Here is a 70,351-nt window from a genome sequence, read left to right on the forward strand (position 1 = left end):
GCACCTCCGATTAGCATGGTTGGCTTCATAGGATGCAAAAGTTCAACATACATATCGGTGGTGAATATCTGAACCCGTGCCAAGCCACCTTTAGGTCAACTCGGCTGTAAATGAGCACCTGTTGCAGTGTAGTCAACACCGAGGGAACAAAGGCGGGCGTGGTGTGGATTGCACTACCCCCGAGTGCCGCCCTGCCAACCTTAATAGGTGCTCGCCATCAGAATGTATTCGACTATCTCTGGCTTAACTGGGGGGAGGGGGGGATGGTGCTTTATACAGCGGCGATGCAAAAATAGCCCTCGCTCCCAGCATTCCTCCGTCACTGCTCAAAGCTCCCTCTTCCTCGTGGCACTGTCGGCTTGCTGCTCCCCACACCGGCTGCTTGCGCGCCGCTGCTGCTCCCCAGGTTCTGGGGTTGTGCCGCCTTGAGACGTCGTTCCGTGTGCTCGAGAGCTTCGTCAAGAGCGAGATTCAATTCCTGAATTAAACTTCAGTTCCTGCAGAAGCTCCACACGCAAAAAATCGTCCGATGTCATGCCAGACGCACAATACAACCCCAAAAACACGAGGTATGCGTACCACGCACACAGTACATGCACGGCACAGATGTGTACACACGGTATCAGCACAAGAAATGAACACTGCCTCATTGGTCATTTGAGTAAAAAGTCATTTATAAGTCTACGAGCCTGGGTAGGTCTATAAATCTCAGTCTTGTGAGAAAGCAATGCAACCATATCTGAAGACGCTGTAGAAGAACAGTGGGCGTATTTATTTTATACAGAGGCAGTCGGTCATAGGCAGGGGAAATGGGGAAAGTGTTGAGAGTAAATGGGTTTACACATGTCAGTTATACAAGTCCTGTGCTTAATTAACCCTGGGTGTCCACGAGAGAAATCTCTGGTCTCTGTGACCTCTCTCCTGTATGGTCTGGATACGGGAGGCCATGAACGAGCCCCAATCCACGGACCCCCGAATCGGCTGGAACAGGGGACACGGGTGACTTCCGCTTCCGACAGAAGCAAGGTTTTGGTCAACTCGGAGACCCGGGCGCTCCCCCATCACCACCACTCCCAGCGACTCGGAGAGACGAGGCCTCATCCTGGAGTCAAAACCCAAACCCTGCTCGTTGGTGGCTGGGGCAGGGGCCGGCGTCCTGGGGATGAGACCGCCTGACAAACTTAAATCACAGCCATCTCCCATCCTCCTGCTGCTGCCAATCCAGGAACTTTTGTTTCTCCTGCTGCTGATTTTCCTGCTTTAGGTGCAGCGGTGACTTGCTGCTCCTTGTGCAGCGCGGAGACGCTCCACCTCCCACACGGGGCCCCACCTCCACGTAGCTCAGGGCGCCACGCACCGCCCCGCTCGTCACGAGCGCGGCGCCGTCGGTGCTGGGGATCATGCCGCCGCACCCAGAGCCAGGGACGTCACTGGACTCCAGAACCTTGATCCAATGTCATTGGGTCAGGACCTTGGATTCTAATTCACTACTGAACTGGGTCACTGGACCCCAGACTCCTGTGACCTGGGTAACTGCGCAAGGTCACCTGATCCCCAGGGCAAGGGGCGAGTGCGGCTTCATTAACACAAAACCGTTTAAAAGCCAGACGCCTATAAATAACACCGTGTACAGTCATCTAGATGAGTTTGTAAAACACGTGGAGGTTAAACTCAAAAGCACAGCGGCACGCCCCGTGTAGTGTTGATCGCTCGGCGGGGACGAGGGGCGCTTCGCGGGACCCAAGCTACGGGAAGGCGGAGGCTGAGCACCACGGGAGGGGCGAGTGTGGGGCGAGTGTGGGGCACGGGAGGGGCGAGTGTGGGGCACGGGAGGGGCGAGTGTGGGGCACGTGAGGGGCGAGTGTGGGGCGAGTGTGGGGCACGGGAGGGGCGAGTGTGGGGTAAGTGTGGGGCACGAGAGGGGCGAGTGGGGCGAGTGTGGCGCACGGGAGGGGCGAGTGTGGGGCACGGGAGGGGCGAGTGTGGGGCACGGGAGGGGCCACCGGGATCCCTGTGGTGAAGACCTCCTGGCAGAAAAGTGCCATTGCTCCTTACCCAACAAGAACCTACTTTGCAATCGTCACTTCTCAAAAAGCACCATCCCAATCTCCCCCCCCCCCCCCATGGCAGCTCCCGCAGCCTCCCCGCCGGTGTCCGCTCCATGGTGGGTGCACACGCCCCCCCGTGTCTCGATTCCCCCACCCCGGGCTCCCTGCTCGGCCCGTAGCGGCGCCAGGGATGCCGGCGCCGGCGCCGCGACTCCCACGGCGTTTAAAGTGAATGTGCTGCTGCGCCGCAGCCCCTTCTGGAACCAGAGCCTGGGACCGGGTATCCAACCCGGCCGGCTTCGACTGCGAGGCGCTCGAGTTGCGAGTCGTGCAGACGAGGCCTCACAGTGAGGGACCCGGGTTTGACCCCGGGTCCCTGGTGCATCATAGGGGAGTAGGATACAAGTCTCCCCCAGCCAATAAATAAACACAATACTGATTTTTTTTTGCATAAAAATCATAAAATGCTCAATTAAATAAACAAAGACGGAGTACAAATGTTGAACGAGGGCAGCGCCACTGGGTCCCGTTGCCGAGAGCCCCAACGTGTTAATTAGACGGTCTCGTTCAACCAACTCGGGTCGTGAAGAGCTTCGACTCCCTCGTGGTACGGCACGGGCGGTGCCGGCGGCTCATGCGGGGCCGCTCCCCCCCCCCCCCCGTGGCCCGCCGGGTGCCGTGCACCCCGCCGGCCGAGGCCCCGGCAGCTCCCGGCTCGCGCAGGCCGCACGGCGACCGGAGCCCTCTCCTCCCCCTCCCCCCACGGGCGCGGCCACGTTGGTGCGCCGGGCCCCGGGGCGGGCGACGCTCAGCTCTCCCACTCGCCGCTCGTCATGTTTTCCTCTTCCTCCTCCTCCTCGTCCGAGTCGGGCGACGCCTCCTTGATCCTCATCATCGCCTGGCGGATGCTCCGCGTGAGGGGGTCTGCGTCGGGGTAGGTGCGGGGCCCGTCGACGTCCGTGCCACCGGGCACCACCTTCTTGAGCTTCACGCCGCGGCGGATCTGCGCCATGAGGCTGTCCTCGTCGCCCTCGTCGCTCTCGCAGGGCGCTGCCTGCCGCTCCGCCACCTTGCGCAGGTGGAAGCCGCCGCGTTTCAGCGACGCCAGCACCTCGTCCATGGGAGAGCCTGGGGGGTGGGGCACGGGGAAGTGCGGTGGTGCGGGAGGGGAATGGGGTGGTCATGCGTAGGTTGGCATGCACGCGGAGACACGGGCACACAGCTAAAACATACATTGGCACTCACAAATGCACAAACACAAACTAAAGACAAAGATTCCCAATATAGCCTTGAACAGACTGTTGGGGCAAGTGCTGAAGGCCGGCACGGCACACGAGGGTGTGGGTGGCCAGCACCATGCCTGTCCGTCGATGTCTCCCCAGTGGTGAAGTTTACACATTTCACCAGGTACTCCTTTGAGACTGAATCGACCTCGGGGAGGCCCAGGACTGGTGCAGATAATCGTCACTGGTCTTAAACTAATCGTCGGCCATGAGCGGAAATCGAACTTGGGTTGCCGGATTCGTAGCACAGCGCGCGAACCGCTACACCACCGGGCGCAGAGACACGTATGTCAATGAGCACCTATGAAGGCCAACATGCACGAACACACGAACACATGCGTGTGCAGGCACGTGTAACGTGTAGCTCGCGTCGATGCAGACCGCACAGCGCTGACCGTGAGTCGCGGCCACGTGTCCAGACGACACGCGGAACGCGACGCAGAGCAACACAACGCAGACACCGTGGGCAGCACGGACACAAAACCGCGCCAGACACGGCCGTGCGCAAACGTGGTGCCAGATACAGTGACTTACAACATCAAGTACAGTGTGCCAAGTACAGTGTGCCAAGAACAGAACTCGGCCGAGATTTCAAAGCCGGGCTCGTTTGCTGCACTCCCCCAGCTCCCTCTGGGAAAACTAAAAATAAAGTAACCACTCAGCAAAACCGTGAGCATGGACCCTCCTCCCACAGACATGTGAATACGCACACAAATATACGTACACGTAACAACACTCCCACTCGCCCCGACAATGCACACCCCCTTAGGTATTTACACAAAGCCCCACACCCAAGACAAAGATCTCCTGTGCAGCATTGGCCAGACTACAGTTTCCCCAGTGTCGCCTCTCAACCGGCAAACCAACACATTACACACACACACCACCACTACGCGCCCCGTACACACACATGCGCGCACACACACACACACCACCACTACGCGCCCCGTACACACACACACGCCGCACACACACACCACCACTACGCGCCTCGTACACACACACGCCGTGCACATACACACCACCACTACGCGCCCCGTATACACACACGCCGCACACACACACACCACCACTACGCGCCTCGTACACACACACACACACGCCGCGCACACACACAACACCACTACACGCCTCGTACACACACACACGCCGTGCACACACACACCACCACTACGCGCCCCGTATACACACACGCCGCGCACACACACACCACCACTACGCGCCTCGTACACACACACATGCCGCGCGCACACACACCACCACTACGCGCCTCGTACACACACGCCGCGCACACACACACCACCACTACATGCCCCGTACACACACACCACCACTACGCGCCCCGTACACACACACACGCCGCGCACACACACACCACCACTACGCGCCCCGTACACACACACACACCACCACTACGCGCCCCGAACACACACACACGCCGCACACACACCACCACTACACGCCTGTACACACACACACGCCGCACACACACACACCACCACTACGCGCCCGGTACACACACACGCCGCACACACACACAAACCACCGCTACACACCCCGTTGACACACACCACGCCCCCCTCGCGTGCCCCTACCCCTGCGCTCCGCTGTGGGGGCCGCATTGCCGTCCCCGCCGTTGCTGCTGCGTGCCGCGCTGCGCAGGCGGCTTCGCGCGTCGCGCAGCAGCCCCGTGTCGAGCAGCAGCGTGGCGACCGGCGCCGCCGCCGCCTCCTTCCGGGCCACGCGCTCGGCGCGCTCGGCGCGCCCGCTCGTCCCGGCGGCGCCCGGCGTATCCGGCGATGGCAGCGGGGGAGGGGGCGGGGGGCACGGCGGGGGGGGCGGCGGCGGCGGGGGAGGGGGGGGCGGCGGAGGGGGAGGGCCGGGAGGCGGCGGCGGCGGCGCCGTGAGCGGCCGTGGAGGAGACTCGTCCCGCAGAGGAGACTCGTCCCGCGGTGCGCTTCCGGCTTCGTCCGCCCCCGCACCGCCTCCCGCGGGCGGCCCCGCGCAGAAGATGTGAACGGGGATGTCGCGGGGGGCGCGTGGGGCCCGGGCCCCCCGCTCGGGCTTGCGTGCCGGCGCCTGCCACGGTTTGGGGGTCTCGGTGTGGAGCAGCGGCTGCGGCCGCGACGATGGCGACGAGGAGGATGAGGAGACGGAGCAGAGCGACAGGAGCGACGGGGAAGCGGCTGCTCACGGCGCTGATGGTGCCGCCGCCGCCGCGCCGTGTGCTCGGGGGTTGGTAGCGTGGAGGTCGCAGCACCATCTGCTGTGGGTGTTTCTGTTTGCCCGTCCACACACGCGCACCGATCAACCACGCAACCACGTGCGTGTGTACGAAACGGCTGGTACGGTGGTCAGCATGGGTGGCGCATCTGCCAGCTATCTCGGCCCCGTGACTTGCCAGCCTTCCACACTTCACATGGTCTCACGGTAAGCCTAGCCGTCACTTGCCACTAAGTGTGGGTGATGTCACTGCAGTGCTTGTGCCGGGCTAGGTGCACTTTGAGGTCACGTGAACTGTCCAACGCTCGGTGGCAGGAGGCCATGGGGCAGACCACCATGTTACAGGTTAACAGAGATGATCGATAGGTAGCAGCATCACCCCACGCTCCCCACAGTGCTAACACAACAGCCGCAGCCATAGCTGCCATAGCTGCCATGGCTGTTGTGGTTGTCGTGCGATCGTAGCTGGGCCGTGCGTCTCCTGTGGTCGGAGCCGCATGGCGCCCGTGCGCGCCCGTACCTGGCGGTACGCCTGCAGCCGCTCCAGCGTCTTCTGCCGCTCGCTCTGCACTCGCTCGCTCTCCCTCCTCCTCCCCTCCCGATGCTGCTCCCGCTTCTGTTCGGCGCAAACACGGGGGGGGGGGGGGCGGTGGGGGGCAGAGGCTCAGGGTCAAGCACACACGGCGGTGGCAGCACAGGGGAGCAGCCGTGGCGTGGAGACGCACGACGCTCACCGCCGTCCCCACGCTCGCCGCCATTTCCACGCTCGCCGCCGTCACCTTGGCAGCGAGCGTGGCGCTGGGGCGAGCGTGCCGGTGCATCGTTCTCCATATTAGAAACGTGGGTGGGCATCACTCGGGGAGACGACCGCAGGAGGATCGGGCCTCGCCGCGGCGACGGCACCGCTCATCGGCGGGTGCACGGCGACACTCACCAGGTGCACGGCGTGGTGCTGCCGGTAGCGCTCGTCGCGCTGCTCCTGCTCCTGCTCCTTCTGCCTTTGCCGAGCGATGCACGTCTCCTGCGGGGGGAGGGGGGGGGCGGTCAGAGGCTTTAGTTTTATTTGGTTTGTTTAGCCAGGCAAGAGTGGTCTCGGTGACCGCAGTGACCAACGTCAAAACTTGGCACAACACTGAAGACAAATTACTTTTTAATCCGTTCACAGAAAAATTAAGCTTGAGAAACAACTACAATAATTTAGGGTGATTATTGCAAGAGGATTTAAAGAAACATCCCAATATGGGACCACAAAAGAAGTCAGCGAGGCTTAGGCAGGAGGCATCAAAGCTAACAAGGGACCATGGACGACGCTCTAGAAGAGTAACGGAGCGGCCGCCACGGAACGGAGCGCGTCCCAGACCACGTCCACCCTGGAGATGCAGCGACGAGATCGGTTCGCGAGGGGCTGCCGGATGGATCGTTGCACCGCGGGGGATCTTGAGAGGTGGCGGCGAGTTGGGGCAGGAGGCCTTCATCCAGCAGTGGATTGACCATGGCTGATGACGTCGAGGACCACCTATGGCTTTATGGGAGGAGACTACAGGGAGGGAGGGGGCAGGGGGTGGGGGGTTGCTTACCCGCTTGCTGCGCAGGTACGCGCGCTTAGAGGATATGCGCGCCCGCTTGCTCTGCAGCCGCAGCGCCTGTTGGCGGAGCCGCGCCGTCTCCGCCGCCCCCGCCGCCTGCTGGGCACGGAAGTGCACGGAGGCCTCCAGGTCCTCCAGGCTCTCGTACGCGTCGAAGTACGTCACCTCGTCCTCGCGCTCTGCGCCGCACGGACACGCGCGTCATTACCGCGGGCGCCAGAGCGCGCGCGCGCGCGTGCCAACGCGATCGTGAGAGCGCGTGTCGAGAGGCGGTGGCGCGCGCGCTCCTCACCGCGGATCTGCCGCTTGAGCGAGTCGAGCGAGGTGGTGAGCAGCTGCTCCTCGCAGCGCAGGCTCTCCAGCTGCGCCGCGTACAGCTCCAGCTGCACGCCGTAGAAGTTGCGCTCCAGCGCGTCGAGCTGCTCCTGCGCGTCCTCGCCCGCCGTCATCTCCGACATCTACGCGCGCACGCGAGCGTCATCCGCGCACGCGACAACAGCCACCGTTCGCCTCTACGTGGTGGTGATGTCACCGTGGCGCTTGCCCCAGGCTAGGCGAACTTTGAGGCCAAATGAAGTGTGGAAGGCTCGATGCTGGCATAAGGTCATGGGACAGACCCAGGTGCCATGATCTCCGCCGCCCTCTGTTGTTGTTGGAGGGCGACTGCCTCCAACTGTCCAATCGCGTCCTTCACGGGCCTTATCGGAAAGTCCACTCAGCTACACAGCATTCTGGACCACATCAGTCCATCTCTCTAGCCTGTGCCACACCCATTTAGCCCCCTCCATCCAGCCAAACAAAAGCTGCTTGGGCATACGGTGGCTGGGCATGCGGGCTACATGACCCACCCAACGCAGCCTCGCCTGCCGGAACTCACCGATGATGACGATTGCGTTCAGAGCTTTCACAAACACAGATATAAACACGCATGCAAGCACGGACAAACGTAACACGTACATACAGAGACACAGCCACTACAAACACGCACACACCCTTACATACGGCACTAACTATGGCAGTGCCTGAGGCAAGGCGAGGGGCGAGGGCGAGGGCAGGGTGGCGAGCGGCCGCGCACCTCACGCTTGATGTCTTGCCGCTTGCGTGTGAGACACATCTCGCGTCCCCGCATCAGCTGCAGCGTCTCCTTGGCGACGAGGAAGCGCAGGCGCTCGAGGCGCTGCTGCACCGTGCCCCACGCCGCCTGCCCAAACTGCCGCTCGTCGGCCTCCATCTGACTCAGCAGGGCTGACAAAGACAAAGAGACCCCCTATAGACTCCACAGACTGCTAGAGAGCAGCACTTATGAAAGCCGGCAAAGCACACGAGGGGGTGAGTGGCCAGCACCTTGCCTGGCCGCCTTTGTCTCCCCAGTGCTGATCTTTATACACCATACTCGGTATTAATTTGAGGCCAAGTCAATCTAGGAGAGGCCCAGGACCCGTTTAGACATTTGTATTGACCACGAGTGGGAGCTGAACTCGGATCGCTGGGTTCATAGCACAGCGCGCTTACCGCTGCGCCACCACTCCCGGAGATGAAGCTCACCCCAATCTCCGTGACCCCCAACTTCATGGATCACCGCCAGGATCGATCGCCATACACCCACGGCACCCACGCTTGCGCACCGCAGCAATAATCGTGTCAACTCCCCCCTCACGCCCACGGTGGCTGCGCACCCTTGAGGGCCTTGACGGTGGTGTGGAAGTACTGCACGGTGATGTCCTGGATAGCGTGCACCGCGTGCTCCGCCTTCTGCGCCCAGTCCTGCTCCTCGCGCTGCAGCTCCTGCACACGCCGGGGGCCCAGCTCCTCCGAATCCAGCGTCTTCTGCAGGGCGGGCGGGGGGGGACACAGGGAGTGAGACGGGAGGTCAGGATTCCACAGGAGCAGATCGCCAGTGCTGCCCCGTGACCCCCTTCTGACTCGTCACCCCATGCTCCCCACTAACCTCACCATTTGTTGAACTGCCGCTCATCCCGAGTGAACCCTGCACCGCGTCGTTCTGCACTCTGACCGCGAGCCTCCCTCTTGCCCCAAACTGTTACCCGCTCGGCCAGAACCACCCTCCAAACCCACGCCGACCCCTGACCCGGCACCACCCCGACCCCACGCCACCCTCTAACTACACGCCACCTCCCGACCCCTTGCCGCCTGACCCCTAAACGCTCCCTCACCCCAAACTACCCCCGTGACCCCGTGACCCGCGTGGCCCCAGCCCCGAGCCCGCGTGGCCCCCGCCTCCTGACCCGGATGAGCTGGCGCTGCAGCATGGCGAGCTCGCGCATGTCGCGGAAGGGCTGCAGCAGGTACTGGTGCAGCTCGGCGGCGGCGGTGACCAGCTGCTCGTACGCGTCGTCCTCCGCCGCGTACACGCACAGCATGTCCACCAGGCGCTCCGTGCGCTTGTGCTGCTCAAACGTCTGTGCACACACGCACACACACATATATTATGAAAGATTTCCCATATAGCCTGAACAGAATGTTGGGGAAAGTGCTGTTAGGCAAGCACCTATGAAGGCCAGCAGGGCACATGACTGAGTGCTGCGGCCAACACCACGTTCAGCCACCTCTGTCGATGTTTTACACATGGCACTAGATACTCACTTAAGGCTGTGTCGACCAGGATCAGTTCAGATATTCGACACTGATGTTGGTCAGGAGTGGGAATCGAACTCAAGACCGCTCCTCAAACACCTGTACAATCAGGCATCTTGTTGTTCAGTAACCCAATCACACCTCACGTTATCGGTAACAGAACCAACCCTTTGGCCTGACCTCTCTAAAAGGTCGGCATACAAACACTCGGCGGGGGGGCGGGGGAAGGGGCACGACATAGCCAATGAGTGTGAAATGCTCAGCGGCGATCTGTTTTGGCCTGCCGTGCCTCTGCACACAGCAGCACCTTCATGAAATAGGCTGTGGGTTTTCTCTGGGGGAATCGCCGCTGGTGGGTAAACATCGTGCCAACCCTTTGTGACTTAACCTGAAAGTTCGGAAGGAGATGGCACTCAGCCTTCCGCAGAGGGTGGGTGGGGGGCGCTCCGCCCTTTCCAGCCCCCTCCAACGCTGCGGGGCTGGACACGATCACACCTCGTGTCATCGGCGGGTGACACGATTGCGCCTCGTGTCTCCCATCGCTTACGCAATCAATGACGCAATGGTGCTGGCGGAGCCAACGTGTGACCCCGACAAGTCCACGCCAACGCCGCGTGGGCACGGGTGGCAGGGCGGCCCGTGACACCGACCAGAAGCCTTGCGCCCAACCTCTCGTCCGACCCCACACAGGACCCCCCCGGCGGTTTCGATCCGACCAGAAGACACAGAACCATGCTCATTCACCGCACGAAGACCTCACGCGAGCACCGCGCAAACGAAAGAGAACGACGCAGGCCGTGGACCTTGCCCTCAACCACCGCCCCGTGCCGTCGCTTGGCAGAGGAATGGAGGAGTCGCTCATCACGGCCTCCACAAATACTGGCAATCAGCTAAATAACCTGGACCTGGATATCGAGACCGCCTTGTGGACCTTTTGCATGGCCGTACGCAAGAAGATCCTTAACGTCGCAACACGGCAAGGAGCGAGCTGGGGTCGGTCTGGCTCCCCGAGCGAGAGGGGCGGAGTATTTTTCTAGAGCGACGGGAAGAACGCCACAGTCAGCGAGACGACTTTACGGGAGGAGGAACGTCCCACTTCACCAACTTGCAATGACCAACGTGGTGAAGTATGGTAAAACAACCCCCATGACTGAAAAGACATGGGAGGGGGGAAGCCTCCATCCAACAATGGATTGACAGAGAGTTGTATTTTTTACATTACTATTTATATCACCGTGGGTAGGAATTCTTAGAAGACAATTCATCGAGAGCGGCAGGCACTGTAGGCAGAGGCAAGAAGTCTCGAGCCTGGACTTGAGCTGGGGGAGGGGGGCAGGAAGGGGGCTGGGGGAGGGGGGCAGGGAGAGGGCTCAGCCTTGCAGGCGGCCAGAGGAAGGAATTCCAAACGGAGGGAGCAGCAGCAGCAGGAGAGAAACAGCCACCTCCCTAATCATAACACCAGCCCTAGCACCGACAATAACACTCGCCGCCCCACGCTCCCACATCACAACTCCACCACTGACTCTACCCTCAACATTACCAGCTCTCACCCCAACACGAGCCTGTAAACCCAGCACTAGCCCTGACCTTAACAACAACTGTAACCATTCACACTGACCCTAACCTTACTGCTGATCCAAATACCGTGGCACGGTTGGCTACGTACGGTGCGAAAGAAGTTCAGACACTAACACTATCCCTGTCACTAACCTTACCGCTGACATTCATCGTAACCCCAACCTTAATACTGACACTAGCCCTCACACTACCCGTGACACGAGTCCGAACAATAACCCTGACGATAACACTGTCACCCATCCTGCCCTCACTTTAGCCCCGACCCTGACACCAACCACATCACGAGCCCTAACCAAGCAACATCTCTCCCCATCTCAGCGGATTAGGGGTTGCAGGTCAGGCCACAACCCTAACATGATCCCAGATCCCAGCGCGACCATCCTCAGCGTTGGCGTTTGGCAGGTGTGCAGTGACGGTATCCAGAGCGCACCGTGGGCAGTGTGCTTACCATGTATAGGTTACAGTGTAAACACACGCACACTACACACAGGATACGGGCATAAACAGTGGTGGAGAAAGACACAAACCGACCCACCACCACGTCACACTGACATACGAACCCAAGACACGTTAAGGCAGCTTGTGTGTGTGTGCATGCACGCGTGTGCACACGTGTACACGTATGCGTGTACACAAACATGAGCATGGTACAGTGGCTTCTGCACTGTTTCAAATCTGGTGATCCGAGTTCGATCCCTGGCTCGAGCGAAGTTCAGTGGCAAGTGGTATTTGAATCAGCCACGGGCCTTCCCTACGTTGACTCAGTCCTAAAGTAATTGCGCACCCGGTCAAGTGTCTACACACCAGCAATGGAGAGGCAATGGAGGATCGGCATGACGCTGGTCACACCAGCCCCTCGTGAGAGGTGCCAGCCTTCGCAGGTGCTCGCCCACCACCCGGGGGATCGTGAATGTGGCTGCCAGTACAGAGACAACAAAAACACTTGCACTCGGTGCATTTTGCGAAGGGGTATTGGGCAGAGTCCGTGGCAATCGTGCACGTGAGCTCACGACGACATCCTCCTGTGAGCGGCGTCACAGAATCGCTCACGTGCCACAGGGGCCCTGGGGGGTGGAGATCACGTCCCCGTGAGCCACCACCGCCCGCATGTGAAGCTGGGTTACCACTGTGAACTCTGGACTCAGTGCATCAATGTGTGTGTCGCTGTCATTGTGTGTCTCAGTGTAGCATGGTGGATGTGTATCGCTGTTATAGTTTGTCGCTAACCACTACACGACCACTCCCCACTCCACCGGAACACACACGCCAGCAGTGAGTCGAACAAGATGCCCCGGGACAGCCGTCAACAGCCAAATAACAACAACCGCCATTCGCAACTAAGTGGCGGTGACGTCACCAATGCGCTTGTGCCAGGCTATGTGCACGTTAAACACACACCCACCAACTGCACACCCACTCAATAGCGCTGCTGTGATGTCATAAGTGTGGTTATTTAAACGCCCCACGCTTACGCAGGGCAGCAAAACAACATCATTACTGCCGGCGCTACAGCACGTGACTCCAGCAGCCGAAATTACGGGTTCAGTGCGATAAAGCTGCAGTAACACGACAGGTTAATTTGTTGTGTCCGTGCATGTATGGTCAGTACACGCGTGTAGGGCGGCTGTGTACACGTGCATGTGGATGGGAAAAGGTGGCGCAGTTGTTTGTGCGCTGCGTTAGGAAAACAATTTCTACCCAAAGCCAACACCAGTTTTATCTAAACGGGTCATGGGCCTCCCCTCGGTAGACTTAGCCTCAAATGAGTACCTGGTACAGACCCACGGGCGTGGGTCTGGCCACACCACCCCCTCGTGTACCGTGCCGACCTTCATAAGTGCTACTCGCTAACAGCACTTGCTCCAACAGTCTGTTGAGGCTATACGGGGGTCGTTGTCTTTGTGCGTGACACAGCGACACAGCGACACAGCTTCCGCGTGACTATGCTGCCGACGACGTCACGTGCTCAGGCGACAGGTGAGCCAGATTAGGGGAGGGGGGAGGGGGCTGGTTAGCCAGGTGGGGGCGACAGGCGAGCCAGATTAGGGGGGTGAGGAGCCCGGTGGGGGTGGGGGGTCATGCAGCTTCATCCAGGAAACCAGAACAATGAGTGCAGGTGACGAACACATGAATAATTACAGCGGACTGCTCACCACTACACACACTCACCACCACCCACTACACACACTCACCACCCACACTACACACACTCACCACCCCCCACGACACACACTCACCACCCCCAACTACACACACTCACCACCCACACTACACACACTCACCACCCCCCACTACACACACTCACCACCCCCCACTACACACACTCACCACCCCCCACGACACACACTCACCACCCCCAACTACACACACTCACCATGACACAGGGACCACAGAGGCCACCGTGCCAGACAAATGCCTTTATGTGCTTCCCCAACTTTATCCCAATCGCGCTATCAGGGTCACAAAACAAACAATAACTTCGGATCTCTCGCAAGGCAGGGCGACTAGACTATGAGAGAATGGCCTGCAGAAGCAGCTACTACAGAGCTGCTTCTGAAATCCCTTCACGTGAACTCTTGTCCTCATAGTTGAGGGCACTGCTTTAACCCCTGTACTGCCGCATAGACGGATGTTACCGCATCACACTCTCGCCAATCGTTTATATTCTGGGGACTGGAATTTAGCCAAATTTAGCGCAGAATAAAATTGTATTTGATGGTGTTTTGTGACCTAGCCGAGACCGGCCCCCTGCAAGCCGGGGGGTGTGAACTCAGGCTCTCGGCGGTGTGGGTTCGGCGCTCCGACCTTTGAGCCAGGCGGCCGCCTCTGCGCCACTGTCGATGGCAAGTCAGCGGCAGCAGCAGCAACCCAACGAGCCGCCCACCGCCACTTTCCACAACTAAAGCTAAATAGATAACTGCAAATAATCGGAAACACGCGGCGGGTCGCGCCGAGCTCCGCTTGGCCCAACTCCACACGCGGGAACGCTCCACGCTCGCCACGGCGGCGGCAGAGGAATCGCTGTCAGGATTGGAGACCATTTGAACACTGGAGAATTCAAAACGAAACTTAAAAGGGTGAAAAACCAGAAGTTTTAGTTCTCCCGAGACGCAGTGCGACACCAGATAGACCTGTGCCATCACCGCCTCTCACGGATTTCATCAACACCATCATTATCTTCTAGATTTGAAGCTTTCGTGACTGCAAGGATTCATATTCTTAGGTTTTTTCGCTGCCACCGTTGGCACTGCATACTCTCACCGATCACTATCATACCTGCCACTCCCACTCAATACGACCATCATCACGGCCACCATCAACACTAGCACACTCTCCATTGAGATCATCCAAAATTCCGAGTAGACATTTTTGTTATACCATCAACAATCCTCCATCCACTGCTGGATGAATCAAGCTTGTGACCTGGGGAAGTCTGGTGTTGGTCTGGGCTTGCCCCATGTGGCCCTGCACCCCCATTATCCGGGTCACAGGGTAGACGCATCGCAGGCACAATTTCGCCTCCCAAGAAGCTCATTAGCAAGTGGACGACCTCACAGATCCACTGCCCAGACAGAGAGGGACCCTCGTCCACCTTGAAGTGCCACCACGCTTGGGTCCGGCACCCACTCTCCCTCCTCCTCACCCTCCTCCTCACCCTCCTCCCGTGTCGAGGCTTTAATTATTCATTCACCGTCTACCTGCCCTGGGGGCTAGGAGAGGGTGGTGGTGGTGGTGGGGGGGCTTGGCCCGGCTCGCACCTGCCACCCAACGGTGGACGAGAGTCCAGGTGGGACCCAGCTGTGGGAAGTGGGGGGGGCAGCCCCCCTCCCCTCCCCAGCCCCCCTCCCCAGCCCGCGTCACTCCACGCGGGACGCGGCGGCGGGACAATGGGCCCAGTGTGGCATGAGACGAGAGCTTTGTGCGCGACCATCTGCCACGGGGTCTTCTTCTTCTCCTCCTCCTGCTGCCAGGTGGGAGGCGGGGGGCTCCCTGCCTGGCGGGAGGAGAAGAAGACCCCCCTCGCCGTCTCCCTCACGGGATCCATATACCCGTCCCGGGACGCCAACCCCTGTACCCGTCCCGGGACCCCCGTCTCTCTCACTGTGTCCCCCTGTACCCGTCCCGGGACCCCCGTCTCTCTCACTGTACCCCCCTGTACCCGTCCCGGGACCCCGTCTCTCTCACTGTGTCCCCCTGTTGTTCTAATCACAAAAGGCCTTGCCGGTGACAAAGGGAACCAGGTCTCGGCGGGGGCGAGTGGCCGTGAAGGGGCCCACCTTAGAGCGCGCCACTGACCCCCTCGGCCAGCTGCCAGGGGCGCTGACAACAGACGCTGTCCCCGTGAACATAAATCCCCTCTGACCCTCACGCCAAGAGGTCACGACCCTCATCCAAACCATGGCAACAGTTCAGCAGACCACGAGACCCGACTAGGAATACCACGTGGCTCGGGACCACTGTCAATAAGGGGGCAAACACTGAGCCCATGGCCCCCCTCTTGATGGCCTCACAAACCACCAAACCCTGAACCCGTGACCCCGATCTTGAGATCCGAATATCCTGTGACCTTGACCTCGTGACCCTAGTTCTTGAAGTCCGAATACCCCGAAACCCTGATCTCGAGACGCCAGCAGCCCGAGACCGCGTGACTTCACGACACTTGACACGAGGCAAGACCACAAGACCACGACCCCACGGGACCCCACGGGACCCCCGCAACCCCCCGTCTCTCTCACCGCCCTGAGCGCGGCCTTGGCCCGCGTGAGGGCCGCCTCGTGGCCCGCGCGCCGCAGGTCGCTGAGGCTCTCGTAGTATCGCTCCAGCTCGTCGTCCTGCCCGAACATGAGCTCCCGCAGCACGGTCCAGCCGCACGCGTCCAGAGCCGCCGCCAGGTAGAGCTGCAGCGCCGAGCAGAGCGCCTCCCGCTCGGGGTCGCGCAGCCGCCCGGCGTGGGCCGGGAACAGCAGCGCCCACACCCCCGAGGGCGACTCGGGGAAGGCCGGGACCCAGGCCTCGAGCGCGGGACTCAGCGCGCTCAGCTGCACGTGGAGGCCGCGCAGCTCCTCGCACGAGAAGAGGCCGGCCCAGCTCGTGTCTCCCACCTCCTCCACCACCTCCACCACCACCTCCACCTGCTGCTGCTGCTGCTGCTGCTGCCCAGGGCCACCCCGCGCCGCCCTCAGGGCCCGCTCCCGCTGGGCCGTGCGGTCGTGGCAGCTGATGGCCGCCTTCTGCTCCACGTCGTTCCACGCCACCATGAAGGCCACGCGGCGCCGCGCCTCCTCCTTGAAGGCGTCGGCGCGGATGGCCACCCACCCCTCCAGGCTGTCCGCGCGCTCCTCCGCCTCGCACATGGCGGTCGCCACGGCTGCCGCAACCTCCTCCCCCTCGAGCACAACCACGACCGCGGTGACCACCACCACCACCACCACGGCGGCAGCCCCGTCGGGCCGGTGCGTGACCACTCTTCTTTGTTGTTGTTGTTGTTGATGATGATGCGGTGGTGGTGGTTGGTGCCTTCGCTGTCGACGTGGTGCCTGGCTCTGTTGTCGCTCTAGTCGCTCTAGTCGCTGGTGGTGTGGCGATGTTGATGTTTTGTTGTTGATGTCGTTTGTCAAGTCGTGCAGTCGCTCTTGCCGCCGCTGCCGTCGCTCACGGAGTTGTTGTCTTTGTTGTCGTGGATGTTCGCCTTGTTGACCACGCAGTTGTTGTCGTTTATGCTGTTGTAGTTACTGTTGTTGTTGTTGTTGTTCTCGCTGTTGTTGTCGCTATCGGAGCGTGCGGCCCAAAGCCGCGGGCGCCGCTGCCATTTCCTCCTGACGTCTCAAGCCCCGCCCCTCACTCCCTAGCCCCGCCCCTTACTCCCTAGCCCCGCCCCTCACTCCCCATAGCCCCGCCCCTCACTCCCCATAGCCCCGCCCCTCACTCCCCATAGCCCCGCCCCCTCATTCCCCATAGCCCCGCCCCTCACTCCCTAGCCCCACCCCTCACTCTCCATAGCCCCGCCTCTCTAACATAGCCCCGCCCCTCACTCCCCATAGCCCCGCCCCTCACTCCCCATAGCCCCGCCCCCCTCACCCCATAGCTCCGCCCCCTCACCCCATAGTCCCGCCCCTCACTCCCCCTAGCCCCACCCCTCACTCCCCATAGCCCCGCCCCTCACTCCCCATAGCCCCGCCCCTCACTCCCCATAGCCCCGCCTCTCTAACATAGCCCCGCCCATTTACAGCCGTGACCCAGCCTCTTCACCAATAGCCCCGCCTTCGTTTGTAGACCCCGCCCAACTGACGACGAAGCCCCGGCACGTGCCCCGCCCCCCTCTGTGCCATTGGCTGGAGAGCGCGCGAGTGTTGATGTCGAGCTCCTCGCGAATGGTCGGAATCCACCCACGTGCGTCATTGTCCCCGACTCCGCCTATTGTTTACGCTGTGACGTCACCTCCCCGAGCCGCTGTTGCCACGTGACTCGCGGGAGGCTGACGGCGAGCTCCTCACCCAAGATGGCGCCCCCCATCCTCCACCTGGTGACGTCACGCGCGGCCCTTGACGAGGCTGTCCACGCGCGCCGGTGACAGGTCCCGTGGCGGTCCCCGCGAAGTCTGTGGTCACCCAGGAGCCTGTCGCCTGGCTGGGCCACTACACATGCTTATTGTGGACTTGATTATTTAGCACGCGCAAGTTAGACAAAGCTTTTGTCTATTCTATTGTTTTTGTAGCCGCACGGTGACGGCCGAACAGGCGGCGGCGAGGACACCCAAACAGGACCCCGGAGTCCGCGCACTGTACGACTTCCTGTGCAGCTGGCGGTGAGTACAGTGCGGATCATAACACAGCAAACATTGAACAGCAACACAACAAACATTGAACAGCAACACAACAAACATTGAACAGGCAACACAACAAACATTGAACAGCAACACAACAAACATTGAACAGGCAACACAACAAACATTGAACAGCAACACAACAAACATTGAACAGCAACACAACAAACATTGAACAGGCAACACAACAAACATTGAACAGCAACACAACAAACATTGAACAGGCAACACAACAAACATTGAACAGCAACACAGCAAACATTGAACAGCAACACAACAAACATTGAACAGGCAACACAACAAACATTGAACAGCAACACAACAAACATTGAACAGGCAACACAACACACATTGAACAGGCAACACAACAAACATTGAACAGCAACACAGCAAACATTGAACAGGCAACACAACAAACATTGAACAGGCAACACAACAAACATTGAACAGGCAACACAGCAAACATTGAACAGGCAACACAACAAACATTGAACAGGCAACACAGCAAACATTGAACACGCAACACAACAAACATTGAACAGGCAACACAACAAACATTGAACAGGCAACACAGCAAACATTGAACACGCAACACAACAAACATTGAACAGGCAACACAGCAAACATTGAACACGCAACACAACAAACATTGAACAGGCAACACAGCAAACATTGAACAGCAACACAACAAACATTGAACAGGCAACACAACAAACATTGAACACGCAACACAACAAACATTGAACAGGCAACACAACAAACATTGAACAGCAACACAACAAACATTGAACAGGCAACACAACAAACATTGAACAGCAACACAGCAAACATTGAACAGGCAACACAACAAACATTGAACAGGCAACACAACAAACATTGAACAGGCAACACAGCAAACATTGAACAGGCAACACAACAAACATTGAACAGGCAACACAGCAAACATTGAACACGCAACACAACAAACATTGAACAGGCAACACAACAAACATTGAACAGGCAACACAGCAAACATTGAACAGGCAACACAGCAAACATTGAACACGCAACACAACAAACATTGAACAGGCAACACAGCAAACATTGAACACGCAACACAACAAACATTGAACAGGCAACACAGCAAACATTGAACACGCAACACAACAAACATTGAACAGGCAACACAGCAGTGTAACAACACGTTCACAGCAGCGCGGTGCAACACCACACGGACATCCCGGCGTACGAGCACGGCGAGAACAGGGCGGTGTAACCGCGTGCCCATGTAAGTAAGTGGAGGCGCAGCCCTGCAAGTGCACGAGGCGCAGCCCTGCAAGTGCACGAGGCGCAGCCCTGCAAGTGCACGAGGCGCAGCCCTGCAAGTGCTCGCGGCGCAGCCCTGCAAGTGCTCGCGGCTCACGCCACAGGCGGCGGAAGCGGCCTCCGTGATGTTTGTGGGGCGCTCCGCCACCGTGGGTGACAGCGTGGGTGACAGCCACAGAGAGCCCCTGGCGTGAAGAGGGAAGTTTTGGCCTACTCTTCCACTCTGACCAGACAGATGGCTTTGCAGAGGGAATCATAAATATATGATACGATTAAAAATATGTAGCAATACAAGACACTATACATGAAAGGTTAAACAACAGCACGTCGTTTATAAATGTGCTAATAACAGCATACGCACAGTAATGGACGCAGCCTCGTGGCAATCTACCGCTGGATGAAGGCCTGCTGAAGGGCCTGGGGCCGGAGTCGCTCTTCGCTGGCCTGAGCCAGTGAGCTAACTGGTGCGCCACCGCTCCACCCCAACACAGAACGTACTAAGAAGTACCAACCTATGTTATATGAAGAGTATGAAACAAATGATGACAGTAACATACAGTAGCACACCAATAATAACGTGCTTACATTGTAACAAACAGCAATACCAAAGCAGAGCAACTTAAAACTCAAGTCGCAGTGACGACAGTGACATCTCGGTAGCAATGGGAGTGCACGCGTTAAGCATGCGTGCAATCACACAGCAACGTCCGTTTACAGCACATTGTGGTTATAAGCTACTCACCTTGAATTGCATTTCATGTTCTTGGTGGACGTGCTTGTGCGACAGGAATTATTACATATCTTTGAACCACAAAGCTCGGAGACGCTTCCCATGGTTGTACCGTTTAAATTTCCATCTGGTACAGTTAAAATGAGAGGCTGGTAGATTCCATGGTTGCGGTCAAGGGACGGCTGCCTTCTGATTAACCACGTTATGTATTCTGATAATTTGGTAATTGCTGTTCACTGACAAGGAGTTGATCAGCTGCTGAACCTGGGGCTTGCCGCTAAGAGTTGTCCGTCAAGGCCAGCCCCACCATCTCGTGACTTCCAGCCATCAAGGACTTGACACTGCACATGGCTTTAAAGTGCAACAAGCCTGGCACGATCGCTGTGGAGACCCCACAGTGGTAAACGGCGGCTGTGGTAGTTGTTTATACGGAATGTATGCGAGTGCGTAAATATATAATGGTGTGTACCCCAACCCCTTAAAATCTCACAGTGACCGCCATCTCGCATTGGAACTTGTGTCTACGGGACCCCTGGAGTCTGGGGACGGAGCAGAGGGGTCAGGGTGGGGGGCCAGGGCAGTGGGGGTCATGGAGGCGAGCGCCCCAGACTACGTGACGGCGCAGCTGCTGGGCATGGTCAACCAGGACGACATCAGCGCTGTGGTGCAAGCACAGCGCCACATGTGAGGCTGCTCCGCACACTCGTGGCGTTACCAACTCCTAACTCCAAACAGACACCGTCACTCACCAACGCAATCACAACCAGTACTCACGATGGCAACCTCCACTTACCACCACTGCCACAACCTTTAAATCCATGCAATAACCAATTGACCACCCACTGACGATGGCCATTGGACCGGCTGCCCTGGCAGTCCCACCCATCTCATCCCAGTTGCTCTGTCAATGAACCCCGCACCACTCTGCCTTCTGCCGCTTCTCCCCTCGTCTCCTCTGCCCCCTCCCCCCAGGTTGGACCGGTTTGAGAAAACGAACGAGATGCTGCTAAACTTTAACGAGCTGTCATCGTCGCGCCTCGCCTCCATGACAGAACGCTTCACCCAGCACACGCGCACGCTCGCCGACATGCGCCGCGACCTCGACACCGTCTTCCGTCGCATCCGGCAAGTACCCGGCGCACACGGGCACCCACACACGGGCACGCACACACGGGCACGCACACACACGCAGGCATAGAGTACACACAAACGAGTACGCATGCTCACAGAGGTGGTTTCGCATAGTGTGAACTAATATCTTTCTTTTCTTTATGGGATACAGTTTTGGCCCCCTCACACGTGTTGTTCTTGCCTGGGTCCGGTTTCCTCCCACGTGACGAAAATATCTTTATAGAGGACCACAGAGCTTGGACAATTGTTGGTAACACCGGCTCCCCGCCGTCTGGCTGCCTTCCCTCTTGTCTCTGGTGCCTCAGCAATTGTGAGACGCGATCTTGCGTGCATACGTAAGCGCATGCATACATACAAGCACACGAGCTCTAAAGACCTCTCGCTCGTACACGTACGCGACCGCGACCACAGGTACAAATGCAAATGAGTACGCGCACGCAGACACGTGAACGCATTGGAGCATGTGCGCTTCTCGCGTGCGCGTTGTGTTTGGAGGAGCGGTCTGCACTGCCCTTGTGGACCCCGTGACGCGGTCGGTGTCCCCACAGAACCCTGCGGCGCAAGCTGGAGAAGCAGTACCCCGAGTCGTTCAGCCGTGAGTGTCGCCCACCCCTGTGCCCCGTCACGTTTACGGATGGCAGTACGGTAAATGCTGGGATAGCAGCGATGCCCACGTCCCAGAGAATAAAAAAAAACCTTCCTGTGGAAGATGGCAGCCTTCACGTGGCCCACTGTTTAGTGATAAATCACGACGCATGCCATCGACGCGGCGACCGAACATCGATCTCCCCGTCTCTAGAGCAACAACACGAGCGAAATTCTAGTTGTTGCTCAGCATCGATCAGCAATACGAAAGAAGACCGAACATTGCTCCCACACGTGTGTTCACTGCTGTGGTGTATAATGCCCTTTGCTGGAGTTCATGTTCATATGGCCGTTTGTAGGGCATGCAGACTTTAGTTTTGTACATTAATGCACATGCATGTTGATACTCTCACTTGTTTACATGCACTTGTTCACACACACACAAGTTCGTACATTTAGACAAGCACACGCGTGTTCTCTCTCACACACACACGTGCTCTTCTGGTGCCACCGTGTGTTCACCGCAGGCTGCCATGAGGCGGGGGCCGAGGAGGAGCGGGAGGGTCGCCGTGAGGCAGCGCGGGGCGCGGCGCCGTCAGCAGAGGGCGCGCGTCCCCCTCCTCCCGGACCCCCGTGAGCAGCGAGGAGAGTGGGGATCCAGGAGCCCTGGCTGCAGTGGTGACGACCGTGGAGCTTGACCGTTCACTGTGGGGTTTTTTTTCCACTGGGTGCGTGATCTGCGGGTCGGGGTCCTTTTCTGCACTTTCATCGGACATTCACATGGCGTGTCCACACGCAAACACACCCAGACCTTCACATGAACACACGCAAGTCAACTGGCATCAGCCGGTTGCGAGTAACGCCCATGTGGATTTCACCGCCATATTGTCGAGTGGTGCTCGGAAAAGTCACCAACGGCATTGCACGACTCCACGATTGGACATTACACTCAGCAACCCCAACGCACCTTCGACACATCTGTGCATTGGGGCATGGGCAGTGTAGAATATTGCTGCCTGCTTGGCTTCGTGTCCCAGGTCTTTTGCTTAAGGAATTGTGCAATCAGTGGCTCTGGACTGGGTAAATAAAGACGTTTGATCGACCCCAACGCATGTGACATCGTTTCTCTGCAATTCACCTCAACCAGGGATGGGCTCAGTCCCAAGTCAGGACTGGTGGTGGCTGTGGGGTTAGAGGGTTCTTCTGGTTTCACTGGCACCTGCAGGGAGGGCGCGTCCCGGAGCGGATTGAGAGGCGAGAGCAGTGGTTGAGGCTACGCGTGGTTTTTATTGACGGAACGGCTGGCGGGGCGGCACGATGCAGGGCGCGGACACAGGGACGCCGAGGTTAATGTTTCTATTCACGTTGGACTATTTACATCGCGGTACACACGGCGGCGGCGGGGTCGCATGGGCCCCGCCAGGCCGCACCCGCACATGGCATGAGTTTACAAATCTGAGAACGGAACGACAGACGCGTGGCGACCGCTGGTTAAAGATTCACAAGCGACTAAAACAAGCTGCGTGCATTCATCAGGCAGAGACGTTGGCCCTACCAAGAGGATCCCCGTGAAGAGGGACCGCGTACAAGGGGACCCTGTGAAGTGAGGCCCATATAAAGGTACCCCATAAGAGGGACCCCATACAAGGGGACCCCCCCCGTTAGAGTGGGACTCCTTGAAGGGGAACCCCCATGCCAGGGCAGCCGGTCCCTTGGCCTCCGTGCACCTACAGCACTTTAAGTTAATAGCGACAACAATCAATGTGGGTGATGATCGGCTTTTACAAAACGAACTGAAATGACGCGACTCGCACTTCAGTTAGACAGCTCAGATTCGAGTTTTCATTCTACGATTTCCCCCGCCAACGCCAGCCACACGGCTGCGTAGACCCACGCTGCGCAGGCGAGTCACCCCCTAATCACTTGACCCGGTCACCCCAATCAGGTGACGTCGTGATCATCCCGACGCTGGGAACTGGGTGTCGTGGAATCGTTACCGTGAGTTCAATCAGAGTGGTTGCTTGTCATTGACACTGTTACCACCTCCCTCAAACGTGGAGGGAACCCCTGGGAGGTCCCATTTCTGGGGAGGGGGGTGGAAGGTCGGGGGGCCCTGCCCCTTCTGACGCCCACCCTCCCTCGACGTGGGAAGCAATGCTGATATTCCCCGCCCCAATCACCATTCCCCACCCCGCTTCCCTGGGCACACAGCCATGCGGAGCACCTGGGGGCATGGGGTAAGGGGAGGGCCGGGTGAGGGGGGGTCATGGCCCCACTTTATAGAGGGGGGCAGGGCACCCCCACACCCAGCCCCTTCTCGTGGGAGTGCTTGTATGCGTTTGGGTGTACATGTATATTTGTATCGTGCATGTGTATTTGCAAGGACGTGTGCATTTGTGTACAGGTGTCTGTCTACATGTTTAACTTCACCGTGTCGCTGTGCGTGTGTGGGTGCGAGTTTCATCGGTCGCCTGGATTCGTGGTCCCTTCGCTCAAGGATGCGAGAGGTTTGGAGCGTCCGCTGTGCGTGCACCGCACACGCGTGCGTTTACGTGTGCGCGTGCGTGCAAGCGGGCGAGTGTATGTATGTGTGCGAGCTGGGGCAGCTCGGTGTTCACGAGGAGCAAGGGATGTCTGTCATCTGGTTGTTGGTCGGCCTGAAGATAGTCTGCACAGAGAGGGTGGGAGGGCAGAGAGGGTGGGAGGGCAGAGAGGGGACACGTGAGCAGGCAAACTCGCGTGCAGAGCGGCACAACAACAGCAGCAGTAGTAGCCACCGGCATTCACCATGAGGTGGCAGTGACATCACCAGTGTTTGTGCCAGGTGCACATTAAGGCTATCAAGCGAAGTATGTGAGGCCCGCCTGCAGCTGGCAGATCACGGAGACAGAGCCAGCTGTATGTATGGTGAACTTCTTTCGCACCGTACATAGCCAACCGTGCTAATTGGAGGTGCGGGTGTATGGGTTAACCAATTGAGATGACTGGGACACACAAAGAAATACCTACAGTTACACGCATGCACCCACCCAACAGAAATCCGTACATCTACACAAGCACACAATGTAAATGCAATCTTACAAATGCATGCACACATAAATACCAGTCGTTACACAGGGCTCAGCACAGTTTGTACCTCAACTGGAGACTGCTTGGGAACACCGACTGGCACGATTGGCTACGTGTGGTGCAAAAGCAGCTCAACATACACACGCAGGCTTGGGCTGCTAGGTGGCCAGGCGATGGCAGTACAGCTACGAATGTTGTAATCGATCAGTTCGGACCTTTGAGCGTTACCCCTGGTCTGCATGGGCAGTCTCTGGATACTCTGGTTTCCTCCCACGTGAAACGAAACTCTCATTCATGGAATTTCTCAAACATCTCAACGCAGGGACCCTCCTTAGGAGCAGGTGTGGAAACTCGTTGAGGTTATCTTGGGTAAATAAAAGACCCTTGTGTATAAAACCCCACACACATAGACAAGTACACACAAATAATCACACCCATGCAAATATATACAGCCATACCAGTACTACAACCTACAAGCGCATCATCATAATTACTCAACGGCCTGACAGACACTCGAACACGTCACCACACGGGCCTGTACCTTCTGCCCCGTCCCGTGTCTCAGGCTGTTCCTGTTGTCGTCGCCCTCGTCCTCCACCTCACACACGGCAACACAGACACCCCCACGTTACAGTCCCGCTGTCCGCAAGCGCCTATTAAGGCTGGCAGCGTCCAGTGCTCGCCATGCGCCCTCCCCTCTTCCCGGTGCTGTTGCCACACTGCACTGGTGATTATTTAAGGCCGAGGTGACCTAGGAGTGGCCCCATGTAAGCGGCTGCTGCCCTTGCTGCTGATTTTGCTGCCTCTATCAGGAGCTGGGGAATGTAGTCATGGCAACGGGCAGCAGTGCCGGCATGTTAACGAGGCGGACGGGAGAGGGAGGAGCACACACACACACTCGCTCAAATACATCAACACGCTCAATTCACACAGGCTCACATACTTGCACATAAACACAACTCACATGCTCATGTGCACACAAACTCGCACCATAGCTCACACACACCAACTCACGCTGAATCCCATACTCCATTTCACACAGGCTCACACTTGCGCGCTCACACTTGCACTCATACCGAAACTCGTGCTCACACTCGCGCTTGGAAAACAGCAACAGCCACCATTCACCACTGTGCGGTGGTGACATCACCCCAGGTGCTTGTGCCAGGCTAGGTGCACTTTGAGGCCATGTGACGTGTCAAAGGCTTGCTCAAAGGCGATTACTGGACAGGCCTGGGTGCTATGACAGACTTGAGATCACTGACGCACCACCTGCTCCCATCTGTGCCACCTTGCTGTGTTTCAGCCGCCCAGTGCTCTGCTTGTTGTGAGCACACACACACACTCTCTCTCAAACACTGTCACACAAACTCACTCTCAGGTATGGTCCCACACGCAAACAAGTTCCCACACGCAGACTCGAGAAGACTCGCACACTCGCGTTTGTACTTCCAATCTCAGCAGCCCTATGATCCCGGGGCTTTGGGGGGGATGAGGCTCACTCCGTGGGGGTCATGGCCGCCGTGTGCGCTCGCTCATCACTGCCGTGATGGTGGCGATGGTGACGATTCAGATGACGGTGTTCTGGGTGGTGATGGTGGTGGTGGCAACGGTGGTAGGAGTGGCGGCGGTGGTGGTAGGAGTGGTGATGGAAGTGGCAACGGTGGTGGTGGGGATGGTGGCAGTGTTGAAGGTGGAAGTGACAGTGGTTGCAGTAGTGACGGTGATGCTGGTGATGGCGTTGGTGATGATCACCTCTTTTTTCCATTTCAGCTCGCAGAAGATCCTCTCAAAGCACTCGTGCATGTAGTTATACTGGGGGAGGCACGTGCACACACACGAACCCACGCACACGTGTACACGCACAGTGAGCACAAGAGGCCCCTTGGGCCTAACGCGTGAAACTTTATAGCACGTGTTGGTATACTGCTAGAAGTGTGTGTGTGTGTCTTTGTATACTGGCATACTGCCACGACTATTATGTGTGCGTCCGTGCAGATGCAGGTATACTACGAGAGTGTGTGCGGCTTAGTACACAGCGTGTACTCGTGTTGTATGCGCGTGTGTTGTACAGATGTGTGCATGTGTGGCTCACGTAGGGAGTGAAGATCTTCACCCATCGCGGTTTCTTCTCGCCGCGGACGTACTCGAAACAGAACGCCATCCCCTCCTCGTCCGTGTCCCACTGCCGCATCTCGGCCCACTCAAACGAGATCACCTGGTTCTGCAGGCACACACGGGTACACGCTTACATGTGAACATGTATGCGGGTACTCGCCGAAAGGTGAACATGCGCATGGGTACACACCTGCATGTGAACATACACACATGTACATGTCAACAGGTGAACACGCACACCAAGACCCTCCCCTTAGCCTTAAGGGACTGTTTGGGAAAGTTTTGTTAGCGAATACCTTTGAAGTCCTTCTTGGTTCTTTCGGTAAAGTCACGTAGAAGGGAAATAATAAAGTAAAATAAATAAAAAAGAAATCGCATTATTTTATTATTTCCCTTCTACGCGACTTTACCGAAAGAACCAAGAAGATGAATCCCTGCAGTCACGAAAGCTTTAAATCAAAACCTATGAAGGCCGTCACGGCACACGTGGGGGTGGGTGGTCAACACCATGCCTGGCCGCCTCCATCTCCCCAGTGCCGATGTTTTATACACACCCGGCCAGGTACTTATTTAAAACCGAGTCGACCTAGGGGACGTCAGGTTCACAGCACATTAACCAATGCGCCAACACTCCCCATAACACACACACACACCGACAACAGCACAGGGAACACTAACAGCAACGCCCAACACCCCGTGAGGCCGAGACCCCGTGAGGCCGTGACCCCGTGAGGCCGTGACCCCGTGAGGCCGTGACCCCGTGAGGCCGTGACCCCGTGAGGCCGTGACCCCGTGAGGCCGTGACCCCGTCTGACCTCGAGCTGGCCCTCCTGGGTGCAGGCGTGCAGCGAGAAGTGGTGCAGGCCCACGGCGGCCACCACATGGCCCTTCCTGCGCGAGTCGCAGGGGCAGTGCGGGAAGGCCACCTCCCCGTAGCCCTCGCAGCCCCGCACCAGCGCCAGGTACTGGGCACGCCACCGCACAGCAACGTCAACAACATCACCGTCAGCATCATCAACGGCATCATCAACGGTATCAACAGCATCATCACCAAGAGCATTGGCACCATTAACAGCTTCATCAATAGCATCTGAATCATCAACATCGTCAATCAACATCATCGAAAGCATCATCATCGACAGCATAATCACCATCATCAGCAATAGCATCGGCATCATTTACATCTCCGCGTGTCACCTGCAGCTTCTTCTGCTGCTCCGTGAACTTCTGCAGCTGGTAGGATTTCTCCCCGGGCTGCACACGGCCCTTCCGCACGTCCTCCACCGCCTGCACATGCACACAAAGATCCCCCAGGTAGCCTTGAGCAGACCGTTGGGGAAAATGCTACAGCACCTATGAAGGCTGGCATGCCACACGAGGGAGTGGATAGCCAATGGAAAAGCCCGACCTCCATTGACTCTCAAGTTATGATGTTTACATACCATACCAGGAACTCATTTAAGGTTCAGTCTATGTAAGGGAGGCTCAGGACCGGTTCAAATATTCACCACTGTAATTGTGAGAGTGGGAATTGACCTCGGGTTTCCGGGTTCGAATTGCAGTGCACTGATCACGACACTACTGCTCCCCTTTGTCTTTGTGAGTGTAGGTGCGAGCGAATGTAGGTGTGTGTAGGTGAGTGTAGATGGGAGGGAGCGAGAGCAGATGTGTGAGGGTGTGAGCGAGCGTAGGTAAGCAAATGGAGGTGAGCGAGTGTAGGTGAGCATGTGTGGGTGAGCATGTGTGGGTGAGCGAGTATAGGCGAGCAAGTGTGGGTGAGCAATTGAGTGTAGGTGAGCGAGTATAGGTGAACGAGTGTGGGTGAGCAATTGAGTGTAGGTGAGAGGGTGGAGGTGAGAGAGTATAGGTGAGCGAGTGTAGGTGAGCAATTGAGTGTAGGTGAGAGGGTGGAGGTAAGCGAGTATAGGTGAGCGAGTGTAGGTGAGCAATTGAGTGTAGGTGAGAGGGTGGAGGAGAGTGAGTATATGTGAGCGAGTGTGGGTGAGCAATTGAGTGTAGGTGAGAGGGTGGAGGTGAGCGAGTAAAGGTGAGCGAGTGTAGGTGAGCAATTGAGTGTAGGTGAGAGGGTGGAGGAGAGTGAGTATATGTGAGCGAGTTATGGGTGAGCAATTGAGTGTAGGTGAGAGGGTGGAGGAGAACGAGTGTATGTGAGCGATTGTGGGTGAGCAATTGAGTGTAGGTGAGAGGGTGGAGGAGAGCGAGTATAGGTGAGCGAGTGTGGGTGAGCAATTGAGTGTAGGTGAGAGGGTGGAGGTGAGCGAGTAAAGGTGAGCGAGTGTGGGTGAGCAATTGAGTGTAGGTGAGAGGGTGGAGGTGAGCGAGTAAAGGTGAGCGAGTGTGGGTGAGCAATTGAGTGTAGGTGAGAGGGTGGAGGAGAGTGAGTATATGTGAGCGAGTGTGGGTGAGCAATTGAGTGTAGGTGAGAGGGTGGAGGAGAGCGAGTATATGTGAGCGAGTGTGGGTGAGCAATTGAGTGTAGGTGAAAGGGTGGAGGAGAGCGAGTATAGGTGAGCGAGTGTGGGTGAGCAATTGAGTGTAGGTGAGAGGGTGGAGGAGAGCGAGTATATGTGAGCGAGTGTGGGTGAGCAATTGAGTGTAGGTGAGCGGGTGGAGGTGAGCGGGTGGAGGTGAGCGGGTGGAGGTGAGCGAGTATAGGTGAGCGGGTGGAGGTGAGCGAGTATAGGTGAGCGAGTGTGGGTGAGTAATTGAGTGTAGGTGAGCGGGTGGAGGTGAGCGCGTATAGGTGAGCGGGTGGAGGTGAGCGGGTGTAGGTGAGCGGGTGGAGGTGAGCGGGTGGAGGTGAGCGGGTGGAGGTGAGCGGGTGGAGGTGAGCGGGTGGAGGTGAGCGGGTGGAGGTGAGCGGGTGGAGGTGAGCGGGTGGAGGTGAGCGGGTGGAGGTGAGCGGGTGGAGGTGAGCGGGTGGAGGTGAGCGGGCGGCGCGCACCTGGTGGTAGAGGTAGTCGAGGGCCGTGGGGCTGCTCTGCAGCAGCTCCTCGTGAGCGGGAGTGAACACCCACTTGCGCACGGCCAGGCAGGTGCCAGACGCCGCCGACGTGTAGTTCTGCACGTACAGGTGGTGCGGGAACTCGTTGGGCGCCAGCTTGCGCTCTAACGGTGGGGGGGGGGGGGGAGGGGGGGAACGTTAGTCACCCCAATGAGCAAGCAGCACGGTCGCTCGTGTGCCACCGCACGCCGCCACCCAGCAGCAGCGCCAGCGCACGCTGCACCACGGCGGGCGATCTCCTACGTAAGCGCATCTCGAGACTAAGTGAGGCTTCTCTGGATAATAAAAATCATATAATATAATAAAAACACACACGTATCCTTTTGTTCAAAAGACGCTTAATATTAAACACTGCTGCAAGTGTGCAGCCGATTCTGGTTATATTATACGGTGACGTTTTGTTAAGTTCCTCACACTTTAAGCAGCCGGTTATCGTAATTAATTTGGCCAAACGGGCGAGGATCTTGCACCGTGGGAAAACGTCTCGTACCGAACGAGTGGTCCATGACCTCAAACAAGGCGAAGAAGTTGATGGTCTGTGTCTCCATGCCGACTTCCCGCACCACCGCCTACACGAGCACACACGGTAAACACATGCGCACACACACGTGCACGCGTAAACATGTGAGCGTAAGTTACAGCGTACGAGAGTGTTTTAACGTGTTTATTAAAAAGAGTGTGCAACTTTGTGCGTCACAGTGTACGAGTGTGTGTCAGAGCATTTGAGCGACAGTATGAGAACGTTAGTCAGGAGAGCGAGTGTACAAGTGTGTGTGCGAGTGTGCACGAGTTTGTTCGTGAGCGTGTGTTAAAGTGTGTGCGAGTGCACGAGTTTGTTCGTGAGCGTGTGTGAGGGTGGTTGTGATTGTCTACGACGCACGCACCTTGTACACCTGGTCGGTGGTGCTGTTCTTCTTCACCGACACCGTCGCCGTGCTCTTGTTGGGCAGCTCCACGCGCAGGTCCACCTCCGCCACGCCACTGCCGCCCTGCTTCAAGACCCCCCCCCCCCCGTATAACCTTAATAGACTTGTGGGACAAGTGCTGTGAAGCGAGCACCAATGAAAGCCGGCACGGCACACGAAGAGGCGGGGGGGGGGGGGTTGAGGGGGGGGTTGAGGGGGGGGGTGAGGGGGGGGGGCGTGGCGGGGGGGTTGGTGAGGGGGGGGTGAGGGGGGGGGTGCGTGACGACCACCAATACCCACAGCCAACTTTGTCTCCCTGCTGCCCGTGTGTGACGCTCGGCACCGCTGCTGTCGCTCGCGCTACCCCCTGCACCGTTCAGCGTAGACCCAATTTTGTGAATAAATGTTGAAGTTTATTGAAATTATGAGCTTGGGGCTCCATGCCGAACAACAAGACCCGGGGTAGGAGCCCCCCCCCCCCCCCCACAGCTCAAGCGGAACCTGCTCCCTCTAATGGCCCCACCCCGTCCGGGTTGTAAGAGAATTAAAACCCTCGCCAAGCACCGATATGCGTCATGATGAGGATATGAAACTGGATCGCCACTCCCCGCACGCGCACACACGCACACATCGTTACTGGCACACTCACGTTAAAGTTGTCGTCAGTCACTACACAACACCCATGAACATGTTCCCTTGCGGCATGGCTCATCTTTTGTGACAGGAGCCCCTCTAATTGTGTACAATCTGATTAGACTCAACGTTACACCTCTGCGATCCCTCACTTCCTTCGACGCTTGCTGCAGAATCCTTGAATCGCCCCAGGGCAACTGCCCGCACCCTTTCTCCCACGCCCCCCCACCAAGCCCCGCGGGGGTCGCTCCACCACAACTCGCACGCACACACCGCCCGCGTTCCCTCTGCTCGGACGGTCTGCTACACTGCCGATTAACGTTCTAACGTTTACAAAGAACGAGCATTTACAATTCTCATTTCTGCTGTGGACATTTCTAAAACGGTGCGTTCAGCATTGTTTGGTTCACACGCTGGAATTCCCCGTGGCTCTGCTCCGCTGATTTAAACCGAGGCCCTCTCCGCGTGGAGAGGGGGGGGGGCCGCAGACTCGCCGAGCGTTGACCTGCTGATAAAGGTCACTCATCTCAGAGATCTATTCCCAGGGCAGCCACGCGCAACAACGGCGCCGTGTTAAACCGCCCTTACTCCACGCATTGCGTCACCCTCGCTACTCTACACTCGACCTTCAAGCTGGGGGGGGGGGGGGGGGGCTGCGGGATGCTGGGACTATGGGGACTATGGGGGGGGGGGCGATTTTCAGCACAAGAAGAAGCAGCCGAGAGCAGCTTCAGGTCAGACAAGACCCCCCCCTCCCCCACCGTCTACCCACCCCTCCCCCCGCGTGACAATGCGGTCTGGTCACCACGGAAACCGGATGACGTCACCCCTTCCCTGTTGTAACAGTCGCTATTCAGGTTGCACAATGGCTGCATCAACACGAGCGGCACAAACACTCGCTCCTCGCACGCAGGCTCCCCGCACGCCGATGCACACACATACCAGCACATGTGCGTAGCGTTCACAAAGTCGCCAACACAGCCATGCCTGGCGTGCCGTGTAAAGATTAGCACTGGGGAAACAAAGACGGCCTGGAGCGGTGGGAGCCACACCACCCTCACTTGCACTGTAGCAACCTTAATAGGAGCTCGCGAACAGCACTTTCTCCCACCACTATACACGAGATTTTTGTGTGTTTTTGTGTATACATGGTTGTATGAGATGGTGTGTGTGGGGAGCGGTAGTGTAGCGGTCAGCACGCTGCGCTATGGACCTGGCCGCCCGAGTTCGATTCTCGCTCACGGCCAACACAAGTGACAATTATCTGAACCAGTCACGGGCCTCCCCTAGGTCGACTCAGCCTCAAATGAGTACCTGGTGCGGTGTGTAAACATCTCCACTGGGGAGACAAAGGCGGCCGAGCGTGGTGTTGGCCACCCACCCCTTGTGTGTTGTGCCGGCCTTCATAGGTGATCGCTAACAGCACTTGCCCCAACAGTCTGTTCAGGCTGTACGGGGAACTTTGTCTTTGATGGTGTGTGTATGGCGGTGAGTGCCAGTGGATGTTCATGTACGGTGACGAGTGTGAATGGGTGTGCACGGTACTCACATCTGCCGACTCGGACAGGAACTCCTGCATGATGTCGCTCTCTCCAATGACGCGCACAGCACAGACTGTGGGCGACACACACGGCGGGTGAAACACGGAATAAGCCACGTGGGTGACACAGAGAGACAAAACGTCACCTCTATCGGACGCCACCGAATGTGGCTGGTGGCAACTCTGGCGCCCGCCGCGACATGCTCACATGGCGACTGCGGTGGCACAGCAGCAGCAGTGTCCCTGCAGCCCCGTGGGAGCAGTGGCGATGCCCGGTCGAGCCGCTCCCGGCACCAACGACAAACTAACGGGACGAGGAAGTGCGTCTTGAAGGAGCTGACCATGTCACCCTGTGGGCTGATGTAAAGAATAATAATGCCCTTGATCTACCGTCCGTTTGGATGCCGGAGAAATTTCACCAGAGTTTGGCTTTGCGTGGGAGGAACGTGCGTCGTAAACTGAGAGACAAATGCGACATTCAAAGTTCCGCAAGATACATTCTGGAATCTGTTGCAGCCCCAGGTTACAGAAGGGTTAGGTTCCCGAGAACAATCCATAACCCAAATTTTCCGTGTGTTGGAAATAGTTGTGCCTCCCCGACCCGATTACTAGTTTCTTTTCTCTCAGTACCGCATTGCGCTGTCGTCCGTTTTCTATTGCTGCCCGTATCGTATCGCTGTACATACGCTCCGCACTTCCTACGATTCTTTCATTTCATTGAATATCTACCCCAACACTACCTATAATTAAACTAATGGAACATACTGTATCGAAATTTTTTGTGAATAACACGAAACATTTTAATATGAATTGTTAACAGAAAGCAGCCACGCCCGAATGTTCGTTTACCGTGCATTAGGCTAGGCCTAGACTTCTCCGATCGCTGTTGGCCGAGATCATAAGCAATCGAAGTGTAATTGTGTTAAATAAAGTACGCACAGTAAATAACTCATTAAATAATCATAAATGGAAGAAAACTAGCAATAGAAATATGGGAAAAAATTAATTGTTCTATAGAAAAAAACAATGATGTAATACAACTAAAGTAAAATAATTACGTAACGCTACAAAAATCCATTTACCTTAATCCCAGTGAAGCTTGGGCTCCGTTTTGGTGGAGCGCCTCGTAAGGCGGGGCTTACGCCTCGCTCCGCTTTATTCATCCTCAACCTCACCGCGCTGTACTGTTTGCGCTTACGTAACTAACGCAAACTAATCCGCATGTTGAATTTTATTTTTACATGATTTATGGGAGCATTTCCGTAAGGTCGGATTTCCGTAAGTCGGGTCTTCCACAACCCGGGGACTTACTGTATTGGACAAAAATCCCAATTTTCATTAATTTTAACCAAATACGTGACTTTAACGAAAGACCCAAAGAATATGAATTCCTGCAGTCATGAAAGTTTTAAGTCAAGATTTCACCCAGAAAGTACTTTGTGAGAAACAAAGCCCTGCTGGTATCTGTATCTGAGACACGGCGGTGGCGTTCCTGTGTGGTGCAAGGTTTGAGATGGGTGGCTGTGGTTGCGCTCAAGGCTGTTACTAATTAATCTGGCCGATGGCAATCCAAGACAAAGACCGTGGGGGACTTGGGGGTGGGGAGGAGGGGAAGGATGAGGAGGGGTCTTGGGGAGGAGGAGAGGGTGAATAAAAAAAAGTGGCAGGAGGATGGGGAGAGGAAACTGCAGAAGAGGGGGGAGAGACAGGAGGATGAAGAGGGGGAGGAGAAATAATGAGGTGGGGAGGAAGAGGCGGAGTCTCCAGGAGTAAGAGGATGAGAGGAAGAGAAGGAGTTGACGGTGACGGAGGCTGGAGATTGGTCTTCAGTAGGAGGACGAGGAGTGGAAGATGAGGAGGAAGCGGAGCAGTCTCGGGGAGGAGGGGCCAGAGAGGAGGGAGGGGGTCCCACCTCGTTCGAGGTACTCCTCCAGACCGCGGCGCCGTGCGTCCAGCTGCTGCTCGGAGAGGGAGAACGGCCACTTCCCCGGGAGCTTTGGGAACCCGAAGTCAGAGAATTCGCGCTTCAGGTTCTGGTGCAGGATCACGAACTCACGGAAGCGGCGCGAGCAGAGCTGGCGCCCCGCCATGTAGATGTTAAACGCCTGCGGGGATAGGGGACAACAACGCCACAACAGCCCCGTCACTGCCATCGTCACCAGCAACATCATGGCCACATTTATTGCCACCATCGCGATCATCATCGTCACGGTCATGGAAATCACCGGCATCATAACCATGGTCATCCCACGTGATCAACTCGCCAATCATAATAATCATTTTCACCACCACAAGCACAACTCCCTCAACCCCTACACTAGGATAGAGAATCCAACCGGCGACCCCTGGATTGCAAGTCCAGCGTGCGAACCATTGCACCGCTGCGGTGGCTCTTTTTCCTCGAACGGAGACCAACGCAAATCCATCATCCAAACGTCACCGCGGCCCCCGCGGCCGGCGCCTCGTCCCCAGCCTCTCACCACGAAGCGCTCCCCGTGCCGCTCCACGTGCTTGTAGCTCGGCACCGAGATGGGCACGGCGCGCTTCTCGCCGTAGTCGTAGCCCGAGTGGCCCGACGACTCGTCACTCGGGTCGAGCCTCTCGGCCTCCTGCGGTGGCACCGACAGCACGGAGAGCACCAGCTCCCGCTCGGCGGCGCGGATCAGGTCCACCACCTGCTTGTGGGTAGCGCCCTCTACATTCACGCCGTTCCTGCACGCGGCATGCACACACGCGGGACAGCTTTAGAGCACCCGCTGCATACTGTGACGCACGCAAGCGCACACGGGTTCCGTAAACACCGGAGCGCACGAGGCGATGCAGTACAACACACGGGATTCACTGCCACAGCACCAGCGCCATCATGGCCATCACCGCACCACCACCATTACGACTGTCAACACCGCTGCCACCACCATCAGCACGATCGCAACCATGCCCAATTCTACCATCACGACCACCGCTGCCACCACCACCCTATCAAGGTGTGCCCGCTCGCGCAAGGAGGGGGGTCTCAGGTGGCACCAACCAACCTACTGGGCGACTGGCTCCAGCTCAACTGCACAACGAAGTCACACACAGGACAATCTACACACGTACGCATGCTTACAGCACAAACCGGACTCAAACGGTTATAGCACAAACCACGCTGTCGAACACCCGCTGGCAGCAGGTCACGGGACAGACCCAGGTGCCATGGGTTGACTGAGATGACTGGCTAATGCACCACCTGTGCCCCCTACTGTGTGAACCCACACGCAAGCATGATAAACACAGGTGAACCTCACACACACTTACACTTGTTTACTCAGGAAAGCCTCACTGATTTTCAAATTCAGGCGGATCCTGTTAAGTTGTAGCTGTAGGGGGTGAACATTGCCTTGTTTCCAAATTAAATCATGTGCGGTGCTGGTTTTCACATTTGACAAATTGGGACCAAGGTACACGATGGCCTAACGCTTCTTCACTGTGCATCACGAGATATTAAACGTCCAGTGTGGGCAAAGCAGACGGTGCAGACTATTTCACGGTTAATCTACACCGCAGCGATTAACCAGGGGGGCCTGCCGTATTCGAAACGTCAACCTCTACAAAAGGTGAAAAACGCGCCACTGCCGGGCCTGGTCACCGGCCCAATAAACACAAACCACGCACGCACGCACACACACACACAAAACACACACATTTATCACACACGCATGAGCACAAATTGGCATGGGCCGCGATCACTCGCACTGCTGCTTGAAAAGCCCACAGGGTGTCGGTACGGGGGAGGGGGCCTCAGGTCGCCCTTTGGCACTGCAGCCACGTGAGGTCGTGGCTCGGCGCCACTGCTGGACTTAACTAGAGCGCCGGCACAGCCTCACTCACGTGTCACTCGGGGCAAAAGTCCGTGTCATGTGCACGACCCAGCCAGCCACGCGCCATCAGCTGCAGCGGTAATATCACTGGCAGCAGAATCAGCAGTATCGGCAGCAGCATCCACAATAAGACTACCAGCAGAATCGGTGGTAATAGCACTCTCAGCAGAATCAGTAGTAACATCGGCAGCATTGATATCAGCAAAAGTAGCAGCAACAGAAACACCAGTATCATCATCAGCAGTGCCCAGTCTCACGTGACCTCCCAGCCCAGGGGCATGCGGAAGTATCAGGGGGCGGTGTGCACTCGCCCTCCTCACCCCCCACGGGACCTGGTGAGAAGCCACTCACCGCAGCACCAGCCCATATGTCCACGCTGCCCTCGCTGCCCTTCTCCTCCTGCGAGCCGAGAGCTCCCTTTAGTTTCCTCGTGGGGATTTCCCCGTCCCGAATTACTGCTCCCGCATGACCCATTCCCTACCTCACATCAAAGAGCGAGTGCTCAGCCTCCGCTATTTATGGCGGCCTCTTGCTCATGAATTTCTCACAGCAAGAGCCTCGTAGAATCATCATTGTGGAATCACCATCATCATCCGCCAGCCATGGTCAATCCAATGCTGGGTGAAGGCGATGCAATGGTCCACGCAACACCTGCACAAGGCGAGGTGGCCAGCGGTAGAGTGAGCTGCACGCAATCGGCTGGGGCTTGGCTCAGCTCGTAATTCCTCCTGGGTTAATAAATTATGGAATAATAATGTGTGTGTGTGTAAGTGAACAGCGGTCAATGTCTATGGATAAACTCGCACCTGTCATGGAAAAGTAAAATTTCCATCACTGGCTTTGAGCTGTAATCAGGAGATGAGCACCGCCTAAATGCTCATTTGAGCAGAAAGTCACTTTGGCTTTGGAGCCACACACGAGTCGGCTTTATCACTCAATCTCCTCAGTGGACGTCCTCTCAGACGCGCTCCATTCCGTGGCTGTCACTCCATTTCCATTCTCGACTACCGGCCGTCGTGCTTCTCGCCATGACGCGTCCTATCCAAGTCCACTTGAATTATCCTTCACCGTGGCACAACAATGTTCAATAATCGTGGAGTGGGCGCCGGCGACACACCGGCTCTCACGATGCTGTCTCACGGAGGAGAAAGAGGAGGCAGTGAGTCTCACCACAGACTGGGGACCCACCACAGACTGGGTCGGCCCCAACCCCGGGGGGCACGCCGCAACACCCCGACCGACTCGGCTCCAGCCAAGGCAGTGACATCATCATCATCATAGCCATCAGCTGCAGCAGAGGCAGCAGCTGAGCCAAGCTCTTGAAATGGAAACTCATCCTTTGAGGATGATGTATATACACACACACTCATCTGCACGCTACAACACAAAATCAATATATCAACAAAGATCCTCCCCGTATGGCGTTAACAGACCGTTAATGTTGTTAGCGAGCACCTCTATAGGCCGAAATAGCGCACGAGGCAGTGGTGTGGCTACCACCACGCTCGGTCGTCTTTGTCTCCCCAGTGATGATGTTTACACACAGCAACAGCTAGTAATGTACAGCTGCATCGGCTAAGGGAAGGCAAGGGGCCGATTACAAAAATCGGAACCGGCGTTGGCCACAAGCGGGATTGAACCCCGGGTCGTCGGGTTCGCAGTGCAGTGCGCTAACCATCATCACATTACCACTCTGCGCACATATATAACATCAACACCCACCATCATGTCACACACCTATACACATCAACAAAAGACCCACCGCAATATTGTGTGTTTTAAAGGTGTTGTTAGCGAGCACCTATAGAGGCTAGAACGGCACATGAGGGGTGGTGGCCAGAACCCCGCTCGGCCAGCTTTGTCTCTCCGGTGCGGATGGTGACACCCCACACCAGGTACAGTATACTCCGTTAAGGCGACGCGCTCGTTTTCTGGTTCGCCCATCAATAACAGCCCCAGGTAAAACAAACTCCGCTGTGCTTACAGCTGCATTGACACGTGAAGCGAACTTGTCCTGTACGTTACTTCTGTTACGATCGTCTTGACCCCGATCCCCGCACACTCCAACAGAAGCGAATGTATAATTTGCTGAAGCTCATTCTCGTAAATACGTTCGTCGTGATGCCCGTGTCGCGAGCACAATCCTCGATGGCCGTGTGACGAATTGGCGGTGTCACCTCATCAGACTCCCCTCTTCGTACGTATGATGAGATCTATGTTTTAGAATGTCCAAGATAAATCCCCCTATAGCTTTAACACACTTTTGGGGAAGTACTGTTAGCGAGCGCCTATGAAACCCGAAACGGAACACGAGCGGTGGGTGGCCAGCACTACGCCTAGCCGCCTTTGTCTCCCCACCACTGATGTGTTACACACCGCGCCAGGTATTCATGGAAGGTTGAGTGGACCGAGCGGCCCAGGACCTAGTTATGATATTCTTCATCGCTGGTCGTTAGCGGGAAATTAGCGCTGGTCGTCGGATTCGTAGTTCAGTGCGCTAACCACTACACCACCGCTTCCCCACACAGACGTATGTATAATCACACCCACACACGCAATCATCACTCCTCTTGTTGTTGTGCGATGATTTGTGTATATTTGTGGTATGCCAGGTATGAGATGCTGCTGCCGGTATATTGTTGGGAGTGTAATGCACTGCCAGTGTTATTGTTCATAATAGTACAGTACTGTATAGTGCCTCGCTGCACTGTACTGCTGGTGCACTGCCAGTGTTATTAGTAATATAGTGTGTGTGCCATCCGTCTAGTGTGTGCTATTCGTGATATTGTGTTATTCGCCTAGTGTGTGTGCTATTCGTCTAGTGTGTTATCCGTCTAGTGTGTGTGCTATTCGTGCTATTGTGTTATTGGTCTAGTGTGTGCTATTCGTGCTATTGTGTTATTGGTCTAGTGTGTGTGCTATTCGTGCTATTGTGTTATTGGTCTAGTGTGTGTGCTATTCGTGCTATTGTGTTATTGGTCTAGTGTGTGTGCTATTCGTCTAGTGTGTTATCCGTCTAGTGTGTGTGCTATTCGTGATATTGTGTTATCCGTCTAGTGTGTGTGCTATTCGTGATATTGTGTTATCCGTCTAGTGTGTGTGCTATTCGTGCTATTGTGTTATTGGTCTAGTGTGTGTGCTATTCGTCTAGTGTGTGTGCTATTCGTGATATTCGCGATGGGTGATTTAACGACCGTGTTGAGTCACAAGTCACATGGCGAGGATGCGGACTCCGTGCTCTCGATGTTGGCGCGTGGGAGGCGCTGATGTGTCCATGTTGGCGTCCGCGTACCGATGCTGGTGTCCCGTGTTGTTCGTGTAAAGTACTGCGAAGAGTACCGGCGGGAAACTCACCGGTCACTCGGCGAGCACGCGGTGAGCCCCCGCTGGTATCCGTATCAACATCGCGTGCCGCTATTCGCGTGTTCAGCGCGGTGTGCGTGAGTGTGGACGGTGCTGCTGTTGTGACCGAGAGCGTGACCAGGAGCGCCCTGCCGCGAGGAGGGGAGCGCCCTGCCGCGGGCGACTACTCACACGGCGAGGATGCGGTCCCCCTTGAGGACCCCGGCTCGCTCGGCGGCGCCCCCCGGCAGCACGGCGCTCACGTGCTGCAGCGGCGCGTACAGCTCCCCGTTGATGCTGCGCAGCTGCCCGCCCTCGCTCACCTGCCCGCGCACGTTAAACCCGTAGCCCGTCTCCGACTTGACGATGCACACGACGCGCGGCCCATGCTGCAGCTGCTGCGGTTGCTGCGATTGTTGTGGTGGTTGTGGTGGTGGTGCGTGTTGTTGTTGTTGTTGCTGCTGTCGGAGCGGCTGGACCCGCGTTCCCGCCGTCTCCTCCGCCATCTTCACTGCGCTGCGAGGCTGGGGCGGGGGGAGGGGAACTTCCGGTTCCGCGTGACTGCCGCGGGAGCAGCTTCCGGCGGGAGGGGTTCCGGTTGGGCGAGATACCAGGGGGGAGGGGTCATTTCCGCGGGGGGGACGCGACTGAGAGGGGGGGGGGGGTGGCGTCACTTCCGGGATGCGGCCTCTGTGCACGTGTCGCCGCCTGGTGGACGGTGCCCGTCCTGCACCACGGATCTCGCTCGCACGTGGCGAGCGAGCGAGCGAGCTGGCGAAGTGGTCAACTCGCTCCACGGGGCTTTGCCGCGTCACAGAGAGACATGGACTACTGATCGACCTCAGGGCCGGATGGCACATCCGCCCAATGTTGCCGACACCACAGCAAACACTCTGGCTTGCAGCGGAGTCGCCTTGATTACTAACAACGCCATCCTTACTGTGGCATCAGTTTTTTCATTTATTTATTTCAGTTTCATTTATTTGGTAGAGCCCTGTGAGCCATTCGGCTCTTGAATCAGAAACACAGCTCGCCTACAGTGGCTTCAAAGCGCCCCGTCTCACGCTGCCCTGGGCATTTGTTGCGGACATGTGGCTTCCATTGCTTTGCTACCAGCCCTCATTTAAAATGTTAAACGTGTTTATCCATGAGAGCCACACCGAGTCGTGGGACTGTTTAACAGGTCGGTCCTGCGTTGGGTGTTTGTGTTAAATGTGTTCAGCCACTGTATGAACGTTTATGCATTTGAGGAAACCAGAGCAACCGGAGAAAACCCACGCATGCAAGGGGCAATACTATTCCTGCACAGATGGAAACAGGCGAATTTTATCAACTTGCTGTACTGCCTTCTCCTGGCGAGCCAGAGAATAGCACCAGCTGATTGTACTCAGAACCAGGGCTATCCTGAGTGGCGTTTCTCTGGAGCTGCCCCAGCATCACCCAGCTTCAAGCAGTAGCTTAAGGCTCTCGCCCTCGTTCAGGCTGGCGTACGAGGGAGGTACTTTGAGCTCTGGCTCTGCGTATCTGGGGTTTGGAACAATGCGTCGTGAAATGTGCGCTCTATAAATTATTATTAAACCCCCTCCCCACCTTCAACCCTCCACTCACCTCCCATCTCACCCCTCCCTCCCCCCCATACATCTCGCAGGAGTAAATCGCAACTCCACCTCTGCACTCTCAGCCACGAGCAGCGTGTAAAACGTATGATAAACTTTTAATGTTTTTTTTTACATGAACAATTTCATTACACCAGCCCTTCGAATTCCGATACACTGTACACCAACCAGCGTCCAACCATGGTGGGCGGCCTATTGGTAACCGCCACCGCACACGGGGAGACACCGCACACACTCACGGCACCGCCGGCTCCCCGCACCACCAACGAAGAGTGCACGCGGCGGGGACAAACGCGCCACCCCAATCACACACACACACATCACGTCAAAGTGCACGCGTCTCCCCTCTGGGGGGGGGCTTCTGGGGAGGACCCGGGGAACCCTGACCAGAGTCACGGGCCCTCCCGCGCTCGAGATGGAGGGTGGTGCGAAATGACCCCGAACAGAAGGTGACAACACAAAAGGCAAACAGGAAAAACGAGACAGCATACGCAGTGGTTTCCACAGGGCCCACCTCCCCCCCCATCCTGTCATCCCGATCGCACACGCATGTGTACATCGCGGGGCCGTCGTCTGCAGCACGTATCAACAAGGGTGGCATTCCCCGAGTTTGGGCAACCCCCAGATTCCCCACGGAACACAAAAGCCGCCGGGGTCGTTCCCAGGCCGAGGCAGCGGGGGCAGACGGGACGTGGGGTGCAACGTCCGTGCTGTGGTTGCGGCTCAGCGTCCATCGAAAGAGCAGCGAGGAAGTTAAATAAGAAAGCGAAGGCAGACACGATCAAATGCGACCCCGCAGACAGAGGGCAGTGCTGATGGCATCGCACGATCCACAGCTTCTGCATGGTGAACAAGGGGCGATGTATGCTCACGTGCGCGAGTGTGTGCTTGTGTGTGCGATGGTGTGTGCTTGTGCATGTGTGATGGTGTGTGCTTGGGTGTGCTTGTGCATGTGTGATGGTGTGTGCTTGGGTGTGCGATGGTGTGTGCTTGTGTGTACGATGGTGTGTGCTTGTGTGTGCGATGGTGTGTGCTTGTGTGTGTGTGATGGTGTGTGCTTGTGTGTGTGATGGTGTGCTTGTGTGTGTGATGGTGTGCGCGCGATGGTGTGTGCTTGTGTGTGCGATAGTGTGTGCTTGTGTGTGTGCTATGGTATGTGCGATGGTGTTCGCTTGTGTGTGATGGTGTGTGCTTGTGTGTGCGATGGTGTGTGCTTGTGCATGTGTGCGTTTCCAAGATGATGTGCGTGATTGGTGTGTGCGAGTGCGCGAGCGAGTGTAACAACACGCCGCGTGCCAGGAGGGGTGCCGCACACTCTTCCTCAGCTTCATGCCGGCAGCCGCTGCCCCACGACCTCCGGCAGGGGCCAGAAGGGGCAGTCGGGGTCGTTGGGAGTGGAGGGCAGGGGGGGTCCAGGTGTGGGGGCAGAGCGAAGGGGCGAGAGGATCACATGGGGTCGCGCAGGGAGGCGGCAGCGGCATTGGCTGCCGTGTTCTGCACCGTGCGGTTGGTGAACACGCCCTGTGCAAACTCCTGCTGCGCCTTCTCAAAGCTGGCGCCTGTACGTCGGTACATCGAGTGCACCTGCACACACACAGACAAAAAAAGACAAAAAAAAGACAAAACAATGATCCCCATATAGCCTAAACAGACTGTTGGGGCAAGTGCTATTAGCGAGCACCTATCAAAGCCGGTACGGCGCACGAGGAGGGAGTGTGGCCAGTTTCCGAGTGGTCATGTTTACACACCATATCAGGTACTCATTTTGAGGTTGAGATGACCTAGGGGAGTCCCAGGACCGGTTCAGATAATTGTCACTGGTGTTGGTGGTGGCCATGAGTGGGAATCGAACTCGGGTAATTAGATTCGTAGTACAGCATACTAACCACTACACCACCACTCCCCACAAAGACACACACGGATACATGCACATGTTGGCACACGCACATGCAATGTCACTGGAGGCAGCTCGCAGTACACGCGGGTGAAGGTGTGCGTGTGCTTACGTGTGTGTGCACAATACTCATGTGGTGCAGGGTGTGGTCAGGGTGGGCACGTGTGCGTGTCTTATTTTGTGCTGGTGTGGGTGCAGGAGTGTTAAGTGTGTGCATGTGTATGAATATATTTGGATGTGTGCGTGTGTGAATGTATATGCCTTTGTATGCACGTGATTGTGTGTATGTAAGGGAACGAGTGTATGGGAATGTGTTTGTGTATACATGTGTGTGTGTACAGAATGGTGCATACCCTCTTCAGCATGATGAGGGAGAGGGCGGCCGAGGCGGTGAACATGACGGCGATGATGGAGAGTATGACACCCACGGCGATGTTCGATGAAAATGCTCCGATCGTGGAGATCCATCCACTGGTGAAGACAGGCACACACAAAGACCCCCCATGTAGCCTAAACAGACTTTTGGGGCAAGTGCTGTGAGTAGCATCTATGAAGGCCGGCAAAGCACATGAGGGGGTGGGTGGCCAGCACCATCCCTGGCTGCCTTTGTCTCCCCAGTGCTGATGCTCACACACCGTACCAAGTACTCAATCAAGGCTGAGTCTACCTATGCAAGGTCGATGATAGGATCAGTTACCCCTTGCCAATAATGTAGTCATAGACAATAATTTTACTTAGGTGGCTGGGATAGCTATGGCCAAGTTTGTGGACGTGCTGCTAATACCAAGTGAGGTGGCACAGTGGGGAGCACAGATGATGCATCTGCAGGCCTCCCAGTCAGTCTAACCATAACACCCAGGTCTGTTCCAATACATTCTGCCAGCAGCGGTGAGCCTTCCACATTTCACTTGAAGGCCTAAAAGTGCACCTATCCTGGCACAAGCACTGCGGTGACGTCACCACCGAATGGTGGCTGTTGTTGTTGTGTACCAGTTTCCCCAGCCTGGGATGCCGACAGCCTGCAGCACGTGCACTACGAACTGAGCGAAGAATATGAAGAAGAAGAGGAAGAAGTTGAAGGAGCTGTCACTCCTGCCGAGACATGGGGGGAGGGGGGCACGGGGAAAATAAATAAGTAACAATAGAACCACAAGAATGAGAACGACAAGCGCGAGTGCTAACACGAGGCACGCCCACATCGGTAATGTCCCCGCGTACAAGACATGCACATCGGTTTATTTTATTTTTACACTCTACTGAGGAACCAAGCCTCAAGCCCCTTGTTCAGATGGGTCCTGCTAAATGATCACAGTGGGGAGCGATATTGCTGCGGTGTAATTCATCCAAAATGTATCATTTGCAGGGTAATTTGAAGCATTGTAAATGTTTGGCTAATGCCAGTTACATTGTATGTTATTTTTTAGCTATGGGAAGAAACCGGAGGAAACCCATGCAGACCAGGTGGATAATGTACAAACTCCGTGTAGAAATGTCCCCGAGCCGGAAAACAGTCCCTTCTTGCTACGAGGGGCAAGTGTTACAGCACTGTGTTACACCACCATGCCGCTACCCTGCCGCACAAATAAATAACCGAGTAACCCTGCGTGATTCTATTCATAGCCAGTCATTTCCTGTTCAAATAAGCATTGAGGCGGTGCTGACCACCTATTTACAGCCCTGAGCCAGTTGTGAAAATTCCACATTCCTTTGGTCGGGGCGAGTCTATCCAGTGGGCAACCACTGTTGACTTCTCCACTTCGTGGTGCTAATTATACAATCCCCAGAGGGTTCATGAGCCAAGTCAACCTCCCAATCAGGATTTGAACTCGCAACCTTCCGACTGAAGAGCGGCTCCATCAATCAATCTTTATTTTATGTGCCAATATCGCCCTAAATAAAGGAAGCAGCAGTGAACATTACAGCATAATGGGAACGGCACAGGGGCATAGAGCAACAGGAAGGAAAAAATAAACCTGTCATGACCTCATCGGCTAACACCGACTGAGCAAAATAAATTGTTACGATTGTGGGTGGAGATTTAACTCAATAATCTATTCTTCGGTCTTGTTTATTAACCATCCAGTTTGTATTGTTTCTCGTTTATTCAGTCTCATTTCGACATTCTCGTTGGCTCCGTTAACCTACACGTAACCTTGGCACGATTTTTCAGCGGAGGAATCTCTCAATCTTCACAGACACCGCGAGCGTGGAAGCTGGGAGCGCATTTGAGATGAGGCATGCAAATTCCCGAATCAACCACGGAGGATAACAAAATGCAACCCAAGAGGAGCGAGAGAAGACGCGTGGGAGCGGTCAAGGGGACCGGGGGGGGGAGAGACTGTGGGAGGAGATGTATGGGGGGGTGGGGGGAGGCGGGCATTACCTGAAGCCCTTGTAAATGGGTCGATACCAACAAGTGAAGGAGCAGGGGATGAAGAGGATCATCCACATGATGGAGATGCCAAAGGAGATTCCCTTGTTCGGGTTGAGGCAGAAGTACACCAGGTAGCCCAGCATGTTCAGCACCAGCGTGACTGCGTGAACTGCGGCCCGAGAGGGCAGGGTATCAGGGGGCAGGGGAGGGAGGGAAGAGGAGGAAAGGAAGGGCAAGGTGGGGGAGATAGGAAGATGGCCGTAACAAGGGAAGAAGGGTGCAGAAACAAAAGGAGGGGAGACAGGGGGATGCAACTAGAGGAGGAGAAGAGAGGAGAGCATAAGATGAGTAATGGAGGATATAAAAGAGGAAGAAGAGGAGGAGACCATGCGTGGAAATACAGGAGAATGCAGAAATAAGGGAGATGCGATGAGAGAGGAGGAGGCAGGTGAGGAGAGACACAGACGGAGAGTGAAAAACGCAGCACAAAGACGGCGACAACGCAGCCCGAGCCGGCGGATGCCTCGGCGAGCAGCAGAGCACGGAAGGAGTCGCTGGGCTCAGGGGGCCACCGTGGCATTATTGGAGAAGCGACCGCCAAAAGCGAGGGAGAACAGGGCGGCGAAGGGGCCCCGTGGCCACGCTGGAGCCCCGCACCGAGCCAGACACGTACCTGCACGCCTTGTAGACCGGCCTATACCAGCAGACAAAGGAGCACGGCGTGAACACGATGAACCACACAATGGCCAGTCCAAAGTCCACGCCCTTGGAGGCGTCGACAATGAACCAGGCGAGGCAGCCGAGCACATTGAGGAATAGCGTGATGGAGTGGACTGGGGAGAAGGGACACCGTCGTCGTCGTCATCACCACGACATTGACAGCATCATTCTCCATGGCAACCATAACTGCCCAAATTTGAGTTTAACGCAGTAGATCTCCATGGCAACAACAACCATCACACACAACGGCAAATGCCACCACTCACCATAGCAACTCCATCACTGTTATTGCTCGCCACCTAAACACCGCTGTCACCCACTAATGAAAGCATCTCACCACTTTTGCTCACCAAAATAACATTGGCATTCTCCACAGTAACCACCCCTCACTCAGTATGGCACAGTCAGACGCCATGGTAACAAAACCTCTCCCATCACTACAGCAACACGGTCAGCAGCGACCCCCACGATGCACCCTGCAGTGGCTCTCAATCCCGTTATCTCACGGACACAACAACAGGCACTTGAACGTCACAATTGTCTCCAACACCACCATCGGGGAGGGGGTCACAGTGGAGGGCACGGCGCCCCCAACCGCGTGCCGTTAAGGGGAGGGGCACGGTGATACACACAAACTAAAGGGACTCGGGGTAAGAAGGAGAGGGATTGGAAGAGATACAGTGGAAGGAGGAGACGGAGAGACGGTGGGTGAGGGAGAGCGGGTGAGGCAGAATGTATGAGGTAGAGGATGGTGTTTCTGGCAGAAGTTAGGAGGTGGGATGTTCTAATGCTGATATTCATAAAGAGCTGAATCAAGACTTCGTCGCACGAGCAGGTGGCCAACAGTGGGCGTGTTGCTCAGCTAGGTGGACGCTGGCTGGATGAGCGGGCGGTGCATGTGCCACTCACACATCCACATGTAGTAGAGGATGCGCACCGTGCGCTGGAAGTCGAGAGGAATGTCTATTGCAAAGTCCTGGTAGAAGCAGGGCCCCACGGGGCACTTGGCTGGCAGGGGTGGCCAGTTGTTCTTGCGTGCTGTTCACAAACACGAATGAAAGCGCACGCACACACACGAATGTAATCACGGTCACGTGCACAGTGCCCATGAGCGAGTGCAAGCGTGTGTGTACGTGCGTGTCATGCACACGTGCGCATCGTGTATGTATCCTCAAACCTTCGTTACTGGAAATTTTATTTGAATAAAGACTGATAATGTCTGTGCACTCTGTTGAATTTCTTTTGCAACGGGGTGATTGTGTTTGCTCCGATTCCAAATTGCTTCAGGACGACGAGTACTAGAGTGCCACCATCTCCTCAGCATGAACGTGTACGTGCGGGTGTGTCGTGTGCACATGTTGCGCGAGCTTGTGTCACGTCACCATTGTAGTTGTGCCCCTGCATCTCGTGCTCGCGCCGGTCCAGCTCGGCCGCCTTCCGCTCTAGCTCCTCCTGCTGGCGCTTCAGATCGGCGGTGATGGCACTGCCCATCTGTACGCATGAGCGAGACGGAGACACGGGGGCACTCGGCACCACCGCCACGCACCGCCATCGCACGCCGCTACCGTGACGTCTCAACACTGGCCTGAAACCTGCATCTGGATGTGTGTTTCCCCCATGCACGCTACAGTATTATTATTACTACTACTACACTTGTGTACCCAGAAAAGCCTCGCCGAGTCTCAAGCATCTTTTCACGAGGTTCCTGATGGGTTTTCACAGGGGGGAGTGATGCTGATGTGTGTAATCCCAGTTCAGTCATTTGTAAGGTAACATTTTCAGCTTTCGGATGTTTGGCCAATACCAGTTACATTGTATTTCATGTTAGCTTTGGGAGGAAGCGGGAGATCCCAAAGAAAGCCCATGCAGAACTGGGGGAGAGAACACAAACTGCCCACAAAATGGCGCCCAAGTTAGGCATCGGACTCAGCAACTTCTTGCCTCGAGGCACAAGTGTCACCATTGCGCTGCCACTCTGAATTTGTTGCATGCTGCTGTCTTGGGCCCAGATCTGTGTCCAGGAATCGAGGTTTCCTTTGCAGCAGGGGGCAGTCAGACGTTCTGGCTGCCCGTGGTCATGTGATCATCACACTGGTCATGGTAGTTCCCTGAGCAGCAAAACGAACCCTCCCCCCCGTTAAGGCCCCTGCAGCCCACGCACGCTTACCATGCTACAGCAGGGTTCAGCACCTCCCTGTACTATGGCATCATGCAGCAGGGAAACAAGATTCCAGGCACAGTTTTAGCACAGCATTGTCGCAACTTAATGCTGACCAATGCGCAGGGGATACTGCAATCAGTTGTGTTCTGTGCAGTAAACTCAACTGGAAGCACAGAGCCACCACCGCCCTCTACTGGAAACTCACTGCAACCTGTGTCTGCATTCTCTCTTAATAGCGTTGCGCTTTAACAATGGCGCGAATACGAAATGTACCGACGATGTGATTTTCCGTCCTGCTGCTGTGCTGACAGTGCAGTGCTGTCTTGTCCTGTTGCTGTGCTAGGTGCCCCCCATCGCCCCAGTCCTGTCCAGTGTTTACGACTGCTCCAAGCCCCTCCCTCCTCAAGGGCGCCTCACCTCGCCCTCTGGCTACGATGCACGCACACGTCATACCACCACGGCGCGCACGCACACACGAAGGCACTTGCGTCCTCACGTCGACTCTGCCCGTTTGCTTTGCCAACAAAACCGGCTGCGGCGCCGGCGGCGCAAACCTGCCAGGCCGGTGGGACGCGTTCTCGGAATGAGACAGGACGGTGGATGGGAGGGGCTATGGGAGGAGGTTCCCTGTGCGATGTGTCGAGGGTGGAGGAGGGCACCTGTTGGGAGGGCAACTGCGCTGGGAAGGTGGGGGGCTCCTCGGTGGGCTGCATCACGGCCGGCTGGGTTTGCGATGCCAGTGGAGGGGCTCCTGCTGGTCCCACGGGCACCGTGGAGTTGATCTGCACACACACACACACACAGGGACGCTTTACATACACACACGTAGATGCACGTGGACATGCAGACCCATGCACAAGCTGACGGACATAGACACACAACCGGACACATGCCAACACGCAGACTCACGTGGGCGCACATTGGTACACGCGGGCACGCATACACAGCCATGCGCGCACACGCACAAACGGGTATACGGTACTGTATGTGAACACATAGCAACACGGATATGCGCACAAGAACACATCCACACACGCAGACGAACTGTATTTGAAGGCACCTGCAAACCCATTGTTGCAAAAGAGATGTTCGTCTCAGAGTAATAAATCCACACTGCACACACTCAGAATACAGCTGCACCCAATACACGTACCACACAGGTGTTACACAAACCACACAGCAGGCACACTTAACACACACCACCTTCACAAATACACACGGCTGTGTAAGCTGTGGTGTCACCACAGTTGCACATGCCGGCCGGTGTGCGATGAATCACCGCTCCAACATCACCTTCAGCCTTTGCCCCTCGGGGAAAAAAGTGCTTTTATCAGTCGGTACCATGACAGCACTGGACCGTGATAGTATGAGTAACGCCACTCAGCTCACGGGGAGAGCGGGTGAGGGGGCCGGGACCCCCGAGGATGGAGGGATGAGCTCGAGGTAGGCACCCCTCATGAGCTCGGCTTTCATCACGGAATCCATCCCCACTTGCGTGTGTCCGTTTCTCCCGTAATGGTGTCCACGCGCTGTGAGTGAAGGAGTTTTGTTGTTCTGCCTGGCGCCGGCTAACACCGCGGTGTCTGGTTTCCCGTATGTGCATGTGGAGCAATGAGACGTGGGCTACTCGGGACAAAGTGGGGGGGGGGGGGGGGGGTAGGGGGGCGACGTGTGTTCCCCCCGGACAGGTAAGGGGGCCGCATCCCATGCAAGACCGGGCCTGGCTGGATTGGAAAACAGCAGAGCAGCTTCATCAGAAGATGACAATCGTGAAGCGTCATTATGGAGAATATAGTAACAACGTAAATATGCAGACGATACTGCAGCTTTGGCAGATGCAGCATCACCTGAGTTTACCTGCGTTACACCGATGCTGCTGAAATTATGAACTCCCCGATCGCAATGTGGCTGATGGGATGTGTAAAATAATACTTTAGATTTTTTGTTTTGCGAACGAACAGTTTTGTTAAGGATGCGTGTTGTCCAACAATTTATTTGGTAGCTTTATCCGTGTGGATGAGAGGCAAGTGAGCAGACTTCTAAAATAGTTCTGTAGTGCTCTCTGGGGCTGATGCTGTTCTCTCACACCACGTGGCATAGTTTACCCATTGTGTAAATGCACAGGGCGTAAGTTATAGGTTTAACACACGCGTCGTCATCACGCCATCACGCGTTTGCTTTGTACGTGACAATCGACACCTTGGACACCCTTACACAACGAGATGTCCTACCTCACCGAATAAATAAAAAACATTCGCTAGCCTCTCTGATATACAAAGCAGTGCCTTGCCGGGTTGTAATCCCACCTTTAAACTACATACCGATTTTTTTAGGCAAATGTTGCTGCTCTCATTTAATAAAGTAAAAATATACTGACAAGTTTTGCTTTGGAAATCGGTAAGCGATAAAATGGGTTTGGAGATCGGCAGCACGCCGCTTAACCACTACTACCATCGGTTGGATTGGCAAGTGCGAGGTGGTGCACTGCTTGCTGCGAGGGCTCCGAAGGGACATATGTTTTGCACCCATATTTTGGGTTGGGCCGCGTAGTGGGAGCTTTATGGGAAAATCCTTCCCATTACTCCTCCACCACCCAACTAGATTGTCACTTTTACAGATATATAATTTACAAGTGCCAATGTATTGATACAATTCTGATTAATAAAACTCCTCCAATGGTGGCTGAAGATTGTCTATGGCTCAATTTGACGTCAGCATTCGAGATTTAGATCAAACTACTTCGAGCTTCCTTAAGCACCTATGTTTTAACTTAGACAAGTCTTCGCCTGATCACGTGACATTCACAGAAACATTTATACTGTGACTGAGATAGACACGGAAATGAATGGCACAGAAAGCACAGGGGTCGTGCCGTGGTGCTGAGGGGGAACGGGGTGAGGATCCAGGGCGGAGAACGAGGTGAGCGGGAGGTGGTTGCGGTGGGGAGTGGTGCCACGTGGCACGAGCGGTGACTCGCCACTCCCTGCCCCATCTCCTCCCCTCCCCCATCAATTACACCACCCCCCTCACAGGTGACAGCACTGCCGGTGGGGTCAGGCGGGCCGGGACGTCACTCGTCAGCCAATCACAACCCCTACTCCTATCTCTCTCGCTCCGCCTTCCTGTCCACACGCATGGGTATGTCGTGCCCTTTACCGTGCACATTGCTACGAGGGCCTCTAAGGCCCCCAAACAAAATTTTGGATTGGCTGCAGATTTTTTTTCCGAGCAGCAGCTGTGTAAGTCTTTACAGCTACCGTCCGCTGTTGATGCTGGGCCAAGGGGCAAAGGAGCAAGACCAAGATTCAATCTCAGAACCCAAAAATGTTTGGTATTTACACACCTAGGCTGTGCGCTCCAGGCTGCACTGACACTGCTGTAAACCTTCGTTTGAAGATGTTTTAAAAAGTCTTGAAAGGAGAGGTTGATTGCACAAGCAGAGCACAAGCTTCAGTGACATCAACGCATTGATGTTGAAATCCACAGATCACACGTCACCCTCACATCAATTCAACTTAAAAAATTTCAACTAGTTTATAACCCAATGGACCAGGAAGAGCATCTCAGTTGCAAGAGTGGCCTGGGTACTGAAGGGATGGCATCTTTTGGAAGTTTAAAGTAATGTTTTTCAAGCTCATGGAGCCTGTGCGTGTGTAGCTACAAGATGAGAACCGTGTGGTTTTTGGATTGTGTTGCACTGGAAATTCACCACCCCAGCTCAGCTGCTTCTCCGGGTCCTGTGGCCTCCTCATCCATGGCCATCGCAGCCGAAAAGAAACGGTCACTGCTATGCCAAAACCGTCACTCTCACCATTACCCTCACCTGCACCATAACCTTGTCTATCATCCACACTATCACCACCACTCTCACCATTACCCTCAGCTGCACCATAACCCTGTCCATCATCCACACTATCACCACCACCACTCTCACCATTACCCTCACCTGCACCATAACCCTGTCTATCATCCACACTATCACCACCACTCTCACCATTACCCTCAGCTGCACCATAACCCTGTCCATCATCCACACTATCACCACCACCACTCTCACCATTACCCTCACCTGCACCATAACCCTGTCTATCATCCACACTATCACCACCACTCTCACCATTACCTTCACCTGCACCATAACCCTGTCTATCATCCACACTATCACCACCACTCTCACCATTACCCTCACCTGCACCATAACCCTGTCTATCATCCACACTATCACCACCACTCTCACCATTACCTTCACCTGCACCATAACCCTGTCTATCATCCACACTATCACCACCACTCTCACCATTACCCTCACCTGCACCATAACCCTGTCTATCATCCACACTATCACCACTACTCTCATCATCATGACCCTCACCAACGATGGGCCACATTGCCCTACAATTTCCATCAAAAGCCATCACCACGGCAAATCACTGCAATTGCCAGGGCAGGACACCAGGTTACCTCGGTTACCCGCACTCCCGGTTACACTCGGGACTTGTTTCTGGGCACGGTAGCCAGAGACGGGAGGTTGCCCAGGGTTACCGGCACTGTGGCAGATCCAGGGGCATTCCCCGTTGTTGTCTCAAGGGCCTCGTCTCACTGGGAGTCCCCCTCTCACCATGGTTTAGATGAGGGGGTCCCACTGGGGTCACCGCGAGCCGATGGGATAGCGGGGATAGCTGATGCGGGTTTCACCTGTCGGCCGAAGTCATCAGAGGCGAAGGGGTTGTACTCTGTGAGGCCTCGGTTGGAGGAGTCGGTCACCTGGGTCACAGCAGGGTCCTAGCAACGAGACGCATCGCTGAGCATCCTCCAGCACTCACACGCCCATACACACGGACACACTAACACACTCAATAACACATTAACATACACGTAAGACACCCTGACACGCATGGACAAAAACATTCCATCTGCCTAGCAAGCCATGAAAGGCAGTGCACTCAAAACACATAAGCACTAACATACTCATGGAAACATGCCCAGACACACCAACTTACATTGACACAGACAGTGTTAAACTCAAATATAACCAACACACAAACACACTTACACACTAAAAACGTCGGCACACTCAAGAAGAAAAACTAAGACGCACTCCGACACTCTAACCCGTGTCCCCAAAACAGAGTGACTCACCCATGCCCTCGCTGCAACAAAAACAATACCACGCCCACACATAATAAACACTTTTACAATTACACAAACATTCACCAATACGCAAAAAAATCAGTAACATACTTACGCACACTTTCCCAAACACACCCACAGACATGGACAAACGTGACACAAACACAACACGCCAACACACAAATACAAAGAGCCCCCGTATAGCCTTAACTGACAATTGGGGCAAGTGCTGGTAGCGAGCCCCCATGAGGGCCGGCACGGCACACGAGGGAGGGCGGGTGGCCTGCTGCACCTGGGGGGGGGGGGGGGGTGGCTCTGTCTCCCCAGTGGCGATGTTTGCACACCCTGCCGAGGATTCACGTGAGGATGAGTTAACTTAGGGGAGGCTCGCACACATCCCACACAGGCCTCGCCACGACATAATGTTGCACACAAAAGAGCAAGTTCCCCATTTAAGCTCGAGTTGTCAAACGAGTGCTGTTGACGATCCCCTATTATACACAACAGGCGCATAGCACACCCATAGCACACCCATCCCTCAGAGCTCCACGTCACCAGTCGCTGAAACACCCCTACACACACACCCACTAAAGCATCTTCCACACATAATGCCATCTTATTGCACACCCTCCCCCGTCACACTACGACTTTTCGCATACCTTACCCTAAACCACACCATCACACAACACACACACGCCACCTTATCTCACCCAAACACACACACGCCACCTTATCACTCACGACCAATCCTACAAATATCGTTTGGCAAAATGCTGAGCAATTATTACGGACGAACGGAACACGAGGGCTGCTGTGCCATGTGCCGCCCCGGCCGTGTTTGTCTCCCCACTGGCGACATTCATCCCCCCCCCCCCCGTCTCACGGAAGCGCCCTGTCAGACACCCCACTCTGTAAACACACCACCCCGTCACACTCACTCACTCACTGCCCCCTCTTCCAGGCCCAGGCCTCTCTCTCCCAAAGCCTCCAGCCCACTGCCAAGCCCGGACCTCCTTGCCTGGGGCCCACAGATCCCCTCGCCCGGGTCCCCTGCCCGAGGTTCCTTCAGTCGCAGCCCTCGCTCCACAGTTCCGCATTCCGCCCGCGGCCTCGAGACCCGCACCACCCTCAGCCTGCCTCGGCTGCCGCCCGGAAGGCGCTGTTCCCCGCAGCGCAACCGGGCGAGAACGATTCCCCAGCGCGACGCGGTCTCAAGAACCCGCGCGACCATAGGGGGTATCCCGTACCTGGAAGGGGTGGTTGAGAACGGGGTCCGCGAAGGGGTTCTCGTCGATGTGCGCCATGGCGGAGCAGCTGTCGCGGGGAGACGGAGCGGGGAGACGGAGCGAGGAGCGGCCCCGGGGGGTCCGAAATGGCGGGTGGGGGGTGGGGGTGCTGGACCACGTGACCACGGGGCGTGGCCCCGCCCCTGGCCCCGCCCCTGGCCCCCACCTGCTCACCTGCACCCACCTGGACCCTGCCCGCGTGCCGTCGGTCGGCGCCATCTCCCTAGCAACGCGTCAACGACAACAACATTGTGGCCCTAGCAACGCGAGCACCGGTAACTCAATTGGCTTAGCAAAGCTTTGACCGGTAGCCGCATCGCCCCAACAACAATTAGAGATCCTCGCTCCCCCTCCTCACCACGAGACAGTGGTGTAAACTCCACTCGACACAGCCACGATTGATAAACGGTGGAAGGGCTTTTATCGACCAGAAAGAGATGGCGACGATGATGGGCTGATTCCGGCTTTGGGCTGAGTGCGCGTCACCTGGCCATACTTCACCACGCCGCCTCGGCGCGGGTTTGCTTCAGGCGGGGTGTATCGACGTGGCAGGGAAGTACAGTGCCACATTGCATTTCTCGACAGTGCAGAGTGGAAGCCGATCACAAGTACTATCCAGGCTGAACGCCTGCTTAGCTTTGAGGATCTGATGCGATCGGGCCGCATTCCGGGGCGAATTTAATGGCCACATTAATTACCCTCCGTGACCATCGCGTGAGGGTAATTTTCAGTAAACAGATGCAACCCCAGGACACGACACGAGGGGGCAACATCGAGACAGAAAGAGAAACGGAGACTCAAGTTCAAGTTCATGTATTAGGCATAGCCCTGTGAGCCAATCGGCTCTTGAATCGGGTGCAACCGCAACAAACAAAGAACAAAAACATGAACAAGAAAACGTCTTAAAGTGACTATGTGACTAAGTGCAAACAGCAAATCCAAGAAAAGACAGCAAAATATTGCAGAAAAAACACCGTACACCCACACTGTGTGCAAACATCCCAGTGGGATGCAAGTCAAACAACAACCACAAGACAACTTAGATTAAGGCCATCAGTCTAACTTTCGTACTACAACAAACAAACATGGCTAAACCAAAAAAGTTTTCGAAAATCACCAAAATAAAGCCATAAGCAATGTAACAGTGATCATAGGAACTGTGACCAAATTTTCACAATAAACGACTTAAACAACATGTACCACCAAACCCTGCAGCCATAGCTGGCTGCATGAGTCACTCCACAGCAGCAGGAGCATCAGTCGGAGTATCAACATTTTTCAATGCACCTTTAAGATCAGCACACTAAATCAAAACATATATCATACTTTGCAGCGATCATCCGGAGCGAAACATTTTATTTCAGGCCACTGAATAGCAAACACTCCAACACAGGGAGATAAAACGAGGCGTTGATGCACAGCGAGAGAGGGGTCTATGGGATATAGGGGACGCAGGGTATAGACAATGTACTCTTAGAGGCACCTCGGGGGCGCAAGGAGCCATCAAGAGGGCGGGCGAGTGAGCCGAGGCGCGGGGTCGCGGGCGCCAGGGGGCGGCAGAGAGCCGCGACGGCGCGGGACCACGACCCCCTGCCCCTCTCCTCCCTCCCTCTCTGCCCTCTCTCTTCCTCCGCCCTGTCCTTCCTCTCCTACCAATGGATATCATCACAATCCTTAATTTTTCCAGGAAAAATCTCAGTAAGTCTCAAGACCCTTTGTCGAGAGGGGCGTGCTTGTAAACGTTTCTCACGTCTTGTTGAGTAGTTCCAGTGCAGTCTTCTCAAAGTTCCCAGAGGAAACCCACGCACACAGCATGCCGGAGCGAGTCATGCCTGGTAGCGAGCAGCACCTGTGAAGGCCGACACGGCGCACGAGGTGGTGGCGTGGTTAGAACCTCGCCCAGTCGTCGCCTTTGTCTCCCCAGAGCTGATGTTCACGCACCGCACTAGGTACTCATTTAAGGCTAAGCGAACCTAGGGGAGGCCATGGCTGGTTCGGGGATATTACTCGCCAATGATGTTGGTCGTGGCCGGGAATCGAACTCAGATGGCCAGGTTCGAAGCGCAGTGTGTGAACCACTGGCACGTGCGACCCACGCGTGTTTCACGTGTCACGCGTGCCACCCACCCACACAGCCCCCCCCACCCACCCGCACAGCCCCCCACCCACCCGCACCGCTCCTGCGAGTGATGCTCCGTTTCCCTGGTAACGGCTTCTCGCCGCGACTCTGGCCCGCGAGCCCCGCGGGAGCCTCTGCACCGAGTGATCGCCCCCCCCCCCTCCCCGTGACCCTTGTGCCCCCCACCCCATCAGTTCCCCAAGTATCCCCTCTGAGCCCCCCGCAATTCCTCGGTAGAGCTTGCGGATAAGGGAGGCGCGGATGGCTGGGCCGCGTGTGGTGGTGTGTTCGTGGGTATGGGAGGGGCGTGTGTGGGAGGTGAGTCGTGGCGGTGTGTGTATATGTGTATGTGTGTATGTGCACGTGTGCGTTTGGTGTTTGAATGGAGTGTAGAGACGTGTGTGTGTGTACGGGTGTGTAGTGATTAGCGTGCTGAGCTACGAGTTAGATTCCCGCTCACGATAGTGACAACACCAATGACGATTATCTGGACCAGTCCTGAGCCTCCTCTACGTCGCCTAACATTAGTCCCAGTGCGTTGTGTAAACATCGTCCCTAGAGAGACAGCGGCGGTCGGGCGTGGTGCTGACCACCCAGCCCCTCGTGTGCTGTGTCGGCCTTCATGTGTTCTCGATAACAGCTCTTGCCCCAACAGTCTGTTAAGGCTAGTGGGGGATCTTTGTCTTTATAGGGGTGTGTATTCGTGCTCGTCTCCGCGCGCCTCCACTCTGCGCACCGCTCTTTAATCACCGCGGCGGCGGCGCACGGCACGCGCCCCCTCACCCCTCCCCTCGCCCTCTCTTCCCTCCTCTCTCCTCACCCCACCCCTCACCCTCTCACCTCTCTCCTCACCCCTCCCCTCACCCTCTCACCCGTCTCCTTACCCTCTCGCCCCTCCCTGGCCCCTCCCCTCACCCTCTAACCCCGACCCTCACCCCTCTCCTCACCCATCACCCCCCACCCACGGGGTCAAACTTCCCCGTGCGGTTCCGTGGTCAGGGCCGGGGTCACGGGGGCCGGGGGAAGGAGGGAGGGGGAGGGCTGGGGGGGGGGTAGGAGGAGGGGATGGAGAGTGCGGGAGAAGGAGGGATGAGACGGGAGAGTTCGAGAGAGGGGGGTAGAGTGTTGGAGAGAAAAGGGAGAGCGAGGCTGACTTGCGCATTGGATCCCCCAGCAGGGGCTGCCTGGAGATAGGGGAGAGGGAAGGAGAGATAAATGGAGAACTAGGGAAACGCAACACACACGGACGCGTTGCGATCAATGGTGTTGATACGTTCTGATTGACAAGTGAGTCATGATCACCCTCTCACCACGCTTACCCCCTCAATACCCTCACCACCCCCACCCTCGCACCACCCTCATTCCCTCCCCCACTCACCACACTCACCATACTCACCCACTCGGCACGGTCACCTCTTTATCACCCCCTCAACACCCTCATCTCCTCAGCACCCTCACTGCCTCGCCGCCCTCTTTCTCACGACCCTCACTGCCTCACCACTCTCACCCTCTCCGCACCTTCACCCACTCACCACCCTCAACACCTCATCGCCCTCGCCGTGGTCACCCGTTTACCACCATAACTCCCCCCGCTCACCACCATTATCCTCACCACCTTCGCCATGTTCACCAACTCACCTATTCACCATAACTCATAGATTCAGGATCAGGAACGGGGGATCAAGACCTGTGGCAGTCGGAGTTGTGGGAGGGGTCCCAATAGCACCCCCCTCGTCCACCGTTTCTAATCGCAGATCTGGCGACTCGGATTCGCAAATGATCGGCTTGGCTTGGAGTGGGGATTGTCGGCGTAAGGCACTACAACTATAGTACAATGTGCAAGTTAAAACTTACCCGTAAAAAATATATATTACCATGTTCTATTCTACGATTCTATAAGCACGTTTCATGTTGTATAAAGCAAATACGGATTCTCGGAGCAGCGTTCTGGATTCCCACAGTAGTGCATCGGTTGGAAACCCGGTAGCGAGGAGGAGGTGCGAGGAGGAGGTGAGTGGAGGAGGCTACCAGGAGAGGGGAGCGGCCTTCCCTCACCCCCTCCTTTTCGGAGCCCTAACCCCTCCCCTCAATCCAGCCTCGGCCCCTCATCCTCCACCTCCTCCTCACCCTCTTCCCCGCCAGGGAGCTCACCAAGGCCGCTCGTGTGTCTGCTCTGTCTCTCTCTGTCTCTGTCTGCCTCTGTGTTTGTCTCTCTCCGTTTCACCGCGATCCCTCTCCCCCGCACCGGCACCCCCTCGCGCCTCCCTTATGAAGATGGAGCGGGTGTTGTGACTGCGGGAGCCGCGTTAATGCGTTCATTCATTCACGGTAGGAGCAGCGCGCGGGGCGCGACACTCAGCTACATTATCTGGTTGGGGTGGGGGGTGGGGGGTGCGCAGAAACCGGGGGGACAGCGGGGGTACAAAGGTGGGGGGTGCAGGGTGGATCAGGAGGAAGGGTCAGGGTGGAGCGATAAGGAGGCCGAGCGCACACGAGAAAACATAAGAAGAGAAAGGGAGCAGAGCTGAAGCAGAGTAAATATTGGGGGGCCAAGCTTAGAAGGGATGGTGGGGGGGGGTCAGGAGGCGCAATCGCATGGGGAGGGGAGCCGTGCGCGCTCCAGGATCTCACCGCGCGCGCTCGCATTGACGCGGCGCCGAGCCGAGCGCAGCGCGGGGCCATTCACAACCACCACTACCACCACCCGCAACCACCACCACCATGCGCAACCACCACCCCAACCACCATGAGCAACCACTACACCCGCAACCACCACCACTATCTGCAACCACCATCACCCGCGGGGCACGCGAACGCCGAGGCTCGCGGGTTCATCCACGACAGAGGAAGGGCAGGACGGGAGGGGGCGAGGGACCCCTAACTCTGTGGGAGTTGTTCTTGGTTTAATTCGTATGATTCAACGATTTCACAAAACACGGGGAGACAGAGCTACGGAGAGGAGACAGAGGCAGGGAGAATTATACACACGGAGAGAGGCGCGGGGAGACAGACACGGAGAGAACGGGACGACGGAGACACGGAGAGAACGGGACGACGGAGACACGGATAACGGTTCGACAGGGAAGACAGTGAGACAGAGAGAGAGAGAGACACACAGAGAGAAGGGTAGACAGCGGAGACAAAGAATCGTACGTCACAAACTCCCGACCGCGCCTTCGCCAGCCGGCGCCGGGCTCCCGGTGAAACCCGCGTGGCCCCCGTGACTCGCCGGCCCACGTGGTCCCCGTGACTCGCCGGCCCGCGTGGCCCCCGTGACTCGCTGGCCCACGTGGCCCCCGTGACTCGCTAGCCCACGTGGCCTCCGCGTCTCTGTGCCGGGGTGGCCGCGGTGCGGCGAGGGTCCTGGCCGACAGAACCTCCCGTGCGACATCCACGATTATCATCGTATCGTCCGTTTGTCAAAATATCCTGATTATCGGTACTCATTTAATCCACCTCAAGTATTTTATTTCCTGATTGTTTAACATAACACACTCTATAATAATTGAAGCTATAATTAAATAGCTGTTATCTATAAAATCAGTGCTTTGCAAAGTTATTTAACGGAGTAATTGACAGCTATAAGATAATATACCTCACCGTTTCAGAGTTCAATGTAATTACCTATTGTGTTATTACGATTGTGGCCATGCAACCCAAGCTATCGACAATATAGTAAACTCATAGACTTATAGAGATATACAAAAGACCCATAGAAATGCATAGAGACACATAGACATCCAAAGAGATCCGTAGAGCAACGTAGAGAGATACATTTAAGACGAGCCAAAGTCATGCGATTGTGGACATGCAGCCAAAACTGTGGACCACACAGTAAACCACTTTAGTCTGCGCTCCTTCAATGGAAGAGGAGGAGGAACAGCAAACCTGCACGAACTCTCTCTCCTGCAGCTCCCTCTGGTCGTGGTGAGCAGACATCGACATTGACTTCTTGGGCACATTGCTGCCACCATCACACGCAAGAGTAAACTCGCTGTGTGTCTGACAGCCGAGCGCGTTACACGCGGCATCTGTCGGGGGAGATGGTTACGGTGGCAAGGATTGCTAATGCGTGGCTGTAATTATGTTGAGTAAACTGCAGTGGGAAAAAACAACCTTTCAATTAATCTCACCCGTGCTGGGGAAAGGCAGAGCACAACCAACAACATAATGTACAGACAGCACAATAAAGCTGAATAATAACACAACAACCCGTGTTAGCGGCATTTGCCCACCCCATGAATGTAAAATCTTACCCTGCAGATGGGGTCACAAACGGCGGCAACATCGCCCCCCGACTGCGTAAACCCTGGCAGGACCCTCCCGAAAAAGTAGTGAGCACTCAGCTCGGCTGAGTATAATAATCATGGCCATGTCTAGGAATGATAGAGTTAGCTCCTGTAATCTGTTTTTGCGATAATCGCAATGGAATTTTTGGGGTAGACCACGGAACGATCTGCCCAAATGTGTGTCGTAAGGCCCTCAGCTACCCGACAAAACCAACGAGAATTGTCAGGCGTTGTAATTAGTATCGCTCCAGCTCACTCACCGCGGGTTAGCTGCCGAACAATTCTCATCACAACCAACGCGAGCAGTCAGACGTTGGTGAGAACTATTTGTCGAGGAGCTCAACGAATCGCGGTTGCCCTGTGGATGATACTTACCCTCGCCATAGAAACATGGAATTGCACGTGCCGAGGCGGCTCCGTGAAGACCCGAGGAGGGGAAACGCGACAGCGGCGGGCGGCAAGGGGCGCGAGGGGCGGGGGTCTGGGCTGGCGGGAGGGGGGGGGCTTTGAATGGATATCGAGATATTTTTTATTGAGGTCTCAAACTTTTCATTTCTTGTCTCTCGTTTTTACATTTTCTCTCTTGATTTCATTCCGCACGTGAACAATTTGCCTGAGCGGATCGTGCGGCGCGCGCTGATGGGAGTGGGGGAGGGGGGCAGGTGGGGGGGGGGGGCTCCCCTCGTCCCCTCGTTAGCGCTAACGGCGGGGGGCGGGGCTCGCCATGTCTCCGCGAGTCGTGATGGAAAAATCATTCTCATCATTGCCGGGCCGGGGCGGGGGGGCTGCGGGTTGCCGGAGGCGCGTGCCTCGCATGCCGATTGAGACCCCCTGTCCACGCTGCCCCCCCCCCTTACCCCCCATTACCGCCCACACTGCCCCCCGAATCCTGCCTCTCTCGCCCCCCAATGCCCACCCCCCTCCCTTCCCCACACGATCCAATCCAACATTCCACTCCGTTCAGGGATGGGGTAGAGGCAGCCCCCCAATCACCTCACCACGCTTTCAAGCATCACAGACATCCCACGTGCCACCAACCCGTGCCGCCAACCCGTGCCACCAACCCGTGCCACCAACCCGTGCCACCCGCAGCCTCCCATGAACCACGAAAGTAGCGGTCTCCTACTGGCGACCTCTTTCTCACGATGGACCCCAATTCCACCCCCACCCACCGCCCCCCCCCCGGCAAGAGCGATATGTTACCCTGGCCCACATCACTCCTCTAGGGACCCATTCCAATTGGGACCCCTCCCCCAGGGACTGCCTCCACTGGGTCCGGCCACGATGGCACCCGCATGCAAGCAACGTCACTGGGTCTTTACAGTCCAGTTTAGGCAGACGGTCAGCGAGAGGTGGGGGCGCGGGGGCGTGAACCCCCCCGCCCACCCCCGCGCTCCTTGCTGGGCCTCTCGCTATCTCCTGATTGACGTCACGTGACGGATTAACGGGGTCTCCTCGCCACGTCACCTCACGCGTCGCTCCCGTTCCGCCGATTAAAGCGAGGAATCGGGACTGGGGGTGGGCGGAGGGAGCGGAAATGAGCCGAGAGGGGGAAGGGAGGGAAGGTATTTGGGGGGTAAGTTGTGGTCGTAGAGCAGTTGGCGAAGCGGTTAGCGCACTGCACTACGTCCAAAGTTCGATTCTCGGTCACGGCGAACATCAGTGACATCTGCATCGTTAATGGAGCCCCCACTTCCCCCTTTCAACTTGATGGAGTATGGTCAAACAACTACAATGACCGAGACGGCGCGGGGAGGTCTTCAACAAGTAGTGGATTGACAACGCTGGCAAATTCATTGATGATTCCTATTACTGCGGGGGGGGGGGGGGGCAAGGACTGGCAGACAGGAAGGGCGGGGGGCAGGAACGTCGGGCAGCAGGACAGAGGTGACACGCAGGTGGACGACGGGATGCGGGTGGAGGGGCGTGCAATTCACTCGGGGGACAGGCAGAGAGATGTGGTAGGTAGGGGTACAGGTAGGGCTCAGGTAAGGCTATAGGTAAGCTTCAGGTAGGGGTACAGGTAGGGCTCAGGTAAGGCTATAGGTAAGCTTCATGTAGGGGTACAGGTAGGGCTCAGGTAAGGCTATAGGCAAGCTTCAGGTAGGGGTACAGGTCGGGTTGCAGGTAGGGGGCTATTCTGGCTTCCACGCTCCCCGCAGCGATGCCATGGAGGAGGAGGAGGCTGCGGGGTCCTGAGTGCCGCCGTGACCATTACATTATTAATGTCGCTCCTTCATCTCGGGGGGAGGGGCGGGGCCTGCCCCCCACGATGATGATCCGGGCCCCGCCTCTGACCACGCCCACCGTGATGTTTCATTAATTACCGCGGCCCCCACCACCCCCTCCCCTCCTCCTCTCTCACCCCATACTGCTCCCAGCTTCAAAGTGGCGATGGGACTCGGCCGCGGGGAGGGGTTAATGAGGGCGAAAAGGGTGGGGGGCGACGGGGGGCGGCGGGCTTTAACCTCCCTCCCCCCCACTCGAGCCCCGTCATAAAACACAACAGCTTTCATTTAAAGCCGCCTAAATCTCCACGAAATTAATCTGGGGCCACTTGCCTCGCTAAGTGGGTTTACACTTCATTTGCACAATCAGGCGCGGCGCCTCACTCACTTTTATCATTTAATTACGGGGCGCGTGACGCAGGGCCGGGGGACGGCGGGGGTGGGGCTGGTGGTGGGGGTGGGGTTGGGGGTGGTGGTGGTGGTGGTGGGGGTGGGGTCAGGCAAAGGTGCGTCGAGAGGTGCGTGTTGGTCGACCCGATCACAACTGAGCGCCTGGCGCTGTGAGTAAACATCGCCACTGGGGACACAAAGGTGGCCGGGCGTGGTGCTGGACACCCACCCCCTCGTGTGCCTTGCAGGCCTTCATAGGTGCTCGCTTACAACACTTGCCCCAACGATCTTTTAAGGCTATACGGGGATCTTTGTATTCGTATAGCTGTGCGTAGCTTCATGGAGGTGTGTGTAGCCGCATAGGTAGACGCGTGGGCACTTGTGAGCGGTGGCGCAGTGGCTGGCGGATATTTTAAACGGGTCCTGGGCCTACCCGAGGTCGACTCAGCCTTAAATGAGTACCTAGTGTGGTGTGTAAACAACATCACCACTGGGGAGACAAAGGCGGCCAGGAGTGGTGTTGGCCACCCGCTACACGGTGGAACTTTGCCTTTGTCGTTGTGTGCGGGTGCGAGCGTCGGACTACGAGCAGCAACGTCTAGAGTCGCACGCACACTCCACGTGTGGGCACCACCACCACCACCATCATCACCATCACCACCACCATCACCACCATCACCACCACCACCACCACCATCACCACCATCACCACCACCATCACCACCATCACCACCACCATCATCACCATCACCACCACCATCACCACCACCACCATCACCACGGGGCGGTGGTGATGGTGGTGGTGGCGAAGGACGCGTGGCCTGTGATCCTGGCTCGCCAGGAGAAGGCAGCAGAGCACGGGGACTACTCGCCATCGGTACTGGGATAAAGCGTTGCCGCTTTGGTCTTCTGCGGGTGCTCCGGTTTCCCCTCACGTGAATAATAATAATAATCATCAACACTCTCATCAGGAACTTCCTGGAAAAGAGCCCTAAGACTGAGTGTGGCTCTCCTGAAGTAATACATTATATTATTAAAATCACCACCACTATTATCACCATCACATGGAAACAGTGGGAACGAGACGGGGAGAGGGGAAGACGGAGTGATGGAGAGACAGGGAGAGATGGGGAAAGACGGGGAGATGGAGAGACGGGGAGAGATGGGGAAAGACGGGGAGATGGAGAGACGGGGAGAGATGGGGAAAAACGGGAGAGATGGAGAGACGGGGAGAGATGGGGAAAAACGGGGAGATGGAGAGACGGGGAGAGATGGGGGAAGACGGGGTGATGGAGAGACGGGGAGAGATGGGGAAAGACGGGGAGATGGAGAGACGGGGAGAGATGGGGGAAGACGGGGAGATGGAGATACGGGGAGAGATGGGGAAAGACGGGGAGAGATGGGGAAAGAGAGACGGGGAGAGATGGGAAGACGGGGAGATGGAGAAGAGACGGGGAGAGAGGTGGAACGACGGGGAGATGGAGAGACGGGGAGGCGATGGGGAAACGACGGGCGATGGAGGAGACGGGGAGAGATGGGGAGGAAGACGGGGATGATGGACGAGACGGGAGTAGATGGGGAAGACGGGGTGATGGAGAGAACGGGGAGAGATGGGCAAGACGGCGGTGCTGGAGAGACGGGGAGAGGATGGGAAAGACGGGAGATGGAGAGACGGGAGAGATGGGGAAAACGGGGAGATGGAGAGGACGGGGAGAGATGGGGAACGGACGGGGAGATGGAGAGACGGGGAGAGATGGGAAGGAAAGACGGGGAGATGGAGAGACGGGGAGAGATGGGGGAAAACGGGGTGATGGAGAGATGGGGGAAGACGGGGAGAGATGGGGAAGCGCGTTAAACTATTTCTCCGCGCATGCCCTCCCTCTCCCCCCACGGGAGGTGCCCGAGATGAGTGGGGGGGGGGGGGGGGCTCTGATGAGCGGGTGGAATGAGGCCTTTACGCTTTGCCGCGCTGCGGAATGCGATCCCATTTGAATGCTCATGAATATTTCACGTTCGTCCTCGCCACTCGCGAATCTCTTTATACAAATATTCAATTCATTACCGGGGTCGCCAAGTGGTTCGGGCCGCGCTGCGCCTGCAGATGCGATCCCAGGATTATGGGCGATTAGTGGGGTCCTGGCGGGGACAGGGGCCCGGGCACGAGGGATAGGGGGAGACAGGGGATAGGAGACGGCGGGCAGGGAACTTGAGAGAGGGGATAGGAGACAGGGTCCAGGGGATATCAGACAGGGGATTGGAGAGAGGGGGCATGAGAGAAGGGATAGAAGAAATGAGAAACGGGATCGTGGGGAGGGAACCGATTAGGGGAGGGATCATAGTGAGGGGATCAGCTCGAGCGTAGAGGGGACAGGAGTTAAGTGCAGAGGATTGTAGAGAGGGGAGCAGTGAGATGATAGGGGGGTCAGGAAGATGGTGGGGGGAGGGTGCAGCGAGAACAAATGGAGACCGTGAGGGAGACCTGGGATCCGCGTTCAGCAGCATCCACGCAGCCTCAGCGAGCGAGCAGCCTGCGGGACGAGCGGGGGCAGCGACGTCAACCACCCGGGCGAGAGGGCGCGCGGCAGGACCCAGGGGCTGTTCAGAGGGGATGGGGGGCAGCTGGTAGAGGCGGTGGGAGGATGGGATCGTTGAATGGGATAGACGGCAGGGAATGGCGTGGGGCTATGGAAAGCGGAGGGGGGGGGGTGCAGACGACCCCCCCCCCTCATTTACAACTTTAGGAGAGGTGAATCAAGCAAGTGATGTGCTATGTTCCCTCCATTCGTATCCCCTTCGTGGGCCCCCTTGGCTGCTCGATAAGGAACCCCATCAGCCGCGCGTGCAGAGGCGGGGAGCAGTCGGGGTTGGACATCGCTCCCACCTGCGACAAATCGACCCGCTCTGTGCTCCGAGCGGGGACCCTCGGGGAGAAGCTCCGTGCGGGGAGCACGAGGCCGGTGGTGGGGGGAGGCAGAGGCGCTGCTCTGGTGGAAGGAGCCTCGAGAGGACCCGGCTCGTGGACGGAGGGTCACGTGGCCGACTCCTACACGCGGGAGGGCACGCGGAGAAGAATCGGGCAGCCACTCGAGTGAGCATCCATCCTGGGATAGACGGGGAGCCGGGAGGAGTCGGGGATGATGAGATGGAGAGACGGGGATATGGAGGGACTGTTAGAGGAGAAGGGGAGAGGGTGAGAGGGAGACGGGGAGAGGGGGGCAAGATGTATGCTAAACCTCTATCGCACCGTACGTAGCCAACCGTGCTAATCGGAGGTGCGTGGGAAGGACAAACAACCTAAACACATGATAATTAGTTATTTACCCTTCTATCTGGCAACAAAACTGACACCTTTTTGCAAGGAGTCATGTTTGCATAGACCGCAATACCTGCAGTCATAATACAAACAAAGAACATAACTCTGATAATGTGCACTGTCCTTGAAGTTGATTGGTCCACACCCGAGACAGCTTTCCTTCGAGCCTAGTCTCATATGGGTTGGACCAGATGACGCCAAAAGGCGCCTTTTGGCGTCATCTGGTCCAACCCATATGAGACTAAGGAAAGCTGTCTCGGGTGTGGACCAATCAACTTCAAGGACAGTGCACATTATCAGAGTTATGTTCTTTGTTTGTATTATGACTGCAGGTATTGCGGTCTATGCAAACATGACTCCTTGCAAAAAGGTGTCAGTTTTGTTGCCAGATAGAAGGGTAAAGAACTAATTATCATATTTTTACTGGCAAATGAGGTCCCCATAACCTAAACACACTTCACTCACGACGTCAGACCTGGGCCTAGGATGTTCTTAGTCACGGCTCGGCTCAGGCTCCGACTCTGGCTCAAGAGAGCCACGGATCGCAGCCATCACGCTTACCTTGAGCTGGCTCTGAGCCATGGTCCCAGCCACGCTCATGATTTTCCCATGAGCCGAGCCTGAGCCTAGCCACGGCTGAGTCGACTCGCTCACATGCGGTCTTAGTCAGCTGAAGACGCGAGCCGCGCCTGGAGGAGGCGCCCCTGGTCAGGAGGTTGGGCCCAAGGAGGAGGAGGGAGACGCGAGACGCGCCGCGGACCCGGGCGAGCCGGCGCAGGAGCGGGAGCGAGATCTATATATATAATTACACAGTATAACAACAACAAATTGGCCAGAATGATCACATTTATTACAGTAATGGCACAAACAAATTATATAAAGAGTCATTAGGTACAACACCACCGCGCCATCTGCGAGCGCGGCGCCTCGGAGTGAGAACGAATTCACGCCGGTGGAGCGAGGGCCCGACCGGCTTCGCGTGCGCACAGGCGCCCTAGGCGCTCGCTGGGTTCGAACCCAGCGCCGAGGGCGCCCAAGTGATTCCCTGCTTCTCAAACGAGCATTGAGTCGGCGGTCGTCTCCTGTTTACAGCCCTGCGGAGCCAGCGGTGAAAATTCCACGTTCCTCTGGTGGGAGCGAGTCTATCCATAACACAACCACTATTGGTTAGCAGTGGTCAGAGAGCGAGGTGAGGAGTGGTTAGGAGTGATGGGAGTGATGTGAGGAGTGATGGTGTAGGGTGCCTTAGGAGTGATGAGAGAGTAACTGATCATTAATTGGCTCCACGCTGTAATTAACGCGCAGCTCTGAGCGAGGGTGACAGTGGGGGGAGGGAGGAGATCGAGGGAAGGGGCTGGAGGGGTATCGACCCCCCCCCACCCCCTCACGTCTTTAAACCCCACCGGCTGCCCTGCATCACGTGACGCCAGGGTGCGCACCTGTGGCGCCTCGCTGACATGGCCGCGATGGACCTTCCCCATCGTTGCACGCTGACCACGTGGTTCCCCCATCAGTCCATGGGGCAGCCTTTCGCCAATCCACTGCTGAATGGAGACCCCCCTCGCCGTGTCGGCCATGAGCATACTTCACCACGACGGCGACTTGGTGAGCGACACGCAAGACCGGTTCGGATATCAGTTGCCTCTGATGTTAGCCGTGGCTGGGAGTCTAATTCTGATGGCCACCGGGTTCATAACGCAGCGCGCCAACCGCTGCGCCACCGTTCCACCACAGTCTTCTTGATCACGAACAATTATGGTCAGGTCATAGCAATGTAGAGTTTCCAAGAGCGGATCGAGGTTGCCAATGGGGATGAGCCAGAGAGACTGCTGGAGACGCGTTGACTGCGTACACAGCACAGAGTTCCTGGACGCGTTGTGCACGATGACCTGAACCTCGCCACAAGCCTGACCCTACCCAGAGATTCCGGAGGAGGCCGGGAGAGGGGCAGGAAGAGAGACAGGGAGAAGGGCAAGGACGGATGTAAGTGTGGATACGTGGGGGAAGAACAGTGGCGCAATTGTTATCGCATTACGCTAACCACTGCGACGTGTAAGGGGTATCAGAACCGATCCTCCCCTAGGTCGACTCAAACGTAATCAAGCACCTGACGTTGTATGTAAGCATCAGCACTTGGGGAGACAAAGGCGGCCGGGCGTGGTGCTGGCCATCCTCCCCTCGTGTGCCACAGTGCCGGCCTTCATAGGTGATACTCGCGAACAGCACTTGCCCCAACAGTCTGTTATAACTGCACGAGAGATCTTTGTCTTCGAGTGTGTGAGAGTGTGTGTGTGTGTGCGAGGGATGGGTGTGTATATTCATGAGGCTGCGCGCATTAGTTCCGGCGCGTGCATAAATATGGGAGCGAGAGCGAATATATCCTCATGAGGTGGTGTGCCGGGATGAATATTTGTGCTCGCGCCCGAGAGGAAGTTGGGGGGGGAGGAGGGCG

At 56.5% G+C, this 70,351-nt stretch overlaps 4 protein-coding genes across 7 annotated transcripts; 1 reads left to right on the forward strand and 3 right to left on the reverse strand.

Annotated features, from left to right (window-relative positions):
- Positions 1-2,722: 2,722 nt before the first annotated feature.
- On the reverse strand, positions 2,723-16,904 carry LOC133346785 (junction-mediating and -regulatory protein-like). Its single transcript, XM_061558661.1, is given in 11 exon segments — positions 2,723-3,176; positions 4,927-5,512; positions 5,514-5,609; positions 6,075-6,170; positions 6,489-6,575; positions 7,132-7,319; positions 7,433-7,598; positions 8,216-8,385; positions 8,817-8,967; positions 9,387-9,560; positions 16,050-16,904. Coding segments are annotated over 11 exon segments (2,652 nt in total). The 5' UTR covers positions 16,668-16,904; the 3' UTR covers positions 2,723-2,856.
- LOC133346787 (kxDL motif-containing protein 1-like) lies at positions 16,632-22,990 on the forward strand. Of its 2 annotated transcripts, XM_061558663.1 has the most exons (6): positions 16,632-16,766; positions 18,029-18,118; positions 20,664-20,855; positions 21,144-21,296; positions 21,851-21,897; positions 22,415-22,990. In XM_061558663.1, exons 1-6 carry the CDS (start codon positions 16,666-16,668, stop codon positions 22,522-22,524), a joined length of 693 nt encoding a protein of 230 aa, XP_061414647.1. In that variant the 5' UTR covers positions 16,632-16,665; the 3' UTR covers positions 22,525-22,990. The 2 variants fall into 2 exon arrangements, with proteins under 2 accessions (XP_061414647.1, XP_061414648.1); XM_061558664.1 differs by lacking the exons at positions 16,632-16,766; positions 18,029-18,118 and adding an exon at positions 18,138-19,403.
- A 164-nt stretch (positions 22,991-23,154) lies between these two features.
- On the reverse strand, positions 23,155-40,924 carry LOC133346788 (sorting nexin-27-like). Of its 2 annotated transcripts, none has more exons than XM_061558666.1 (13): positions 40,572-40,924; positions 35,658-35,889; positions 35,090-35,282; positions 33,187-33,251; positions 30,984-31,088; positions 30,590-30,668; positions 30,040-30,203; positions 28,272-28,361; positions 27,890-28,039; positions 27,052-27,180; positions 26,712-26,771; positions 25,498-25,554; positions 23,155-24,555 (listed from the first exon to the last, which is right to left on the reverse strand). In XM_061558666.1, exons 1-13 carry the CDS (start codon positions 40,883-40,885, stop codon positions 24,502-24,504), a joined length of 1,692 nt encoding a protein of 563 aa, XP_061414650.1. In that variant the 5' UTR covers positions 40,886-40,924; the 3' UTR covers positions 23,155-24,501. The 2 variants fall into 2 exon arrangements, with proteins under 2 accessions (XP_061414650.1, XP_061414649.1); XM_061558665.1 differs by having other exon boundaries at positions 30,984-31,091.
- Positions 40,925-42,074: 1,150 nt separating this feature from the next.
- On the reverse strand, positions 42,075-55,686 carry LOC133346790 (secretory carrier-associated membrane protein 1-like). Of its 2 annotated transcripts, none has more exons than XM_061558668.1 (9): positions 55,522-55,686; positions 53,840-53,926; positions 49,804-49,926; positions 48,366-48,474; positions 47,893-48,021; positions 46,273-46,432; positions 44,880-44,981; positions 44,243-44,360; positions 42,075-43,579 (listed from the first exon to the last, which is right to left on the reverse strand). In XM_061558668.1, exons 1-9 carry the CDS (start codon positions 55,576-55,578, stop codon positions 43,442-43,444), a joined length of 1,023 nt encoding a protein of 340 aa, XP_061414652.1. In that variant the 5' UTR covers positions 55,579-55,686; the 3' UTR covers positions 42,075-43,441. The 2 variants fall into 2 exon arrangements, with proteins under 2 accessions (XP_061414652.1, XP_061414651.1); XM_061558667.1 differs by lacking the exon at positions 46,273-46,432 and adding an exon at positions 46,937-47,096.
- Between the last annotated feature and the right edge of the window lie 14,665 nt (positions 55,687-70,351).

Source organism: Lethenteron reissneri, chromosome 24 (genome assembly GCF_015708825.2).
Source record: "Lethenteron reissneri isolate LAM-NWPU_2019-01 chromosome 24, ASM1570882v1, whole genome shotgun sequence".
Taxonomy (NCBI): Eukaryota; Metazoa; Chordata; class Hyperoartia; order Petromyzontiformes; family Petromyzontidae; genus Lethenteron; species Lethenteron reissneri.

Excerpts from the sequence above, each read along its gene's own strand:
- LOC133346787 (XM_061558663.1), top strand. The coding sequence starts at position 16,666 with ATGGCGGTCGCCACGGCTGCCGCAACCTCCTCCCCCTCGAGCACAACC. Across the intron at positions 18,119-20,663 it reads GACTTCCTGTGCAGCTGGCG|TGACCGCCATCTCGCATTGG; the intron begins GTGAGTACAGTG and ends AAAATCTCACAG. Across the intron at positions 21,297-21,850 it reads ACCGTCTTCCGTCGCATCCG|AACCCTGCGGCGCAAGCTGG; the intron begins GCAAGTACCCGG and ends GTGTCCCCACAG.
- LOC133346788 (XM_061558665.1), bottom strand. The coding sequence starts at position 40,885 with ATGGCGGAGGAGACGGCGGGAACGCGGGTCCAGCCGCTCCGACAGCAG. Across the intron at positions 31,092-33,186 it reads TCCTGTCCGAGTCGGCAGAT|CAGGGCGGCAGTGGCGTGGC; the intron begins GTGAGTACCGTG and ends GGGGTCTTGAAG. Across the intron at positions 28,040-28,271 it reads AGCAGCAGAAGAAGCTGCAG|TACCTGGCGCTGGTGCGGGG; the intron begins GTGACACGCGGA and ends TGGCGTGCCCAG.
- LOC133346790 (XM_061558668.1), bottom strand. The coding sequence starts at position 55,578 with ATGGCGCACATCGACGAGAACCCCTTCGCGGACCCCGTTCTCAACCAC. Across the intron at positions 48,475-49,803 it reads CGCAGTTGCCCTCCCAACAG|ATGGGCAGTGCCATCACCGC; the intron begins GTGCCCTCCTCC and ends TCATGCGTACAG. Across the intron at positions 43,580-44,242 it reads CCCTCATCATGCTGAAGAGG|GTGCACTCGATGTACCGACG; the intron begins GTATGCACCATT and ends GTGTGTGTGCAG.